The sequence below is a fragment of the Chroicocephalus ridibundus genome, chromosome Z, assembly GCF_963924245.1.
Source record: "Chroicocephalus ridibundus chromosome Z, bChrRid1.1, whole genome shotgun sequence".
NCBI classification, from domain to species: domain Eukaryota; kingdom Metazoa; phylum Chordata; class Aves; order Charadriiformes; family Laridae; genus Chroicocephalus; species Chroicocephalus ridibundus.
In genome coordinates, this window is record NC_086316.1 from 687,000 (window position 1) to 755,427 (window position 68,428).

The 68,428-nt window shown below is 57.2% G+C and overlaps 2 protein-coding genes across 4 annotated transcripts; both read left to right on the forward strand.

The window, feature by feature from the left end:
• The first annotated feature begins 14,794 nt into the window (after positions 1–14,794).
• Positions 14,795–22,216, forward strand: LOC134508433 (maternal embryonic leucine zipper kinase-like). 2 transcript variants are annotated; one of them, XM_063320086.1, is made up of 7 exons: positions 14,795–14,943; positions 15,235–15,320; positions 15,786–15,902; positions 16,387–16,530; positions 18,110–18,178; positions 19,062–19,160; positions 20,592–22,216. In XM_063320086.1, the coding sequence occupies exons 1-7, from the start codon at positions 14,880–14,882 to the stop codon at positions 20,598–20,600; spliced, it is 588 nt and encodes a 195-aa protein (XP_063176156.1). In that variant the 5' UTR covers positions 14,795–14,879; the 3' UTR covers positions 20,601–22,216. The 2 variants fall into 2 exon arrangements, with proteins under 2 accessions (XP_063176156.1, XP_063176157.1); XM_063320087.1 differs by lacking the exon at positions 15,786–15,902.
• Positions 22,217–36,308: 14,092 nt separating this feature from the next.
• Positions 36,309–58,581, forward strand: LOC134508621 (endoplasmic reticulum aminopeptidase 1-like). Of its 2 annotated transcripts, XM_063320454.1 has the most exons (19): positions 36,309–36,861; positions 37,427–37,565; positions 39,131–39,265; positions 39,845–39,965; positions 40,319–40,473; positions 42,551–42,664; positions 43,452–43,583; positions 44,125–44,256; positions 44,405–44,488; positions 44,928–45,085; positions 45,575–45,654; positions 45,940–46,123; positions 47,592–47,748; positions 47,839–48,023; positions 48,744–48,905; positions 49,810–49,950; positions 50,058–50,139; positions 51,984–52,126; positions 57,709–58,581. In XM_063320454.1, the coding sequence occupies exons 1-19, from the start codon at positions 36,371–36,373 to the stop codon at positions 57,740–57,742; spliced, it is 2,829 nt and encodes a 942-aa protein (XP_063176524.1). In that variant the 5' UTR covers positions 36,309–36,370; the 3' UTR covers positions 57,743–58,581. The 2 variants fall into 2 exon arrangements, with proteins under 2 accessions (XP_063176524.1, XP_063176525.1); XM_063320455.1 differs by lacking the exons at positions 51,984–52,126; positions 57,709–58,581 and adding an exon at positions 50,441–51,774.
• Positions 58,582–68,428: the final 9,847 nt, after the last annotated feature.

Below are 68,428 nucleotides of genomic sequence, written 5' to 3' on the forward strand. Positions count from 1 at the left end.
GAGGTGTTGGCATCAGCCAGAAGGTGCTGGCCACCAGCGCCCCACGTGGCCCCGAAATGTCTCTGTGCTCTGCCCACACAGGGAGCAGAGCCCTCCCCGGCCGGGGCAGGGACCGGAGCTCCCTACCAGGGGCTCTCCTGCTCCCCGCCAGCCCCGGCAGACACCCCACTGCCCTCGCTCACCGTCGCAGATGACCTGGAGCTCCTCCTGGCGCCCATCCCTCAGCTGCCGCCCGGCGAGCCCTAGGCACACACAGCCCGTCACAGACCCTGCTGGCCTGCCCGCCCCAGCAGCCCAACTGCCCCCCACCGACCCCACGGGCCTGGCCACGCGCCCGCCTGCCCTGGGGCCCGGCTGAGCCCAGGCCGGTGCCCTGAGGGTGAAGCCCAAGGCGGCGGCCAGGGACCCCGCAAGGCTGCCAGCAGCTGCCCCTGCGTGGGCAGGGGTGGGAGAGGGCGGCAGGGAGCCCCGTGGGCGCCCGGCCCCGCGTGGGGCAGTCAGGGCTCTGCAGGCGCCCGGTGCATTCGTCAGCAGCCGTGGCTGGGGCTCAGCTGCCACGGGGCAGGGAGGGACCCGCGGCGGGGTTGTGGCTCACCGATGAATCTGACGGCCGCCTCGCGCAAGGGCTCCTGTGGGCTCCGCAGGTACGGCAGGCTCTGCCGCAGGTAATCCCCCGTACCGCGGCTGCTTTCTGCCAGCTGGAGAGAGCAGGAGGGGACAGGGTTGGCCCAGAGCCTCCCCCTGTGCCCAGGGCTGGCCTTCCCTGCCTTCCCCTGCTCGCGCGCCCAGGACGCCGCAGCGGGCAGGGGCCCAGCTGGGAGCTCCAACGCGTGGGGGGAGAGGGGCTTCTCCAGTCTGGCTGTGGGGCTTCGAGGCCGCCCTTACCAGGCACTCGCCGAGCCTCCATGGCTGCTCCGTCTCCAGCAGCTTCCTGAGCTGCCTGCGCTTCAGGAGCTTGGCCGCTCCGAGCAGGGCTTCCCGAGAGGCCTGCAGAGCAGCAGAGAGTGGGAGATGGCCCTGCCGCCCAGGGGACAGGACTGCCAGGGGGTCCCTGGGCAGGACAGGGGGGTGGCAAGGGTTGGGGGTCCAAGGCCTGGCCTCAGACACCTGCAGGCGCCCCTGGGAAGCCCAGGGGGGCTCCAGTGCTTCGGTCTTCGTGGCCGCGCACTGCTGCTCTGCTCCGCTGGACCGAGCAGGGCAGGGGTAGGACACGTCCCTGCCCACCTCCTCAGCTGCTGCCAGCTCTGCGGCTGCAGGCAGCGGGGGGCTCGGAGCCCTCCTCAGGGCCCCAGGTGCGGCACATGCCAAGGGCTTAGAAATCCCCACCTGAGCCACGCTCTGGTCCCTGTCGTGCAGGTGGAAGAACAGGGGCATCATCAGGCTCCTCCCCACGTCCTTCCTCGTCTGCTTTTTGTGGCTGCTGACTGCCACCCCCATCGCATCTTGGCAGAGGAGGATGGAGTGCTCTCGCACGTCGCTGGACTCCTAGGAGGAGAGAAGGAAGAGGGGAGGACCTCAGTCCCGCTCCTCCAAGCCCACGGTGAGGAGACGAATGCTTGTGGCTCTCCCTCTGCAGTGAGGAGAAGAACTCTCGGGCCAGTGGGCACGCGCGCAGAGGGACGCGCCACCCCGGGCCAGGCACACGTGCGCCCCCGGGCATGCTATCCAAGCCTCCGCTCTCCCGCCGCCTTACGTTTTCAAAGAGGGGCGGGAGCGTCCTGAGCAGCTGCAGAGCGATGGGGCCAGCCGTCTGCCTGTCCAGCACGCGGAGCATGTTGCCGAGGACAGTCAGGGCCCCTGTCGTGACGTCGCTGTCACCGTCCTGCAGTCGTTGCGTGACCTCTGGCAGCAGGCCTTGCAGTGTCGCTGCCTACGAGAAACACACCGTTTCACTCTAGGTGAACCTGCTCTGGCAGGGGGGTTGGCCTACGTGGTCTCCAGAGGTCCCTTCCAACCCCTATCATTCGGTGATTCTGTGGTTGTGTTGTGTGACGCAACCGAGCACCGCACCGACCGACCCACGCTGCGTGTGGAGGGTGCGGGGCCAGTCAGGCAGAGGTCTCTGCATGTGCGGAGCAGCCCAGGGCCTGGCCTGAAGCGCTCACGGGCCGCTGAACGGGGCAGCAGGGACAGCGGGCAGCGCTCCCGCCGCTCCCGATTCCTGGCAAAGCCCGAGCAAGCCGCTGCGCGCACCGCGCCTGCAGCCCAGCCCCAGGCGGACACCCGCACTGTTCCGGGCGGCCCCTGCCCACCTTCTTGGGTCTCCCGGACAGCGTGACGAGGCTGCTGACTGCCAGCCTGCGCAGCAGCACCTCCTCGCTCCTCAGGTGGGCCTGGAGGAGGGACAGGACCTGGGCATTGACGTGCTCAAAGTCGGTGTACTCCAGGAGCTGAAAGGCAATCGGCAGCAGAGTGAGAGCCCGGCACAGCCAGCAGAGCTCCCGGACGGCTCGGGGCAAGGCGCCAGGGCCGGACACAGCCCAGGCGGGAGGCAGCAGGGTCCGCAGAGGGCCCTGGCCGCCTCCCCTCTGCCCTCTGCCGCACGCAGGCAGCCTGCCTTCCCCCCGCCTGCCCTCAGAGAGGCAGCGCGTGCCAGCAGGCCCACCTCCACGAAGACCACCATGGCGCCGACGTCCTGCACGGCCCGTCTCTGGAGGAGGCCTTTGACCGCCTGCTCAGACAAGGTGGCGCAGCAGTCCGGTACTTGATGCCGCAGCACCCTGGCCCGGGGAAGAAGGCATTGGTGGCACCGAGCTGGGCAGGCCAACCTCTCTGGGACTGCGCTGAGAGGTGGGCGTCCCACTGCCCATGAGGACGGGGATCGTGCGGGCGGCCCTTCCCTGCCAGGGGAGAAACGCCCGGGCAGGCAAGGGCGGCTGAGCAGGCTCTCACCTCGTCAGCATGGCGACGCCGCTGTGGTAGGTCTCAGCACTCTCGAGCATGTCCCAGGCCCCCTGACTCCCGATGACTTCAACCAGGGAGGCACCGCCCAGGCCCTGGAAGAGCGCTTGCATGGTGCTCACTGCGCTCCTGCGGGCAGAGCAAAGCGCGGTCACACGTGGAGCCCCGGCCCCGGCTCTGGGCCCGGGGAGAGACCAGGGACAGGGTCGGGGCACCCGAGGAGTGCCGGAGCACCTGAGCACTGAAGGATGTGTCCCGCTCCCACTGACAATGCAGCAGCAGCCCTTCCGTGAGCCGTTCAGGCTGCAGGAGATCTGGAAGAGCACTGCCATGAAGAGCTCATCAAAAAGTAACGACACGTGGCGTTGGCTGTCGGGCACCAGGAAGATCTCGCGCATGGCACTGGCCACCTGCAGAAACAGCCCGGGACGGCTCTCACTGCAGAGGTGTCCGGGCAGCAGGGCCGGGACAGGCAGCCTGCCGGCGCACCACGGGGCCGAGCGGCACGCGCTGCCCTGCCCGGCTGTGGCCCGAGGGCCCTGGGCCAGACACCCTGGAGAGGGCCGGGTTTGGGGGCGGGTGGAGCGGGCCGGAGGGGCTGGAGAGGGGCGTGCAGCCCTGGGTGGGACGGGGCAAGCCTCGTCCAGACACTCACGGCCAGGAGTTCTTGGCAGCTGTAGTGTCCCCCGATGCTGTACTGCCTGCTGCATTGGTGACCGACCTCTACCAGCACCCTCAGCAGGTCGGCCACGAGGCCGGGCTCCTGGGCCAGCGTGCTCCACATGGCCCTGGTAGTGCTGCAGAGCCAGAACACACTGTCAGCGGAGCCACCTCGGCCACCACCCCTTCTGCCTGGGCAGGCCCCAGAGGTCCTGAGCTGCCCCCGAGGCTGATGGGCCACGTACTTGTCACAGGGCCAGGAAACCCTCAGCAGGCCAGTGACCACCTCATAACTGTCGATGCTGGCCAGCCGGAGAAGGGTGAACGTCAAGATCTCCTGGAGCTGCAGCCTACTGACGCAGACCAGGTGCCTATAGATGATCTCCACAAGGTCGTCCATCTGCCGGAGACAGCGGGCTGGAGCGGGCTGGAGCACAGCCATGGCCCCCGCTGCCACCAAGACCTGCTTCCCTCCCGCCACCCTTTGCTGGCCTCAAGGGACGCCTGGCAGGCACGGCAAGCCCTGGCCTCGGGGCGGAAGGAACGGCCCCCGCAGGGCACGCGCACAGGGCAACCCGGCTGCACACTGCCTACCCCGAGTAGATCCAAACACGGGCCTCTCAAGACCAGCTCCAGACACCTGGCAACCAGCAGGATGTCAGAGACCCTGGGGTCCGCCATGTTTTTCAAGATGGTGAGGACAAAGTCGCTCTTCTCAGATGGGAGGAAGCGTCTCCGAAGTAGCTGAGGGAGAGAGGGAGGGGAAAGGCGTCACACCGACTGCCCTGGCGGCAGGGACCGTGGGCTCTGCCAGCAACCAGAGCTCGCCGGTGGCCAGAATGGCCAGAGCTGTGGCACTGGCGCTGGGCTAAAGCCTTGGACTGCTCCCTGCAGAGAGGTGGTGGCTCCCTGCAGCCTGATGGGCAGGAGGCCGTGCCATCCCTCGCCGCGGCTGATGCACTGGTTCATCCCAAGCCTCCCGCCAGCCCCACGGCCAAGACCCCCAGCAAGGAAGGAGCTTGTTACCACCTTGGCAACGTGCTCCGGGGCCCAGCGGGCGACATCAGTTGCCTGCTCCACGCGTAGCACCAGGTTCTGGCTCAGTTTTCCTGCCTGGTAGGCTGGGAAGGAGGCAAAACAGAGCATGAGTGGCCAGAACAAGGCAGAGCTGGGGCCAGCAGGCGAGGGCCTGAAGCAGAGCTCTGTGCCTGGCTCTCCATTCTGTGGGGAGCCGGAGGTGTGCCGGGGTGGCAGGGGAGGAGGGGAAACCGCCTCTTGGGCTGCAGAAGGGCAGGAGCGTGGGGTCTGGCGTTCTGCTCGGGAGGAGGAGAGAAGGCCGGGCGTGCCGCTGCCACAGGCTCTCCAGCCCAAGGGTTCTCGGGACAGGCCCCCAGCTGCTGCCCTGCTCCAGCCTCGCAGGAGTTCGCTGCCCCTTCCTCTAGCAGAGGGGGTGCGCCGAGGCGGTGTGGCGCCATGCCTGGGTCCTTGTGGCTGGGAGGCCCCAGCCCGCCCCGGCCTCTCTTACCATTTCGCAGCAGGAAGAACCTGTGGAAGGCACGCAGGGCCTGCGCAGCCCCATCGCTGATCTCCTGGTCCTCCTCAGCGCAGCACAGGGTGAGGAGCCCCATCAGCTGCCCCAGGAATGGCAGAGGCTTCCTACAGAAGAAGGACCTCCTTCTGTCTCCGCAGGGCAAGTCCTGTGGGAGAGAGGACGGAGCAGTAGCCAGAGCTTTGGAGGGCTCTGCCCTGTGCTGTGCCCCGTGGAGACCCAGCCTGCGGCAGCCGTCTCAGGGCGAGCAGCGTGCTGGGCAGAAGCCCAGGGGAGGCAGGGAGGCAGGGAGGGCTGCCAGGGCCGGGCCTGCAAAACGCTTCTGCGCCCTGGGACGGAGCTGGCTCCCGGAAAAAAGGCACGGGAGGGAGCAGCTCCCAGAGGGAAGGGCAAAGATGGTGGCGCAGGGCTGAGCATTGCCAAACACCCTGCCCTCAGGCCAGGCTTCCCTTGCGGGGAGCCCAGCGCTACCGGCTACGCTGGGGCAGCAGGACGCGGTGAGGGGTGCCGAGAGGTCGCCTGCACGGCACGCCCCTTACCTCCCGCATGCAAGAGAGTCTCAGGAACTGGGTGAGGTTGACAATCCTCCGCACAACCCTCTGGCGCCTAGCCACCTCCGGGGATGTCATGAGGGGCATCAGGACCTGGGAAGGCAAAAGCAGATGGTCATCCTTGGGAAACGAGCCAGAGCGGTGGCTCTGCCGCGCGCCTGCTGGGTTAACACCATGTGCTGCTGAGGCTTCCCCTGCACAGGGGGAAGCCTGGATCAGGGTCCGGCCACCTCACAGCCTCGGGGACCATTGGCAACAGCTGGTGACCTGCGGCAGTCAGGGAGGTAGCCGGATCCCACCCTCCCAACCACCTCTGCCCCTTCCCACACGCCCCTCCAGAGATGGCCACGTGTCCCCTCTGCGGGAGGACAGGAACCCCCAGGGGGGCCTGCCCCAGGCAGGTGCCAGCACCTCTGCCCCCGCAGCTTCAGGGCTGGACTCCCCTCGCACCAGGCCACGTCCCAGCAGCTCTCTGCCCTGCTGCCCTCTGGGGAGGAGAGCAGGCACGGGGCGGGCGGCAAGGGCAGTGGCTCAGCAGCGCCAGCTGCCAGAGCAGGGGAGCGGGGAAGGATGCTGGGACTCCTTCTGCTGCTCCGGTTCCAGGCTGGGCCGTGCACACTCCAGAAGGTCACCTCTCTTTCGGGTAGGGCAAGGAAGAGACCCCGAGAGCCCCGCTCTTGGCAAATGTCTCACCTGCAAGATCATCTCCAATCTCAGCAGGCTGGAACTCGGCGAAGCACCACACATCACCACCTCCAGCACTCTGTTCAGAGTCTTCAGGATCTGCAAGAGGACAGAGCAGGTGGCACGCTTGCCCTGGCCCTTCTTCCTTGCAGGGAGCTGGCTTGAACGCCTTCCACCCGAGGCGGGCTTCAACTGCCCGCTGCGCCCGGGAGAGGCCTCAGGCTCTCCCTGCTCTTCCTCCTTCCCCTGTTGTCTTCCTGCAGCCAGAGGCGGCTAGGAAAATGTGTGCGGGGACTGAGTGGCAGGATCTCCCCGTAGCTCAAAGCCGCGCTTACCGCAGCATCCAGGGAAGCGCCTTGACCGTCCCCGTTCTCTGCTGGGTCAAGACAGCAGATGTCACGGATGCAGGGGCAGAAGTGCTCGTGCACCAGGCCCTCAGTGTCTTCGCTGCAAGGAGAGAAGGTGCCGGTTGGATGCCGGGGTTTCCACGTCGGGAAGGTGGTCGCAGGCGTCGGGGCTGGCAGTCCCCAGCGTGGTACCCGTACGAGGTGGGGAAGGGATGCCTGGAGGCACGTCCTCCTTCCCCGGTGCCGCTGAGGCAGGGACAGAGGGAGAGGACCCCCCTGGCCGGGGGAGCCCGAGCCCCTTTCCGCCTCCTGCCTCTCCCTTCCAGGGAAGAGCTAAGAGGTAGCGGGGAGCCCCCGGGCAGCCTCTGCCCTCCCATCTGGCGCACCCATGGGGGGCCAAGCGTGAGGGAGAGCAGAGGCCCAAAGGCAGTGGTGCCAGGGTCTTGCCGGGATGGGAGATGCCTGCTGCCAGCAGGCCCACGCCGTGGGGGGCCCTGGCCAGGTCAGGGTCTGGGGCAGGTACCTCATTGCGGCGATGGCAAGCATGGCTTCCTGCCACATCACGGCATCCGTGCTGTGAGGAGACTCCTTTTTCCAAAGGGCCTGGAGAGGGAGAGCACGGGCAGGATGGAGCAGCAGGGCTGCCAGCGGCCAGCACCAGTCTGCAGGGCGGGCACTGGCCCCCAGGGCAGCCCCTCGCGTGGCACTGGCCCCGTGGCAGGCAGGGCTGTGCCCAGGGAGGCCCGTCTCGCCCTCCCCTGTGCCCAAGGGCACGTGTGCTGTCTTTACCGCTGGGCTGGCGCTCAGCCAGCGCTGCCCCCCTCCCTCGGCCCCGCTGGGTGCCCTCACCTCCATTTTCTCCACCAGCTCCTGCACTGATCTGAGGTTGGGCCGGTACCTGCCCTGCAGCCAGGCTGTGCAGAGCATGCGGATGGAGACCAGGAACCTCACCTTGGAGGCCTCTTCCTGACAGCCAGCGAGCAGAGAGACAGAGAGGGCGGATGAGGGCCAGAGCAGGGCCAGCAGGAGCGGGGCCTCGAGGGGTGCAGCGATGGCGCAGGGGGCCGGGGGGGGAGCAGCCCTGCACAGCCAGCAGTCCCCCTAGGGCCCGCGCGCAGGCAGCAGGCACGGCAGCACGCGGCTGGCAGCCGCGGGCAGAGCCTGCCTGGCAAAGGCTGCCGTTACCCTTTGGGTGCCGTCGAGGAAGGCCAAGACGTAGGTGTGGGCTTCCTTCTCCTCGCCCTTCAGCCAGCAGCTGAAGGCAGAAGCAGCTCCACCTGAGGAGGAACAAGCGCGGGGAGAGCTGTAGCCGCGGCAGGAGGCAGAGGGAAGAGAGGGGCCCCCTCTCCAGCCCTGCGCCCGCTGCCCTGCTCCCAGCGAGCCCTGGCCCGGGGTGCTGATGCCCCGTCTCCCCCGGGATGGTGCTGGCAGCAGGGCGGGAAAGGCCCCAGCCCGGCAGCACCGCTGCCTCCCGCCGGCCCAGCGGCCTCTCCCTGCCCTGCTCTCTGCCCCGAGGCTGGAGGTGGTCCCCTGGGGTCCTCTCGCTACTCACTCATGGCGGGGATGCCGGGGCTCTTCTCCTCCTCCGCTTGGAGCATGAGGAGGCTGGCGCAGCCCAAGTCCTCGCTCTGCACCCGGCGTTGCCTGGGGCTTTCTGGCCGCTGATGGTCCTCGGCGGCCACCCCGGCCCTTTGGTCCTCTGCCGCCTCCGGTGCAGGGCTGCTCCGAGGGCAACCGCTCGCCGTCCTGCGGGACAGAGGAGAGGGCTGAGGGTGGGGAGGGGGCTGCCCACGGCGAGCGGCCCCAGCGCGGTGCGGCCTGGCCCGAGCAGGGAGGTGGTGGGTGGCAGGGGCTGGGCAGGGCTGGGGGGAACTCCTGCAGGACGCCGTTTCCAGCGGGCAGTCCCCCCTCGCCCAGCCGGCCCTGGCGCCCGCTCTCCTGCCCCCAGCCCCTGCGGAAGGGCCTGCTGGGCCCGGGTGCCCTGGGGTCCCTGTGGCCCTGGCCCGGCCCAGAGCCGCACTCCTACCTGCTGCGGGACACCCTGGCCCTGGGGGGGGAACGTGGCAGGGGTCGCAGGGAAACACGCGTTCTGCGCACAGGGACTCTCGCACGTGCCGGATCACCCATGTCCACTCTTCACGAGTGTCCGGGACACTGTGGGGCTGCCGTGCACATGCTGCTGGACATCACCAGCTGTCACAAGGGTAGGTCACCAAGGGCCCATTGTGACCCGCCACCCCTGCCGGGAGGGGCAGCCCATCCTGCCCCCCGCTGGGACCTGGGCTCTCCCAGGGGAGTCAGCCCACCGCCGGATCTGGCCGCAGCCTGCGGTCCCTCTGCGCACGTCCCCTGCCGCAGGCAGTACTCTGCGGCCCCTTTGGCCTGAGGCCTGAAACCCGGCTGTGTGGTCAAAGGGCATCCTGCCACCACCCACCTGCAGAAACACGTCCAGACCTCTGCCAGGAGCATGAATCCCTCCCATCGTTGGGGAGGATCAGGTCCGAGACTGCCTGAGGAACCCGAACATACCTAGATGTTTACTGATATTAAAATTACTGATTATTATTATTGATATCCCGAGTTACTGTGTGCTGGTTTCGTTTGGGATGGAATCGACCTTCTTGCGGCAGCTGGCGCAGCGCTGTGCTTTGGGTTTGGGATGGGAATGGTGTCGGTAACTCTCACAGTTTTGGCCACATTGGCCGATGGCCGGCGACAGATGCTCTCCCCCCACGTCTTGCACAGGGAGAGGAGGAGGAGACATAAAGAGACTTACGAGTTTAGAAGAAAGTAAACCATTTTAATGTGATATTAATAATAAAATAAAAAGGAAATCATGAAATAGATACAGCAGATACAAAGCCGTACCAGGCTCCCAGGATGCCGTCACCGGCAGGCACTGGGGAAGTCCCAGACTGGACTCGGCGACGGGTGGGAGCTGGATTCCAGAGCCGGAGCCGGGAGCACGCGGGTGGGGATCCCAGGCCGACGAACAGACAGGGCCCTGCTGGGACGCTGCCCATTGAAGAGAGCGAGCTGACCCTTTGATCCCTCAGCTTTCACACTGAGCATGGGACAGGTGGGCTGGAATACCCTGTTGGCCAGTTTGGGGTCCCCTGTCCCGTCCGCTCCTCCCCTCCCCGCAGGTGGGACCCCTCTGCGCTTTTCCGCTTCCCACCCTCCAACGGGGCAAATAACGAAATGAGCTGAGCTTGGGTGTTACGGCAGTAAGTATAAGCAAGAGCCTCCCTGCGTGCCGCTCCTCGGCACAAGCTGCAAACGTTGGTCTTATCGCGCCGAGAACGAACCGTTTTCGGCACAACGTGCTGTTAATTTCAGAGTGAGAAGAGGCCTAGCTCAGAAGCAAAATGACTGAACGCACAGTTGGTTTGGTTTTACCTCAAACCAGGACATTCCACTCCTTATTCCATACCGTTTGCGTCGTGCTCAGATCACTGATACGTTCATCTATCAAACCTACACGCACGCATAGATCGATAGATAGACAGACAGACAGACAGACGGAGGTTACTCAGTTATATCTTGACTTTATACAGAAAAGTTCACTGAGTCCATTTAGTTCATAACTGTAGCGTTTCGTCTACCATAGTAGACTCTCAGGGTAGGAAAGATGAATGAAATTCATTGTGGGCCATGCCCCTGGGTAGCATGTCCATCTCAAAGAGTTTTGCTGGATGACACTTGATGAAGTTGGTTCAGGTTCATTACTACTGCGTTACCCTGAAAAACACTGATAGGACACCGTTAGTGTCATATGACAATATCATGCAATTCAGAATTAAGTATTCTCACCCGGGTCAAATTTCCTTGGGGTACACATTGATCCTCTCCGTTCTTCAGCATCACCCACCAAGTACAAGCAGGTCCTTGAGCAAAAAGAGTCCCACAAACGGGTTCGCCTTGGCCTGAGGCAGGAAAAACCCAAACAGTTTTCCCTAACGTATTCCTTTCACGCACCACAGGGACTTTATCCCCTTCTACTATACGTAAAAGGCCTGATTGAGCTGGAGCAGCTCGATTGATGGATCCCCTGGTGTTAACTAACCAGGTGGCTTGTGCTAAAGGCTTGTCCCAATTTTTAAAGGATCCACCACCCATTGCATTCAGGTAGTTTTTAACAATCCATCGTATCGCTCCACTTCCCTGGAAGCTGGTGCGTGACAGGGGATATGACATACCCACTCAACGCCACGTTCTTTGGCCCAAGTACTTATAAGACTGTGTTTGAAATGAGTCCCATTGGCTGACTCGGTTCCTTCTGGAGCACCATGTCGCCACGAGACTTGCCTTTCAAGGCCCAGGATGGTATCGTGGGCAGTGGCGTGGCGCACGGCGTAGCTTTCCAACCGTCTGGTGCTTGCTTCCACCATTGGAAGCACGTAACGCTTACCCTGACGGGTCTGAGGGAGTGTGATGTAGTCTATTTGCCAGGCCTCCCCGTACTTCTATTTCACCCATCATCCCCCACACCCCCAAGGTTTCAGCCGTTTAGCTTGCTTGATGTCAGCGCATGTTTCGCGCGTTTTCAGGGGTAACCTGCGCGATAGCATCCGTGGTTAAATCCACCCCTCGGTCACGAGCCCATTTGTATGTTGCATCCCTTGGTGACCTGAAGTGTCGTGGGCCCACCGAGCTAAAAACAGTTCACCTTTACGTTCCCAGTCCAAACGTGTCTGGAAAATCTTAGCAGCCTGATCCACTTGCTGATTATTTCGATGTTCTTCAGTGGCTCGCCTCATGGGTACATGGGCATCTACAGGACGTACCTTCACCACTAGTTTCCCCAGCTGGTCAGCAATATCTTGCCATACTTCAGCAGCCCAGAGGGGTTTACCTCTGCGCCGCCAGTTGCTCTGCTTCCACTGTTTCAGCCGTCCCCACAGAGCACTGGCCACCATCTATGGGTCGGCATAGAGATAGAGTGTCGGCCACTTTTCTCGTTCAGCAATGTCTAAGGCCAGCTGGACGGCTTTTACCTCTGCAAATTGACTCCATTCACCTTGTCCTTCAGCAGCTCCTGCGACTTGTCGCGTAGGACTCTGCACAGCAGCTTTCCACCTTCAATGCCTTCCGACAATACACAAGACCCATCAGTGAACAAGGCGTACTTGCCTTCTCATTAGCTGAGAGCGCATTGTACGGCGGGGCTTCCTCAGCACGGGTCACCACCTCCTCTGGTGGCATTCCAAAGTCTCTGCCTTCGGGACAGTTTGTGATCACTTCTACGATTCCTGGGCGATTTGGGTTTCCTATTCAAGCTCGCTGAGCGATTAAGGCAACCCACTTCCTCCAGGTAGCATCAGCGGCCTGATGAGCAGAAGGAACTTTAGCCTTGAACATCCAGCCCAGCACTGATCATCGGGGCACCAGGAGGAGCGGTACCAGTTACCCCTCAAGCAGCTCCAACTCCTTCATATGCCGCCAAGATTTCTTCCTCAGTTGGGGTACGGTTGGCCTCGGATCCTCTGCATCCCCGACTCCAGAATCCTAGGGGTCGACCTCGAGTCTCCCCTGCTGCTTTCTGCCAGAGGCTGCAGGCAGGGCCATTGTTCCTGGCTGTTGTACAGAGCACATTTTTAACATCCCATCCTGTTTGGAGTGCTCCAAGGGCTACTGCACGCACAGTCTCTTGTTGAATTTGCCTCCAAGGCCTGTCGTTGCTCAGGAGCCCACGTAAACTCCTTTTTCTTTCGAGTCGCTTCACAGAGAGGTTTCACAATCTGACTGCAACCTGGCATGTGCATTCTCCAGAAACCCACCACACCTAAAAAGGCTTGTGCTTCCTTTTTGTTCGTAGGTGGGGACATAGATGTTATTTTGTTAATGGCATCCCTTGGGATCTGGCGACACCCATCCTGCCACCCGATTCCTAAGAACTGGCTACTTCAGGCTCTTTGTGTAGCAAAACTTGCTTTCAAAATAATCTTGACTACCTTCTTACCTTTCTTAAAAACCTCTTCTGCTGTATTACCCCACACAATGATGTCATCGACGTACTGCCGGTGTTCTGCAGCTCCCCCCTTCCCCAGTGCCGTCTGGATCGGGCCATGGCAAATAGAGGGTTATCTACATCCATAATGAAATTATCGCTCTCTAAACCAGCTCTGGGGTTTAGAAAGCCGACATTAGTTTATTTACAGCACCGGGTGCATGGGGGATACCTCCTCCTGTCATGCACAGCCATCAGAACTCTCCGTGTGATTTTTATACACGTTTTACAACATCGCTAGAACGTTAGTACCTCCCACCCCTATTTGACTGGTTAGTAACTCACATACAGTTACACCGTCAAGTTACAGCTACCACACATGCTCAAGGGAAGGGTCTTCACCTGGGCAAGGGTTGTCTTGACCTATGGGCGTGATTTTTAGTATTCTAATGAAGGTAGTTCAGCTTGGGACACTAAGAATTTTCACTTTCCTGACAAGTCGGCTAAACGTCTCAAAACACGGAGATTAGTACCATCCTCAAGGTCCTTACGCTCCACGTGCTTCCTGGAGAATGATGCACTACTTGCCTCCCTTGATGAGGAGTTCTTTTAATTAGCTCATGCCTGATAAAGTCGGGGATAGAATCTTCATTATTTGTGAGAACTCCCGTAAGGCCTTCCAACCCTAGCTACTAATAACATTTCAGGGATGTGCTTTGCTAACAGCAGGGCTGTGTTTGCACCCCTGGGGCAGTCAGTTCCAGGTGTACTGGATGCCTCTCCAGGTGGAAGGCTTGCTGATCACGCCTTGGGTCTCCAGCCGACGAACCAGGTTCCGGATGGGAATCGGGGACTCTCGGCTGATGCGATACTGTCGCTGATGCACCCCTGGTACCATGAGCCGGTGATTAAGGACTCTCTAAGACTCGGTTTTGGAGTGTCAAAGCAGGCATTCTTTATTGCAGCGCTGGGCGCACAGGGGATCGCTCCGCCTAGAGCGCGCGCCGAGTTGCTCAACTACAAAGGCTACAAGCAATCAGAATATACATATTAATTACATTTCCCAGAAATGACTAACATACTCCTATTAGCACCTACAACTCATTAATATGTAAATGTCCCTGATGCATGCGCATCCGTGTCCGTTGGTGGTCTTCCAGGGTCCTCTGGTGGTCGTCAATAGTCTTCCTCACCGTGTCTGCTGGTTGAACTCGGGTACAGTTGCACCCGCGCACACTCCGTTCGTCTTTTGGCTTAGTTTGCAACTCCAGTTCTCACCAAACTAGCTTATTCTAGCATCTCTCCCATCTGCTCTCCTCAAGGATACAACGTCTCAAGACTTCCTTGTATCCAACTAAACCCAGCAGACGTCTAACCCATCCGCTTACAAAGCGTTTCAAACTTAGCTACGTTACTCCAGTAAGGAGGGAACCAGATGTTCTTTTCAACCGGGTATCAGTGAGGCCTGAGGGGCTTTCCACCCCAGCCTTTTGTGCTGTTCAAGGCTACTGTATCACCAGCGAGGGTATCACCCTGGCAGCAGCCATTGGGTGTTCTTTCACCTTCTTTAACCTTTAACCTGTTCTTTAACCTTCAGCAGTCCCGCCACAGAAGGGTCAGCTGAAAGACCAGATAAGGCAGGCAGCTGTGTCATGTCCTCACTCCCTCCAGCTGCCATACCAAAAGCCCACCCATACGCTTTCGGGTCTTTGAAATACCCTCTCTTGAGATAGTTTACGCCAAGGATGCACAGAGCGCCTGGGCCAGTCACAACGGGGTGCATCTGCCATTTATTCCCAGGCCGGCTCACTTTGGCCGAACTACAGTCAGTTCTTGAGACCTGTCACACCAGAAACAGCAACAGATTTTGTTCCTTTATGATTCAATGGCAACAGGGTACACTGCGCACTGGTGTCCACCATGTCTTTATGCTTTTGTGGCTCTAATACACGAGGACATCGAATCCACAGAGCCCAATAAACTCGGTTATCCCTCTCCTCCTCCTGGCTGGAGGCAGGGCACCTCTAATGTTGAGGGCTGCCCCGCCTGGTGAATTTCCCGCTGGGGGTGTAGCGCTTGGTCATCAGCGCAGGTTGCCCCCCGCCCCGGCCCGCGCTGAGCTGCAGTAAATGCGTTTTCCGTTCCAGAGTCTGCTCAGCGTGGAGAAGCCCAAAGGCCGGCTGCAGTTTCTCCTCGCAGGGGCTGAGAAGAATTGCCGGGTCCCCGTTCCTCTCAGAATGGCTTTAGGTGATTATGAGGAAATTCTCAAGTGCTACGAATTACATGAAACGATTGGAACAGGTAGGCCTGATCCGTGGGCACAACCCGATGCGCGCGCCCTGTCTGACCGCTCTCGTGCTTCCCTAAGCACACGTTAACTGTTGCTGTCGAAGGCACGGGGCACGTTTCTGTTGTGTATTTTGCGTGGCAGAGCTCTGGCAGTGTCACTGAAAGTTGGCGTCAGTGATCGCTTCTTGCTCTAGTGAAGACGCTGCCTGCTGTGTGTGTGACACATCCGCTGCCCCTGTGAGATTATAGGCAAGAAAACGTGTCCTCACGCTGAGCTTTCAACGTCTCTTTTTCCAATCCTAGGTGGGTTTGCAAAGGTGAAACTCGCACGCCATCTCCTCACTGGTGAGAAGGTTGCCATAAAAATCATGGACAAACTTGCTCTGGGGGTAAGCCATGAGATACTTACAAGTTGGTGGGATCTTCCGCTGCCCTTGCGGAGTTCTTGAGAACACAGGGGTGCGACGTGTCAAAAGGCAGCCTGCCTGCCCTTTGGGCTATTGGTGGATGCTGTAGTCTTGAAAGAATATTAATCTCGTGGCCTCTTGTGGGGAGGGCGACATTCTCTGGCTGTAAAATTGAGGAAGTTACAGATTATTACAGTAATTTGAACAGAACGCTGGTGAGAATACTGGCTGTTTTTCGGCTGCCCCTCTGGGTTCGGCTGATCAATGTGCCGGAATTGTAGGAGAGTAACGGCAGAGCTGCTGCTGGGTTGAATTTGGGCACTTGAATCGGGTGCTGTCGTCTTCGCGCTGTGGAACTTTGTATTGCACGGTAGTCTGGTGCTTACTGTGATGGACAAGCCTTCCCAGTAGCTGGCAATTTCATGGCTTGCTGTTGTGGTCTCTTAGGATGACTTGCCTCGTGTTAAAATAGAAATTGATGCCATGAAGAATTTAAGGCACCAGCATATTTGCCAGTTGTATCACGTGATAGAGACATCTGAGAAAATGTTCATGGTCCTAGAGGTAAGCAACGGTGTTTCTCCTGTGGCAAAGGTTCCTGGTTTTCGCTGTAGCAGTAGCTGATAACAGAGTTCAAACGAAACAATTCTTAGGAAGTTCCCTGAATGATGTGCATGTTCTCTCTTCCTGTAAAAGCCGCTCTTTGCTGTTGACAAGAAGTGAAATAACTGTAATTGCTACCTTGTGCTTCAGTTATTTTAAAAGAGCACCAGGAGGGTACGTAGGGCCCCAGAACTCCGGCGTGGTTGTCACCTCCTGGGCAGTTTGTATGGCTGTGCCATTAGTGTGATGTATCTGTCGCAGCGCATCAGGCAATAGTCAGGCTCCTCGGCTGCTCTGGTCTGCTGCGATGCCGGCTGAGGGCACGTTTGGGGGACACCTGGGCGCTACCGTGATAACGCAGAGGGATGGAAGAGCGTCCTCGCACTGCTGTTTGGATTTCCTTACTGTATTCTCAAGGTATTCTCTTTTTCCTGTCTTTGTGCAGTACTGTCCTGGAGGAGAGCTGTTTGATTACATCATTTCTAAGGATCGCCTTTCAGAAGAGGAAGCTCGTGTGTTTTTTCGGCAGATTGTTTCGGCGATTGCTTATGTTCACAGCCAGGGATATGCCCACAGGGACCTCAAACCAGTAAGCCTGAAGAGTAGCTAGATTTGCATGAGTGATAACGAACGCTCGCTTTCATTTCTCCATTAGGAGCTGGAGTAAGTTATGCCTTCTCTGTTCTCTGGTGCTTAGAGCTCTTTATCTAGTGTCTTCTGAAAGAGCATTGTTTCGGCTTGCTACTGTGTTCCTCAGCTGAGCTGGATGTGTCTGTATCCGAGGAAGGAGCTTCCCTCGGCTTCCTCTGAAAGGGAAGCAGAACAACATGCTTCAGCTGTGAGTGGAGCGGAGAGAGGAATGTGACTTGGAATGTTACTTAGACGTTTTTGTTCTCCCCTTCGTTGCAGCTTGTACCTGTAGAGAGACTTTATGGTGCCACTCTGTTGTGCAAACCGCTGTATTTGCATGCCCAAAGGAAAAAGTGACACGGATAATTTAAACAAGCGGTGGTTAGAGAGAAGGTGCAGGGGGAGCTGCATGCGACTGGACCCATCCTGTGGCTTTGCTGTCATGGCAGGGTTTAGGGCATCATCATCCCTAAGCATCAGTGTAGGTAATGGAAGACCTGAGTCCCTTTCTCCTTGACGGGGTTAGAAATTTGCATTTTTACAGCTGCTGGCATCTCTGAGAAAAGCAACTGTTTTAGCGCACAAGCGTTTTCCTAGAGAGCTCCTGAAATCTTTGCCTCCGAAGAACTTCTCCCCAAACAAAGCATCGTATGTACCTTTGTGAAGGAGCTGGCTTTGCAGTTGGCGAGCGGACGGATTCATAGGCCTGTGTGATAACTCGGGTGGGAAGTGGCTTCTAGAGGCTTCTGTTGGAACCTTCCGCTCAAAGCAGTGTCTGACCAAGCTTCTCGGGCCTTATCCGTGTCACATCTTCGACCTCTCCCAAGGATGAGGCAGCACGATCTCTCTGGGCAATCTGTTGAGCCCTTCACTGTCCTTATGAGGAGAAAGGCATTTCCTTAGTTCCAGTCTGAACCTCTCTCCATGCCTGTTGTCTGTCAATTCTCCCACCGTGCGCTGCTGTGAAGAGGCGAGTTCTGTCTTCCTGCCCTCCGGGGAGGTATTAAAAGGCTGCCACGACATCTCCGCTGAAGCTTGCTCGTCTACAGGCTGAAGGAACACCTTTCCCCCAGCCTCTCGTTGAGCAAGCGCTCCAGCCCCCTGAGCACACTGCTGGCAATCCCCAGAGCTCACTTCAGTTGTATGGCCTTCCTGCGCGGGGGGCAGAAGCTGGTTGCGCTGTTGTCGCTGTGCTGAACGGAGGACTGGAGTGACTCCGCCAGCCGACTCGCTGTGCTCCTTTGAACACAGTCCGTGACGCTGCCGACTGCCTTTTCTGCCAGAGCAGGCTGCTGCCTCACATCCAGGTTGCTGTCTATCAGCCCTGCCCCACCCCCCAGACCCTTCTCAGCGGGTAGGAACTGGGATTCCCCATCTGGAATACGGGGTATGTTTGGTAACAACCGATCAAAATCTCCAGAGGAGAGATTTAGGTAAATTCTAGCTGCTAACAACACGAAGCAATAAGGCGAAAGAAAACATGCTCCCTTGGATACTTAGGTTATAGAAGCATTCATTACCGCTTTCTCTGTTACCAGGAAAATCTGCTGATTGACAAGGAGCATAATTTGAAGCTGATAGACTTCGGACTTTGTGCCAAGCCAAAGGTAAGAGTATCAGTTGCTCTCCCAGAGTAGGGCTAAATTAGCTGCTGCACGCACATAAAAACCGCGCGTTTGACTTCAGAGGGCAATGCAGAGACTCGCCCAAAGATCCTAAATTCAAGCTGTTTGCGTAGTTGTCGTCCGGTCGTGTATGGAAACTTGCTCTCTTCATACTGTGCAGCGTAGTAAAATTTGAGAGAGAAAAACCGTGGAGTTTATCCAGCTTTGATTCCATGTCTAGAACGTGGTACTCGCCTTTGTTCATCTATCCAAACTGTTGTCGTTGCAATCCCTTCAAACTTCCTAAATTGTTGGGCCGTGGGATGGAGTCGGTCTTTTTTCCTTTTGCATACTCTTGCACCACTGTCCTCAGCCTCTCACTCCTGCTTTCTTTCTTGTTTTGCGTGAAGTCTGGTGCCTTGCGAGCCTCCTTATCTATGGTCTAAGTGGGGATTACGGTATGAGGCGGTATGAGGCATGTGGACCTTGTCGTGCCTCTACGAGCAGAGAAGAAGCAGCAGGGTTTTCAGGTTGATGGCACCTGTGCTGGCGGCGGCTGTCATCCGCAATACGTTACCATAGGAAATCCCGTGCCATTCCTAGTTGGATTTCATTTTCGCCAGCGAAATCCTTGTAGATTGAAGGTAATGCAGCAATTTAGTGACCTAAGGGGAGGATACTTGTTTTACTGGTGCTCTAGCTTGAGTGAATGGAAAATGGAGTTTGGGTTGCGCGCTCGCACTTGGAATGTAAGCATTCTGTCCAGAATTAAGGAGCCTGCTTCTCATGAGCTGCATGTGGGCTTTGCCAAAGGGGGACAATGTTAGCTGTCTACCCTGTTTTGGATAGATCATGTTCGCAACTTCCACTTGCGTTTATGTTGTAGGCGGATATTTGGAGCATGGGAGTCCTGCTGTATGCTCTGCTGTGTGGCTTTCTCCCCTTTGATGATAACAGCCTCATGGCAGTCTACAGGAAGATCACGGTAGGTATTGGTGCTGGAATACGCTGGGAACAGACATTGCTAAGCATTACAAGAGGTCTTTGCTTTCCTGATGGCAGAACCTGTTGAGCTGTGCCTCGTGCGAAAAGGCATAGCTGCTGCATCTTGTTACACTGTGCTACTTTTCCTATCAATATTTTGTGGGTTTGTTTCTGTCTTCAGTTGTCCTTTGCAGTACTCTAGCTGGGTCCTGTAAGAAGGTAGGAAACTGAATTTCAGGAGAAGCATTGTCTTGCTGGTGGGCTGGATTTTTGTGTCCGAGCCTTGATCTGGCTTCTCCCTTTATTGTATGGAATAGAATTGCAACTATGTAATTTGATTTGCCAAAAATAATGTTATTGCACGTCAGCTATTCTCATCACAGAATCCCAGATTAGCAGGGGTTGGCGGAGACCCCTGGAGATCATCCCGTCCACCCCCCTGCCAGAGCAGGGTCACCCCGAGCAGGCGGCACTGGAACGCGTCCAGGCGGGTTTGGAATGTCTCCAGAGACGGAGACTCCACACCTCTCTGGGCAGCCTGTGCCAGGGCTCTGCCACCCTCAAAGTAAGGAGGTTCCTCCTCATGTTGAGGTGGAACTTCCCATGGTCAAGTTTGTGCCTGTTACCCCTTGTCCTGTCCCCGGGCACCTCTGAAAAAAGCCTGGCCCCATCCTCCTGGGGACTCTTGTGATTGGCCCAGGCGCTCTGTGCATCCTTGGCGTAAACTATCTCAAGAGAGGGTATTTCAAAGACCCGAAAGCGTATGGGTGGGCTTTTGGTATGGCAGCTGGAGGGAGTGAGGACATGACACAGCTGCCTGCCTTATCTGGTCTTTCAGCTGACCCTTCTGTGGCGGGACTGCTGAAGGTTAAAGAACAGGTTAAAGGTTAAAGAAGGTGAAAGAACACCCAATGGCTGCTGCCAGGGTGATACCCTCGCTGGTGATACAGTAGCCTTGAACAGCACAAAAGGCTGGGGTGGAAAGCCCCTCAGGCCTCACTGATACCCGGTTGAAAAGAACATCTGGTTCCCTCCTTACTGGAGTAACGTAGCTAAGTTTGAAACGCTTTGTAAGCGGATGGGTTAGACGTCTGCTGGGTTTAGTTGGATACAAGGAAGTCTTGAGACGTTGTATCCTTGAGGAGAGCAGATGGGAGAGATGCTAGAATAAGCTAGTTTGGTGAGAACTGGAGTTGCAAACTAAGCCAAAAGACGAACGGAGTGTGCGCGGGTGCAACTGTACCCGAGTTCAACCAGCAGACACGGTGAGGAAGACTATTGACGACCACCAGAGGACCCTGGAAGACCACCAACGGACACGGATGCGCATGCATCAGGGACATTTACATATTAATGAGTTGTAGGTGCTAATAGGAGTATGTTAGTCATTTCTGGGAAATGTAATTAATATGTATATTCTGATTGCTTGTAGCCTTTGTAGTTGAGCAACTCGGCGCGCACTCTAGGCGGAGCGATCCCCTGTGCGCCCAGCGCTGCAATAAGGAATGCCTGCTTTGACACTCCAAAACCGAGTCTTAGAGAGTCCTTAATCACCGGCTCATGGTACCAGGGGTGCATCAGCGACAGTATCGCATCAGCCGAGAGTCCCCGATTCCCATCCGGAACCTGGTTCGTCGGCTGGAGACCCAAGGCGTGATCAGCAAGCCTTCCACCTGGAGAGGCATCCAGTACACCTGGAACTGACTGCCCCAGGGGTGCAAACACAGCCCTGCTGTTAGCAAAGCACATCCCTGAAATGTTATTAGTAGCTAGGGTTGGAAGGCCTTACGGGAGTTCTCACAAATAATGAAGATTCTATCCCCGACTTTATCAGGCATGAGCTAATTAAAAGAACTCCTCATCAAGGGAGGCAAGTAGTGCATCATTCTCCAGGAAGCACGTGGAGCGTAAGGACCTTGAGGATGGTACTAATCTCCGTGTTTTGAGACGTTTAGCCGACTTGTCAGGAAAGTGAAAATTCTTAGTGTCCCAAGCTGAACTACCTTCATTAGAATACTAAAAATCACGCCCATAGGTCAAGACAACCCTTGCCCAGGTGAAGACCCTTCCCTTGAGCATGTGTGGTAGCTGTAACTTGACGGTGTAACTGTATGTGAGTTACTAACCAGTCAAATAGGGGTGGGAGGTACTAACGTTCTAGCGATGTTGTAAAACGTGTATAAAAATCACACGGAGAGTTCTGATGGCTGTGCATGACAGGAGGAGGTATCCCCCATGCACCCGGTGCTGTAAATAAACTAATGTCGGCTTTCTAAACCCCAGAGCTGGTTTAGAGAGCGATAATTTCATTATGGATGTAGATAACCCTCTATTTGCCATGGCCCGATCCAGACGGCACTGGGGAAGGGGGGAGCTGCAGAACACCGGCAGTACGTCGATGACATCATTGTGTGGGGTAATACAGCAGAAGAGGTTTTTAAGAAAGGTAAGAAGGTAGTCAAGATTATTTTGAAAGCAAGTTTTGCTACACAAAGAGCCTGAAGTAGCCAGTTCTTAGGAATCGGGTGGCAGGATGGGTGTCGCCAGATCCCAAGGGATGCCATTAACAAAATAACATCTATGTCCCCACCTACGAACAAAAAGGAAGCACAAGCCTTTTTAGGTGTGGTGGGTTTCTGGAGAATGCACATGCCAGGTTGTAGTCAGATTGTGAAACCTCTCTGTGAAGCGACTCGAAAGAAAAAGGAGTTTACGTGGGCTCCTGAGCAACGACAGGCCTTGGAGGCAAATTCAACAAGAGACTGTGCGTGCAGTAGCCCTTGGAGCACTCCAAACAGGATGGGATGTTAAAAATGTGCTCTGTACAACAGCCAGGAACAATGGCCCTGCCTGCAGCCTCTGGCAGAAAGCAGCAGGGGAGACTCGAGGTCGACCCCTAGGATTCTGGAGTCGGGGATGCAGAGGATCCGAGGCCAACCGTACCCCAACTGAGGAAGAAATCTTGGCGGCATATGAAGGAGTTGGAGCTGCTTGAGGGGTAACTGGTACCGCTCCTCCTGGTGCCCCGATGATCAGTGCTGGGCTGGATGTTCAAGGCTAAAGTTCCTTCTGCTCATCAGGCCGCTGATGCTACCTGGAGGAAATGGGTTGCCTTAATCGCTCAGCGAGCTTGAATAGGAAACCCAAATCGCCCAGGAATCGTAGAAGTGATCACAAACTGTCCCGAAGGCAGAGACTTTGGAATGCCACCAGAGGAGGTGGTGACCCGTGCTGAGGAAGCCCCGCCGTACAATGCGCTCTCAGCTAATGAGAAGGCAAGTACGCCTTGTTCACTGATGGGTCTTGTGTATTGTCGGAAGGCATTGAAGGTGGAAAGCTGCTGTGCAGAGTCCTACGCGACAAGTCGCAGGAGCTGCTGAAGGACAAGGTGAATGGAGTCAATTTGCAGAGGTAAAAGCCGTCCAGCTGGCCTTAGACATTGCTGAACGAGAAAAGTGGCCGACACTCTATCTCTATGCCGACCCATAGATGGTGGCCAGTGCTCTGTGGGGACGGCTGAAACAGTGGAAGCAGAGCAACTGGCGGCGCAGAGGTAAACCCCTCTGGGCTGCTGAAGTATGGCAAGATATTGCTGACCAGCTGGGGAAACTAGTGGTGAAGGTACGTCCTGTAGATGCCCATGTACCCATGAGGCGAGCCACTGAAGAACATCGAAATAATCAGCAAGTGGATCAGGCTGCTAAGATTTTCCAGACACGTTTGGACTGGGAACGTAAAGGTGAACTGTTTTTAGCTCGGTGGGCCCACGACACTTCAGGTCACCAAGGGATGCAACATACAAATGGGCTCGTGACCGAGGGGTGGATTTAACCACGGATGCTATCGCGCAGGTTACCCCTGAAAACGCGCGAAACATGCGCTGACATCAAGCAAGCTAAACGGCTGAAACCTTGGGGGTGTGGGGGATGATGGGTGAAATAGAAGTACGGGGAGGCCTGGCAAATAGACTACATCACACTCCCTCAGACCCGTCAGGGTAAGCGTTACGTGCTTCCAATGGTGGAAGCAAGCACCAGACGGTTGGAAAGCTACGCCGTGCGCCACGCCACTGCCCACGATACCATCCTGGGCCTTGAAAGGCAAGTCTCGTGGCGACATGGTGCTCCAGAAGGAACCGAGTCAGCCAATGGGACTCATTTCAAACACAGTCTTATAAGTACTTGGGCCAAAGAACGTGGCGTTGAGTGGGTATGTCATATCCCCTGTCACGCACCAGCTTCCAGGGAAGTGGAGCGATACGATGGATTGTTAAAAACTACCTGAATGCAATGGGTGGTGGATCCTTTAAAAATTGGGACAAGCCTTTAGCACAAGCCACCTGGTTAGTTAACACCAGGGGATCCATCAATCGAGCTGCTCCAGCTCAATCAGGCCTTTTACGTATAGTAGAAGGGGATAAAGTCCCTGTGGTGCGTGAAAGGAATACGTTAGGGAAAACTGTTTGGGTTTTTCCTGCCTCAGGCCAAGGCGAACCCGTTTGTGGGACTCTTTTTGCTCAAGGACCTGCTTGTACTTGGTGGGTGATGCTGAAGAACGGAGAGGATCAATGTGTACCCCAAGGAAATTTGACCCGGGTGAGAATACTTAATTCTGAATTGCATGATATTGTCATATGACACTAACGGTGTCCTATCAGTCTTTTTCAGGGTAACGCAGTAGTAATGAACCTGAACCAACTTCATCAAGTGTCATCCAGCAAAACTCTTTGAGATGGACATGCTACCCAGGGGCATGGCCCACAATGAATTTCATTCATCTTTCCTACCCTGAGAGTCTACTATGGTAGACGAAACGCTACAGTTATGAACTAAATGGACTCAGTGAACTTTTCTGTATAAAGTCAAGATATAACTGAGTAACCTCCGTCTGTCTGTCTGTCTGTCTATCTATCGATCTATGCGTGCGTGTAGGTTTGATAGATGAACGTATCAGTGATCTGAGCACGACGCAAACGGTATGGAATAAGGAGTGGAATGTCCTGGTTTGAGGTAAAACCAAACCAACTGTGCGTTCAGTCATTTTACTTCTGAGCTAGGCCTCTTCTCACTCTGAAATTAACAGCACGTTGTGCCGAAAACGGTTCGTTCTCGGCGCGATAAGACCAACGTTTGCAGCTTGTGCCGAGGAGCGGCACGCAGGGAGGCTCTTGCTTATACTTACTGCCGTAACACCCAAGCTCAGCTCATTTCGTTATTTGCCCCGTTGGAGGGTGGGAAGCGGAAAAGCGCAGAGGGGTCCCACCTGCGGGGAGGGGAGGAGCGGACGGGACAGGGGACCCCAAACTGGCCAACAGGGTATTCCAGCCCACCTGTCCCATGCTCAGTGTGAAAGCTGAGGGATCAAAGGGTCAGCTCGCTCTCTTCAATGGGCAGCGTCCCAGCAGGGCCCTGTCTGTTCGTCGGCCTGGGATCCCCACCCGCGTGCTCCCGGCTCCGGCTCTGGAATCCAGCTCCCACCCGTCGCCGAGTCCAGTCTGGGACTTCCCCAGTGCCTGCCGGTGACGGCATCCTGGGAGCCTGGTACGGCTTTGTATCTGCTGTATCTATTTCATGATTTCCTTTTTATTTTATTATTAATATCACATTAAAATGGTTTACTTTCTTCTAAACTCGTAAGTCTCTTTATGTCTCCTCCTCCTCTCCCTGTGCAAGACGTGGGGGGAGAGCATCTGTCGCCGGCCATCGGCCAATGTGGCCAAAACTGTGAGAGTTACCGACACCATTCCCATCCCAAACCCAAAGCACAGCGCTGCGCCAGCTGCCGCAAGAAGGTCGATTCCATCCCAAACGAAACCAGCACACAGTAACTCGGGATATCAATAATAATAATCAGTAATTTTAATATCAGTAAACATCTAGGTATGTTCGGGTTCCTCAGGCAGTCTCGGACCTGATCCTCCCCAACGATGGGAGGGATTCATGCTCCTGGCAGAGGTCTGGACGTGTTTCTGCAGGTGGGTGGTGGCAGGATGCCCTTTGACCACACAGCCGGGTTTCAGGCCTCAGGCCAAAGGGGCCGCAGAGTACTGCCTGCGGCAGGGGACGTGCGCAGAGGGACCGCAGGCTGCGGCCAGATCCGGCGGTGGGCTGACTCCCCTGGGAGAGCCCAGGTCCCAGCGGGGGGCAGGATGGGCTGCCCCTCCCGGCAGGGGTGGCGGGTCACAATGGGCCCTTGGTGACCTACCCTTGTGACAGCTGGTGATGTCCAGCAGCATGTGCACGGCAGCCCCACAGTGTCCCGGACACTCGTGAAGAGTGGACATGGGTGATCCGGCACGTGCGAGAGTCCCTGTGCGCAGAACGCGTGTTTCCCTGCGACCCCTGCCACGTTCCCCCCCCAGGGCCAGGGTGTCCCGCAGCAGGTAGGAGTGCGGCTCTGGGCCGGGCCAGGGCCACAGGGACCCCAGGGCACCCGGGCCCAGCAGGCCCTTCCGCAGGGGCCGGGGGCAGGAGAGCCGGCGCCAGGGCCGGCTGGGCGAGGGGGGACTGCCCGCTGGAAACGGCGTCCTGCAGGAGTTCCCCCCAGCCCTGCCCAGCCCCTGCCACCCACCACCTCCCTGCTCGGGCCAGGCCGCACCGCGCTGGGGCCGCTCGCCGTGGGCAGCCCCCTCCCCACCCTCAGCCCTCTCCTCTGTCCCGCAGGACGGCGAGCGGTTGCCCTCGGAGCAGCCCTGCACCGGAGGCGGCAGAGGACCAAAGGGCCGGGGTGGCCGCCGAGGACCATCAGCGGCCAGAAAGCCCCAGGCAATGCCGGGTGCAGAGCGAGGACTTGGGCTGCGCCAGCCTCCTCATGCTCCAAGCGGAGGAGGAGAAGAGCCCCGGCATCCCCGCCATGAGTGAGTAGCGAGAGGACCCCAGGGGACCACCTCCAGCCTCGGGGCAGAGAGCAGGGCAGGGAGAGGCCGCTGGGCCGGCGGGAGGCAGCGGTGCTGCCGGGCTGGGGCCTTTCCCACCCTGCTGCCAGCACCATCCCGGGGGAGACGGGGCATCAGCACCCCGGGCCAGGGCTCGCTGGGAGCAGGGCAGCGGGCGCAGGGCTGGAGAGGGGGCCCCTCTCTTCCCTCTGCCTCCTGCCGCGGCTACAGCTCTCCCCGCGCTTGTTCCTCCTCAGGTGGAGCTGCTTCTGCCTTCAGCTGCTGGCTGAAGGGCGAGGAGAAGGAAGCCCACACCTACGTCTTGGCCTTCCTCGACGGCACCCAAAGGGTAACGGCAGCCTTTGCCAGGCAGGCTCTGCCCGCGGCTGCCAGCCGCGTGCTGCCGTGCCTGCTGCCTGCGCGCGGGCCCTAGGGGGACTGCTGGCTGTGCAGGGCTGCTCCCCCCCCGGCCCCCTGCGCCATCGCTGCACCCCTCGAGGCCCCGCTCCTGCTGGCCCTGCTCTGGCCCTCATCCGCCCTCTCTGTCTCTCTGCTCGCTGGCTGTCAGGAAGAGGCCTCCAAGGTGAGGTTCCTGGTCTCCATCCGCATGCTCTGCACAGCCTGGCTGCAGGGCAGGTACCGGCCCAACCTCAGATCAGTGCAGGAGCTGGTGGAGAAAATGGAGGTGAGGGCACCCAGCGGGGCCGAGGGAGGGGGGCAGCGCTGGCTGAGCGCCAGCCCAGCGGTAAAGACAGCACACGTGCCCTTGGGCACAGGGGAGGGCGAGACGGGCCTCCCTGGGCACAGCCCTGCCTGCCACGGGGCCAGTGCCACGCGAGGGGCTGCCCTGGGGGCCAGTGCCCGCCCTGCAGACTGGTGCTGGCCGCTGGCAGCCCTGCTGCTCCATCCTGCCCGTGCTCTCCCTCTCCAGGCCCTTTGGAAAAAGGAGTCTCCTCACAGCACGGATGCCGTGATGTGGCAGGAAGCCATGCTTGCCATCGCCGCAATGAGGTACCTGCCCCAGACCCTGACCTGGCCAGGGCCCCCCACGGCGTGGGCCTGCTGGCAGCAGGCATCTCCCATCCCGGCAAGACCCTGGCACCACTGCCTTTGGGCCTCTGCTCTCCCTCACGCTTGGCCCCCCATGGGTGCGCCAGATGGGAGGGCAGAGGCTGCCCGGGGGCTCCCCGCTACCTCTTAGCTCTTCCCTGGAAGGGAGAGGCAGGAGGCGGAAAGGGGCTCGGGCTCCCCCGGCCAGGGGGGTCCTCTCCCTCTGTCCCTGCCTCAGCGGCACCGGGGAAGGAGGACGTGCCTCCAGGCATCCCTTCCCCACCTCGTACGGGTACCACGCTGGGGACTGCCAGCCCCGACGCCTGCGACCACCTTCCCGACGTGGAAACCCCGGCATCCAACCGGCACCTTCTCTCCTTGCAGCGAAGACACTGAGGGCCTGGTGCACGAGCACTTCTGCCCCTGCATCCGTGACATCTGCTGTCTTGACCCAGCAGAGAACGGGGACGGTCAAGGCGCTTCCCTGGATGCTGCGGTAAGCGCGGCTTTGAGCTACGGGGAGATCCTGCCACTCAGTCCCCGCACACATTTTCCTAGCCGCCTCTGGCTGCAGGAAGACAACAGGGGAAGGAGGAAGAGCAGGGAGAGCCTGAGGCCTCTCCCGGGCGCAGCGGGCAGTTGAAGCCCGCCTCGGGTGGAAGGCGTTCAAGCCAGCTCCCTGCAAGGAAGAAGGGCCAGGGCAAGCGTGCCACCTGCTCTGTCCTCTTGCAGATCCTGAAGACTCTGAACAGAGTGCTGGAGGTGGTGATGTGTGGTGCTTCGCCGAGTTCCAGCCTGCTGAGATTGGAGATGATCTTGCAGGTGAGACATTTGCCAAGAGCGGGGCTCTCGGGGTCTCTTCCTTGCCCTACCCGAAAGAGAGGTGACCTCCTGGAGTGTGCACGGCCCAGCCTGGAACCGGAGCAGCAGAAGGAGTCCCAGCATCCTTCCCCGCTCCCCTGCTCTGGCAGCTGGCGCTGCTGAGCCACTGCCCTTGCCGCCCGCCCCGTGCCTGCTCTCCTCCCCAGAGGGCAGCAGGGCAGAGAGCTGCTGGGACGTGGCCTGGTGCGAGGGGAGTCCAGCCCTGAAGCTGCGGGGGCAGAGGTGCTGGCACCTGCCTGGGGCAGGCCCCCCTGGGGGTTCCTGTCCTCCCGCAGAGGGGACACGTGGCCATCTCTGGAGGGGCGTGTGGGAAGGGGCAGAGGTGGTTGGGAGGGTGGGATCCGGCTACCTCCCTGACTGCCGCAGGTCACCAGCTGTTGCCAATGGTCCCCGAGGCTGTGAGGTGGCCGGACCCTGATCCAGGCTTCCCCCTGTGCAGGGGAAGCCTCAGCAGCACATGGTGTTAACCCAGCAGGCGCGCGGCAGAGCCACCGCTCTGGCTCGTTTCCCAAGGATGACCATCTGCTTTTGCCTTCCCAGGTCCTGATGCCCCTCATGACATCCCCGGAGGTGGCTAGGCGCCAGAGGGTTGTGCGGAGGATTGTCAACCTCACCCAGTTCCTGAGACTCTCTTGCATGCGGGAGGTAAGGGGCGTGCCGTGCAGGCGACCTCTCGGCACCCCTCACCGCGTCCTGCTGCCCCAGCGTAGCCGGTAGCGCTGGGCTCCCCGCAAGGGAAGCCTGGCCTGAGGGCAGGGTGTTTGGCAATGCTCAGCCCTGCGCCACCATCTTTGCCCTTCCCTCTGGGAGCTGCTCCCTCCCGTGCCTTTTTTCCGGGAGCCAGCTCCGTCCCAGGGCGCAGAAGCGTTTTGCAGGCCCGGCCCTGGCAGCCCTCCCTGCCTCCCTGCCTCCCCTGGGCTTCTGCCCAGCACGCTGCTCGCCCTGAGACGGCTGCCGCAGGCTGGGTCTCCACGGGGCACAGCACAGGGCAGAGCCCTCCAAAGCTCTGGCTACTGCTCCGTCCTCTCTCCCACAGGACTTGCCCTGCGGAGACAGAAGGAGGTCCTTCTTCTGTAGGAAGCCTCTGCCATTCCTGGGGCAGCTGATGGGGCTCCTCACCCTGTGCTGCGCTGAGGAGGACCAGGAGATCAGCGATGGGGCTGCGCAGGCCCTGCGTGCCTTCCACAGGTTCTTCCTGCTGCGAAATGGTAAGAGAGGCCGGGCGGGCTGGGGCCTCCCAGCCACAAGGACCCAGGCATGGCGCCACACCGCCTCGGCGCACCCCCTCTGCTAGAGGAAGGGGCAGCGAACTCCTGCGAGGCTGGAGCAGGGCAGCAGCTGGGGGCCTGTCCCGAGAACCCTTGGGCTGGAGAGCCTGTGGCAGCGGCACGCCCGGCCTTCTCTCCTCCTCCCGAGCAGAACGCCAGACCCCACGCTCCTGCCCTTCTGCAGCCCAAGAGGCGGTTTCCCCTCCTCCCCTGCCACCCCGGCACACCTCCGGCTCCCCACAGAATGGAGAGCCAGGCACAGAGCTCTGCTTCAGGCCCTCGCCTGCTGGCCCCAGCTCTGCCTTGTTCTGGCCACTCATGCTCTGTTTTGCCTCCTTCCCAGCCTACCAGGCAGGAAAACTGAGCCAGAACCTGGTGCTACGCGTGGAGCAGGCAACTGATGTCGCCCGCTGGGCCCCGGAGCACGTTGCCAAGGTGGTAACAAGCTCCTTCCTTGCTGGGGGTCTTGGCCGTGGGGCTGGCGGGAGGCTTGGGATGAACCAGTGCATCAGCCGCGGCGAGGGATGGCAGGGCCTCCTGCCCATCAGGCTGCAGGGAGCCACCACCTCTCTGCAGGGAGCAGTCCAGGGCTTTAGCCCAGCGCCAGTGCCACAGCTCTGGCCATTCTGGCCACCGGCGAGCTCTGGTTGCTGGCAGAGCCCACGGTCCCTGCCGCCAGGGCAGTCGGTGTGACGCCTTTCCCCTCCCTCTCTCCCTCAGCTACTTCGGAGACGCTTCCTCCCATCTGAGAAGAGCGACTTTGTCCTCACCATCTTGAAAAACATGGCGGACCCCAGGGTCTCTGACATCCTGCTGGTTGCCAGGTGTCTGGAGCTGGTCTTGAGAGGCCCGTGTTTGGATCTACTCGGGGTAGGCAGTGTGCAGCCGGGTTGCCCTGTGCGCGTGCCCTGCGGGGGCCGTTCCTTCCGCCCCGAGGCCAGGGCTTGCCGTGCCTGCCAGGCGTCCCTTGAGGCCAGCAAAGGGTGGCGGGAGGGAAGCAGGTCTTGGTGGCAGCGGGGGCCATGGCTGTGCTCCAGCCCGCTCCAGCCCGCTGTCTCCGGCAGATGGACGACCTTGTGGAGATCATCTATAGGCACCTGGTCTGCGTCAGTAGGCTGCAGCTCCAGGAGATCTTGACGTTCACCCTTCTCCGGCTGGCCAGCATCGACAGTTATGAGGTGGTCACTGGCCTGCTGAGGGTTTCCTGGCCCTGTGACAAGTACGTGGCCCATCAGCCTCGGGGGCAGCTCAGGACCTCTGGGGCCTGCCCAGGCAGAAGGGGTGGTGGCCGAGGTGGCTCCGCTGACAGTGTGTTCTGGCTCTGCAGCACTACCAGGGCCATGTGGAGCACGCTGGCCCAGGAGCCCGGCCTCGTGGCCGACCTGCTGAGGGTGCTGGTAGAGGTCGGTCACCAATGCAGCAGGCAGTACAGCATCGGGGGACACTACAGCTGCCAAGAACTCCTGGCCGTGAGTGTCTGGACGAGGCTTGCCCCGTCCCACCCAGGGCTGCACGCCCCTCTCCAGCCCCTCCGGCCCGCTCCACCCGCCCCCAAACCCGGCCCTCTCCAGGGTGTCTGGCCCAGGGCCCTCGGGCCACAGCCGGGCAGGGCAGCGCGTGCCGCTCGGCCCCGTGGTGCGCCGGCAGGCTGCCTGTCCCGGCCCTGCTGCCCGGACACCTCTGCAGTGAGAGCCGTCCCGGGCTGTTTCTGCAGGTGGCCAGTGCCATGCGCGAGATCTTCCTGGTGCCCGACAGCCAACGCCACGTGTCGTTACTTTTTGATGAGCTCTTCATGGCAGTGCTCTTCCAGATCTCCTGCAGCCTGAACGGCTCACGGAAGGGCTGCTGCTGCATTGTCAGTGGGAGCGGGACACATCCTTCAGTGCTCAGGTGCTCCGGCACTCCTCGGGTGCCCCGACCCTGTCCCTGGTCTCTCCCCGGGCCCAGAGCCGGGGCCGGGGCTCCACGTGTGACCGCGCTTTGCTCTGCCCGCAGGAGCGCAGTGAGCACCATGCAAGCGCTCTTCCAGGGCCTGGGCGGTGCCTCCCTGGTTGAAGTCATCGGGAGTCAGGGGGCCTGGGACATGCTCGAGAGTGCTGAGACCTACCACAGCGGCGTCGCCATGCTGACGAGGTGAGAGCCTGCTCAGCCGCCCTTGCCTGCCCGGGCGTTTCTCCCCTGGCAGGGAAGGGCCGCCCGCACGATCCCCGTCCTCATGGGCAGTGGGACGCCCACCTCTCAGCGCAGTCCCAGAGAGGTTGGCCTGCCCAGCTCGGTGCCACCAATGCCTTCTTCCCCGGGCCAGGGTGCTGCGGCATCAAGTACCGGACTGCTGCGCCACCTTGTCTGAGCAGGCAGTCAAAGGCCTCCTCCAGAGACGGGCCGTGCAGGACGTCGGCGCCATGGTGGTCTTCGTGGAGGTGGGCCTGCTGGCACGCGCTGCCTCTCTGAGGGCAGGCGGGGGGAAGGCAGGCTGCCTGCGTGCGGCAGAGGGCAGAGGGGAGGCGGCCAGGGCCCTCTGCGGACCCTGCTGCCTCCCGCCTGGGCTGTGTCCGGCCCTGGCGCCTTGCCCCGAGCCGTCCGGGAGCTCTGCTGGCTGTGCCGGGCTCTCACTCTGCTGCCGATTGCCTTTCAGCTCCTGGAGTACACCGACTTTGAGCACGTCAATGCCCAGGTCCTGTCCCTCCTCCAGGCCCACCTGAGGAGCGAGGAGGTGCTGCTGCGCAGGCTGGCAGTCAGCAGCCTCGTCACGCTGTCCGGGAGACCCAAGAAGGTGGGCAGGGGCCGCCCGGAACAGTGCGGGTGTCCGCCTGGGGCTGGGCTGCAGGCGCGGTGCGCGCAGCGGCTTGCTCGGGCTTTGCCAGGAATCGGGAGCGGCGGGAGCGCTGCCCGCTGTCCCTGCTGCCCCGTTCAGCGGCCCGTGAGCGCTTCAGGCCAGGCCCTGGGCTGCTCCGCACATGCAGAGACCTCTGCCTGACTGGCCCCGCACCCTCCACACGCAGCGTGGGTCGGTCGGTGCGGTGCTCGGTTGCGTCACACAACACAACCACAGAATCACCGAATGATAGGGGTTGGAAGGGACCTCTGGAGACCACGTAGGCCAACCCCCCTGCCAGAGCAGGTTCACCTAGAGTGAAACGGTGTGTTTCTCGTAGGCAGCGACACTGCAAGGCCTGCTGCCAGAGGTCACGCAACGACTGCAGGACGGTGACAGCGACGTCACGACAGGGGCCCTGACTGTCCTCGGCAACATGCTCCGCGTGCTGGACAGGCAGACGGCTGGCCCCATCGCTCTGCAGCTGCTCAGGACGCTCCCGCCCCTCTTTGAAAACGTAAGGCGGCGGGAGAGCGGAGGCTTGGATAGCATGCCCAGGGGCGCACGTGTGCCTGGCCCGGGGTGGCGCGTCCCTCTGCGCGCGTGCCCACTGGCCCGAGAGTTCTTCTCCTCACTGCAGAGGGAGAGCCACAAGCATTCGTCTCCTCACCGTGGGCTTGGAGGAGCGGGACTGAGGTCCTCCCCTCTTCCTTCTCTCCTCCTAGGAGTCCAGCGACGTGCGAGAGCACTCCATCCTCCTCTGCCAAGATGCGATGGGGGTGGCAGTCAGCAGCCACAAAAAGCAGACGAGGAAGGACGTGGGGAGGAGCCTGATGATGCCCCTGTTCTTCCACCTGCACGACAGGGACCAGAGCGTGGCTCAGGTGGGGATTTCTAAGCCCTTGGCATGTGCCGCACCTGGGGCCCTGAGGAGGGCTCCGAGCCCCCCGCTGCCTGCAGCCGCAGAGCTGGCAGCAGCTGAGGAGGTGGGCAGGGACGTGTCCTACCCCTGCCCTGCTCAGTCCAGCGGAGCAGAGCAGCAGTGCGCGGCCACGAAGACCGAAGCACTGGAGCCCCCCTGGGCTTCCCAGGGGCGCCTGCAGGTGTCTGAGGCCAGGCCTTGGACCCCCAACCCTTGCCACCCCCCTGTCCTGCCCAGGGACCCCCTGGCAGTCCTGTCCCCTGGGCGGCAGGGCCATCTCCCACTCTCTGCTGCTCTGCAGGCCTCTCGGGAAGCCCTGCTCGGAGCGGCCAAGCTCCTGAAGCGCAGGCAGCTCAGGAAGCTGCTGGAGACGGAGCAGCCATGGAGGCTCGGCGAGTGCCTGGTAAGGGCGGCCTCGAAGCCCCACAGCCAGACTGGAGAAGCCCCTCTCCCCCCACGCGTTGGAGCTCCCAGCTGGGCCCCTGCCCGCTGCGGCGTCCTGGGCGCGCGAGCAGGGGAAGGCAGGGAAGGCCAGCCCTGGGCACAGGGGGAGGCTCTGGGCCAACCCTGTCCCCTCCTGCTCTCTCCAGCTGGCAGAAAGCAGCCGCGGTACGGGGGATTACCTGCGGCAGAGCCTGCCGTACCTGCGGAGCCCACAGGAGCCCTTGCGCGAGGCGGCCGTCAGATTCATCGGTGAGCCACAACCCCGCCGCGGGTCCCTCCCTGCCCCGTGGCAGCTGAGCCCCAGCCACGGCTGCTGACGAATGCACCGGGCGCCTGCAGAGCCCTGACTGCCCCACGCGGAGCCGGGCGCCCACGGGGCTCCCTGCCGCCCTCTCCCACCCCTGCCCACGCAGGGGCAGCTGCTGGCAGCCTTGCGGGGTCCCTGGCCGCCGCCTTGGGCTTCACCCTCAGGGCACCGGCCTGGGCTCAGCCGGGCCCCAGGGCAGGCGGGCGCGTGGCCAGGCCCGTGGGGTCGGTGGGGGGCAGTTGGGCTGCTGGGGCGGGCAGGCCAGCGGGGTCTGTGACGGGCTGTGTGTGCCTAGGGCTCGCCGGGCGGCAGCTGAGGGATGGGCGCCAGGAGGAGCTCCAGGTCATCTGCGACGGTGAGCGAGGGCAGTGGGGTGTCTGCCGGGGCTGGCGGGGAGCAGGAGAGCCCCTGGTAGGGAGCTCCGGTCCCTGCCCCGGCCGGGGAGGGCTCTGCTCCCTGTGTGGGCAGAGCACAGAGACATTTCGGGGCCACGTGGGGCGCTGGTGGCCAGCACCTTCTGGCTGATGCCAACACCTCTGGCTCCCTCCTGCCCGTGGGAAGAGCCGGGGGGCCAAGGGGAGCCCTGGCCGGAGGGGTCCAGAGGTCTCTGTGCACCTGGGCTCTGACCTCGGCTCTCTTCCTTTCCACCCCAGCCCTTGAAGGCGCGGTGAACGACAGCAGCGCTTTCATGTCTTCCCTGGCGGCTCAAACCCTCATGATTATGAAGGCAGTCGTTAGAGAGCCTCCCTCCAGGTTCCGCCTGCAAGCGCCGTGCTCCTGGCTCCGGAGGGCGTGGAGGAGGAGGAGCACAGCCGGCCTGCCTGCATCTCCCAGCTGTTAATAAAAAGACTGTGGAATTTCATGCGGTGTTTGGGCTCTTCTTCCCCATCCCACACTGCCCTGCTGCGCCCCAGGCACCCACGGGGACCTACTCTGCCGGGCCACCCCTGCACCGTGTGGAGCCCCAGCCCCCCCGAGAGCTGGAGGGGCCACATCGGGGGTGTCCAGGTATGGAATCGGCCATGCCGGAGCCCGTTGCTTCTCCACCACGTGCTGAGCAGAGCGGCAGTTCCTGGCCCAGGCACGCTCGGGGCGCCGGCAGGGGTGGAGAGTGGCCCCACCAGTGGTGGCAGCCCCACAGGAAGGCCAGAGGTGCTGGACGTGGCGACATCCACGTGTATGTGGGCTCGCGGGTCATGTCTCTATGGATTGGCCAAGCCTGAGATAGGAGGGTGTTAAGGAAAGCTTCCGCGCTGCAGTGGAATTGCTTTCTCTGAATAGAGGAATGAAAGACAAGTAAGCCCTTGACGCGTTTTAGGTCTCCATGTTCTTGTCAAGGCTAGAGCAGCATGTCGTGGTTTCACCCCGGCCAGCGACCAGGACCACGCAGCCGCTCACTCACTCCCCCCTGCTGGGGTGGGGCCCAGAATCCCAGAATCCCAGACTGGCCGGGGTCGGCAGGGGCCTCTGGAGATCACCCAGTCCAACCCCTGCCAGAGCAGGGTCACCCAGAGCAGGTGGCACAGGATGGCGTCTCCAGGCAGGTTTGGAGTATCTCCAGAGCAGAGGCTCCACACCTCTCTGGGCAGTCTGTGCCAGGGCTCTGCCACCCTCAAAGTGAAGAAGTTCCTCCTCACGTTTAGGTGGAACTTGCTACGCTCAAGTTTGTTTCCTTTACCTCTTGTCCTGTCCCCGGCCCCACTGAGAAGAGCCTGGCCCCATCCTCCTGACACCCCCCCTTTCAGTATTTGTAAGTGTTGATGAGATTCCCCCCTCAGCCGTCTTTATTCCAGACTGAAGAGACCCAAATCCCTCAGCCTTTCCTCATCAGAGAGGTGCTCCAGTGCCCTCAGCATCTTGGTAGGTCTCTGCTGCACTCTCTCCAGCAGTTCCCCGTCCTTTCTGAACCGGGGAGCCCAGAACTGGACACGGCGCTCCAGATGTGGCCTCAGCAAGGCAGATTAGAGGGGAAGGATGACCTCCCTCCACCTGCTGGCCACACTCCTCTTGATGCACGAGCTGGGCCAAGCAGTCCCCGCCAAGAGCCCCAGGGCTTCTCCCGGCCTCGCAGGGCCCCACGGAAGGCCCCGTGGGGCCTGGGGAGCCGCGGGGCTCCCCGGGGCTCCCCGCGGGGCCCGGCAGAGCCCCTCCAGCTGCCTGGGGAACAGCAGGGCTCCCCGGGGCCGCAAGCGGGATCCAATGCAGTCCCTCCAGCTGTCGGGGGCGGCGGGGCTCCGCAGGGGTGCGAGGGGGGGCCCGGCAGAGCAGGTCCCCTACGGGTGTCTCCGCCTCCAGCGCGCCTCAGCCTCTCCCCAGGCGGCTCCCGTTCAGTAACCGACCCGCAGCGCCTCAGCCACTCCCCTTCCCCGGCGGCGCCGGCATCAGCCACCCGCGGCGGAGGCTGGGCCGGGGCGGGCAGCGCGGAGTGCCCGGCCCCCCGCTTTCGCTTTCGCTTTGCCTCCCGCCATCGCGACGGGCGGCAGCGGTGGCGCCGGGGGCCGGCGGCCGCGGCAGGCGGTCTGGGGCCTGCCGGGGCTGCGGCGCGGCGCGGCGCGGTGAGGTGCGGTGCCGCGCCACACGCCCCAGGGCTGTGCCCAGCGGGGGAATTCCCGCCGTTCCTTCCCGGCTCCCTCAGGCGGCGGGTGTAAAATGGCGCCGCGGCGGCGGGCCGGGCCGCCCCCATGGCCGTCGCTGGCCGTGGCGGCGGGGCTGGTGGGGCTGCTGAGCGCGGCTCTGGCTCTCGGCGGTGACAGCACGCCCTTCCCCTGGCAGGGGGTGAGACTCCCCAAGGATGTTGTCCCACTGCGTTACCACCTCGTCATCCATCCCAACCTCACCACCCTGACCTTCGCCGGCAGCGCCGCCATCGAGGTTACAGTCACCTGGCAGACCAGCGCGGTAGTCCTGCACAGCAAGCACCTGAGGATCGCCAGGGCCACCGTCGAGGCTGGCCACGGCCGCCCGGCGCAGGAGGCGCGGGTGGTGGAGCAGCAGGCCCTGGAGCAGGTGGCACTCCTCACCGCTGAGCCCCTGCGGGCTGGGCACAACTACACCCTCCGCATCCAGTACCGGGCAAATCTCTCCGAGTCCTTCCATGGCTTTTATAAAAGCACCTACAGGACCCGGGAAGGAGAACTCAGGTAACCCTTTTTGGAGGGCTGGAGCCCCTCTGCTGTGAGGACAGGCTGAGAGAGCTGGGGGGGTTCAGCCTGGAGAAGAGAAGGCTCCGGGGAGACCTTCCAGCCCCTTCCAGTCCCTCAAGGGGCTCCAGGAAAGCTGGGGAAGGACTCTGGAGCAGGGAGGGGAGCCACGGGACAAGAAGGAGCAGGTTTAAACTGGAAGAGGGGAGATTTAGGTGAGATCTGAGGAAGAAGTTCTTGGCTGTGAGGGTGGTGAGCCCCTGGCCCAGGTTGCCCGGAGAAGCTGTGGCTGCCCCATCCCTGGAGGGGTTCAAGGCCAGGTTGGCCGGGGCTTGGAGCAACCTGGGCTGGTGGGAGGTGTCCCTGCCCAGGGCAGGGGGTGCCACTGGGTGGCCTTTAAGGTCCCCTCCAACTCTAAACATTCTGCGATTCTATGATTCTGTGATACGCAAAAGCTTTTGGTAGTACCTGTAGTTACTGTGTAAATGTGAAATTACTCTGTTTTCAGACATCGCTGTGTCTATGAAGGTGTTTGACCGTAACCCTTTTTTTTCCCCCCACTTAGAGTGCTTGCAGCAACACAGTTTGAGCCGACAGCTGCGCGAATGGCCTTCCCATGTTTTGATGAACCAGCCTTCAAAGCCAGGTTCTCAATTAAGATCAGGAGGGAACCAAAGCACCTTGCGCTGTCCAATATGCCAATTGTAGGTGGATACTTTTAATGATGTGCTGTTGACTGATGGTCTTTGAAACACAAAAGCAAAAGGAGAACAGAATATTCAGGCAGTTGCTTTTATTGGGAATGATGACCTGAACATGTTTGGTGAGACACTGGCCCAGGTTGCCCAGGGGCGTGGTAGACACCCCATCCCTGGAGACATTCCAGGCCATGCTGGGCAGGGCTCTGAGCAACCTGACCTAGTTGAAGAGGTCCTTGCTCATGGCAGGGGGGTTGGACTAGATGGCCTTTAAAGGTCCTTTCCAAGCTTCCCTCCCCTCCCCTTCCTTTCCCTTCCTCCCCTTCCTTTTCCTTCCCTCCCCTCTCCTCCCCTTCCCCTCCCCTCTCCTCCCCTTCCCTTCCCATTAGCGTGTGTGTGCTATTGCTGGTAGTCTTGACACAAGGTTAAAACAGAATGAAGAAAATAATGCATCGTATGGGTTCCTGCTTCTCAGCAGAAGTGTGAGAATGATCAGCACAGCGCAGCCTCCAAAATCTTTCTTTTACTCACACAATGCTTTCCATGTTGATCTTAGATTTTAAGATGAGTGATGAAATGTGTGTGAATAAATACATGATTCATGTGTCTTAACTTAATTGTCAGATAAACAGGACTTTCTCTGTGAAAAAAAAAATAACCTTTGGACTTCTGAAAAAACATCTCAGAGTGAAAGTGCTGTACGTGTAGTAGCTACAGATATTGTTTGCGATTATAAATACGTGTGCATATATGGGCTTAACTGTGTTTTGTACATTGGATCTTCCTTTGGGCGTAAGAGATTCTCCGTAAGTTCTTCTGTTCTATTAGTTGCTGGTTTGCAAGGAAACTAACCTTTATACGAGGGAACAGCACTTCCCACCCCTCACCCAAGTACCTTTCAAAAATGAAAAGTCTGGAAAGTTGGTATAACAAAAATCAATTCTTTTGTAGAGAAACAGATAAAAAAATGACTAAGGAGTGAGTGGCAGTGTTACAGTTCAGTGGGGCTAAACGTGTTGCCGGTCAAGTTGGTCAGCTAGGGCTCTCTGTAACCAAGAGGGGAAATGGATACCTCCAACAGTGCCTCATTTTATGCGAAACCACACACCCGAGGTAGCTGAGTCACGATTTGGAGGAGCTCGCTTCTCTCGCATGTAACAACGGCTGCTGAGATTTATACAGCTGCTGATCAGCTAAAGTTGTGTGAGATTAATTCCATCAATGTGAGATTAATTAATTCCATCGGCGTGAGCAGAGATTAATTCCATCGGTGGGCTCAACAGCGTTTTTGTTTTTCTGGTTTTACCGGTGTAGAAGTAAGTAACGCTTCTGAATGGAAGTGCCCCTATGTCTATACGTATGCGCAGTTCCGTTCTCGCTGTGGGGAAGGGTGGGCATGGGGATGGCTTTTTTCCAGTATGTCTTTGTAAACTAATGTAATAGCTTTAAACTGTAACGTAGTATCTATCTTTAAAATGCAGTATCTGTAAAGTGAGAAGAAAGACAGCAGCTGTTGGTGCCAGGGTCCTCGCAGGTAGTACACTGGGTGATGCGCTGTGCTCGTTTTTTAGGTGAAGTCTGTGAATCTAACTCCCTGGCTTGTTGAGGACCATTTTGATACCACTGTCAAGATGAGTACGTACCTCGTGGCCTTTATCGTTTCGGACTTTAAATCCGTCAGCAAAATAACCAGTCGCGGAGTTAAGGTAACTCTGTCCCATTTTCTAAGAGCTTTTTTGTATTTAAGTCTGTATGAATACATAATGTTTTACTTTGCAGTTAGATCATCTGATTTATATGTCTCGACGTCTTACAGGAGGGAAAAGAGAGAAAGGAATTGATTCTGTACTTGGGTGATCAATTTGCATTCTGGGCTTTGTGAGTTTCACGGGTTTTTGGTAACGGGCTTACTTCTTAGACAGTTCCATGCATCGGTGACAGCTTGTTTCATCTAAGATTGTATAATTAAAGACAAATGAACTCCAGTTTTCATGGAGTATCAGCACTAATGGAGACCTGTGTCAGTTGAGTGACTCTATCGTGGTAGGGCTGGAAATAGTAGAAGTCTTTGGAGGGGTGTGGTGGTTCTCGTGGGTGAGTTTTAACACTTGTTTTCCTAATTCCGATAATGTTTTTCTGCAAATGTTTCAGTAGCCCCTGTACGAGACGTGATAGGCGTGTGCTCTAGTGTCCCTTTTTATGGTCATCGAAGTAACTGTGGTAAAGAGCAACTTCTGTAAGCTTCTGATGTTGGGGTTGAAGTGCTGCCTGCTTGTCTGCCGTAGATTTCTGTGTATACGGTGCCAGACAAGATCAAGCAAGCTGATTACGCGTTGGATGCTGCGGTGAAACTTTTAGACTTCTATGAGGATTACTTCAGCATTCCATATCCTTTACCGAAACAAGGTAAGTGTTAAATAATTTCATGCATTCAAGAACATTATTAAGCACCGACAGTAAAATACCACAAAACCAGAAATTTAGAGTATTAAGACAGGGCCCAGATTGGCTCAGAGGCTTTTGGAGTAAGTGTCTGCTTGACAGAACTTGAGGAAAAGCTCCACTGGGAGCTGAAGATCCTTGTCTTCTGTGTAGAGCTTTTTTTGAAAGTATGTTTTTGCAATTACATTAAAGAGAGCCTTTAGAAGTGTGTGTGATACCTGTGCTTATGTGGGAGCAGTCATGAAGTGGGAGGAGCAGGTAAGCGAGTTCTTTATTGAGGAAAACGATACCAGTAGTATTTTAATGTTTTTTTCTAGATTTAGCAGCTCTTCCTGATTTTCAGTCTGGTGCTATGGAAAACTGGGGATTGACCACATACCGGGAATCCGCACTGTTGTATGACCCTGAAAAGTCCTCGGCGTCTTCTAAACTTCAGATTACTATGATAATAGCCCATGAGCTGGCTCATCAGGTGAGATCTGGGGAAGAATAAGGAGTTCAGAAGGGCCTGCAGAGGGGTCAGGGTTGATGGATGCTGTGCGGGGAGGAGGATCTTGGAGCTGGAAGCTGAAAAAAGCGGCCTCTGCTTGAGGGCTCATCTGTGAACGAGGAGGACTGCTTTTGGGGAAGGAGTGCTGGCAGGCTGCACCGACGCGCCGGGCTGGAGGTACAATTGCGTTCAGTCCAGCAGCTCCAGCACTGTGGGGCCTTTGCACCATTGACAGCCCTTGAAATTAATTTTAGGCCGCCAAAATGGGAACATGGAAGTTTGGAAAGGTGCGCCATTTCATACGCGGCTTCCCTGCCAAACGGGGTTTCTGTGCAAGGTTTCTTGTGAGTGGAATGTGAGTAGAAGCCCATGTTTTGCTGTATTACTGCTAAAAGGAGAGTGCAATGGGAAGAGGCCAGAGCAAGCTGTATCACTAGCAAAAGGTTCCGTAGCGGTCAATAACATACCATAAATGCAGCTTCATAAATCACAGAATCACAGAAACTTCAGAGTTGGACGGGACCTCTAGAGATCATCTAGTCCCACTCCCCTGCCAAAGCAGGGTTGCCCCGAGCACATCCCTCAGGGCTGCAGCCAGGCGGGTCTTGAAAATCTCCAGAGAAGGGGACTCCGCACCCTCCCTGGGCAGCCTGTTCCAGTGCTCTGTCACCCTCACCGTAAAGAAGTTTTTCCGTGTATTTGAACGGGAATTCCTGTGTTCTAACTTGTGCCCGTTGCCCCTCGTGCTATCACTGGGAACCAATGAAAAGAGTCTGGCACCATCCTCCTTCAACCCACCCTTTAGATACTTATATGCCCTCTAAGGCCTAATAAGGTCTCCCCTCGGCCTTCTCTTCTCCAGGCTAAAGAGTCCCAGCTCTCTCAGCCTTTCCTCGTAAGGGAGATGCTCCAGTCCCTCAATCATCTTAGGTGCCCTACGCTGGACCTGCTCCAGTAGTTCCCTGTCCCTCTTGAACTGGGGAGCCCAAAACTGGACGCAGTATTCCAGCTGTGGCCTCACCAGTGCAGAGTAGGGGGGGAGAATGACCTCCTTCGACCCGCTGGCCACACTCTTCCCTATGCAGCCCAGGATTCCATTGGCCTTTTTGGCAACAAGGGCACATTGTTGGCTTGTGGATAATTTACTGTCTACCAGGACCCCCAGATCCTTCTCCTCAGAACTACTTCCCAGCAGGTCCACCCCTAACCTATACTGGTGCTTAGCATTCTTCCTCCCCAGGTGGAGGACCTTGCACTTGCTTTTGTTGAACCTCATTAGGTTCTTCTCTGCCCAGCTCTCCAGCCTGTCCAGGTCACGCTGGATGGCAGCACGGCCCTCTGGAGTGTCGGCCACCCCTCCCAGTTTGGTATCATCAGCGAACTTGCTGAGGATACACTCTGTCCCATCATCCAGGTCATTAGTGAATATACTGAACAAAATTGGACCGAGTATTGACCCCTGGGAGACACCACTGGTTACAGGCCTCCAACTAGACTCTATGCCGCTGATCACAACCCTCTGAGCTCTGTCGCACAGCCAGCTCTCGATCCACCTCACTGTCACCTCATCTAGCCCATACTTCCTCAGCTTCCTAATGAGGATGTTGTGGGAGACAGTGTCAAAAGCCTTGCTAAGGTCAAGGTAGATGACATCTACGGCTCTCCCCTCATCCAGCCAACCCGTTATAACATCATAGAAAGCTATCAGATTGGTCAGGCATGATTTGCCCTTGGTAAATCCATGCTGACCACTTCCAATAACTTCCTGTTCCTCAACGTGTTTGGAGATGACATCCAGAATGAGTCGCTCCATTACCTTCCCGGGGACAGAGGTGAGACTAACCGGTCTGTAGTTCCCTGGCTCCTCCTTCTTGCCTTTTTTAAAGATTGGAGCGATGTCAGCCTTCCTCCATCCTCAGGCACCTCTCCTGTTCCCCATGACCTTGCAAAGACGATGGAGAGTGGTCTAGCAATAACATCTGCCAGCCCTCTCAATGCAATGCAACCTTTGTGAGTAATTGTGTATTTAATGTCAGAAGTCCTTTTTTTTTCCCCCCAGTGGTTTGGCAACCTTGTTACCATGGAGTGGTGGAATGACCTGTGGTTAAATGAAGGGTTTGCGAAGTTTATGGAGTTCGTCTCAGTCAGCGTTACCCATCCAGAACTGAGAGTTGTAAGCAGCCGCTACTGTATTCTTGTTTTATAACTGCCTTCTAAATCCACTACTGAGTAAGGACAAAGATGAAACAGATTAGTGCTGTGAACCACTTTTAAATTTCTGTTTGATAGGATGATCTGACGTTAACTGGGAAGGATAGGAATATCGATTTAACTACATGTAAATGTTTTTGTGAACTGATGACGGAAGTTAACGATTGCGGTGCAAACGTATTCTTTTTTTGAAGAGACTTAGACTTCCAAAAATGTAAAGAAATTCTTTTGTCTGATTTCTTCAAAGAGGGTCAGATTTGAAAACACCAAAATCCTTCCACTAGCTCTAGCAGAGGCCCGATACGTGACATTTTCTGCCGAAGTCAGATGGACGGTGCATCTGGGCAGAATTTTGCCATAGCCTAAGTGGCTACGATAATAGGGAAATTCACATTTTTCCTTTTTTTTTTCTTTTTTTTTTCTTTTTTTTTATTTTTTTTTTAATTTTTTTTTACGCTTACTGACCACTCTGTCATCAAACTGTTGGAATGTGCAGGTGTCTTTTTGGAGTTATTTTGAAGTCTCACTAGCTCAACTATTTAAGTTAGTTTAAAACACCAGAAGTCACTTGGCTGTCTGTACTACTGGTTGGAGGTTATTTTTATGCTCTGGAATAAAAAGGAAGCTGAGTCTTCTTTCCTTTGTGTGGCTTAAAAGATCACGGGGAATGGACTGAGAAGCGAACGCGTAGGGATTCAGTAGTCACCGAGCAAAATTTAGTAGTAATATTTGGTTTTGCCTCCCATCAGGAAGACTATTTCTTACGGAGATGTTTTGATGCCATGGCAGTGGATGCCTTAAATTCCTCACACGCTATATCTACTTCTGTGGAAGATCCAGCTCAAATTTTAGAAATGTTTGATAGCGTTTCCTATGAGAAGGTAAAGTGCATAACTGCTGCTGATTTCAGTTGTGCTGCTTGTACTAGTCAATTGCATTTTACTGATTTTACCCCTACATACAAGATGTCCCTGAGTCACGGTGTTAATTGTTTTATGACTGGAATAATGCCTTGTTGGAAACACCTGGGTGGATTCAAAGGGCAGTTGCGTTTTCGATTTCTCAAATGAGGAAGCCTTTGCTTCTTCTACCTGTTCTGTATCAATTTAGTCTTAAAGCACTTTTTTAGGGTCTTAACCCAAGGAGTGTTTTTCACTGGAGCATCGTGTGGTGCTGGCATGTATAGTAATTAAAAAAACCAATAACATCACTTGCTCAATCGGTGATATTTTTAAGAGCCGTCGTCACAAAAAGACCAAAGTACTGTTTCAATATGCATAAAAGCTGAGTATTTTTTTATTCAGAGGGACATAGAAAAGTGAACTGCTATGTAGATTAGTGGTATGCTGGAACTCTTCTGAAACAAGCACCTTGCCAGCTAAAGGGGTAGTTGTGTAAACACTTTGTGACTCTTTTTTTCAGGGATCTTGCGTATTAAATATGCTGAGGGACTACCTGACTGCTGATGTGTTTAAAGCTGGACTTGTCCAGTACCTGCAGAAATACAGCTATCAGAATACAAAAAATGAAGATTTGTGGAACAGCATGACAAATGCAAGTATTCCTTATTCTCTTTTTTTTTTTTCAAATTTCCTAACTTCTGGTGTTTTGTCTCTAATATATTACTGAGGACTGTGGCCAGTACTTACGATTATGACATCAAAGCGAGATGACCCAAAACTTTGGGGTTTTTTCCTTTCAGATTTGCCCTACAATAGGTAACGATAAAAATGGACTACCAGGTGATGGTTTTTGCAGAAGCAGCCAACAGTCATCTTCAAGTGCAGTAAGTATCTGGTTTTCCACCTGCCAGTGCTTAGGAGTTTGGCACGTGTCTGTGCCCTCTGATGTTACTGTTCCGTGCCGTGGCATTGATCCGTGCCCCTTCCAAAAGCATCCTGTACCGCTTGAGCACGGTCCTAGGGAGTGTAAAGTTTCCTCAGTTCCACGGGAGATCTGTTTTCTCTGACGTCGGACAGAAATCCTACTCCTGTGCCCAGGGCTGACTGCAAAGCAGCAGAACTTAATGAGATGTCATTAACTATATGAGACCGCCCACAAAATAAACAGCTGGAGATGTCATCCAGTCTAACCGCACCTATGTAGAGCTTACCAATACCGAGGGCCTTTTAGAGTTCTGACATACCCGCTTCTGTTTCACTGTCAGTGTACTCCTGTCTTCTTCCTCTTCCTCCGTGTTGTCTTTTTCCCTCACTAAAAACCAGCACTGGACTAACAGAGAACCTCCTGACGTGAGGGCAATGATGGACACCTGGACGCTGCAAAAAGGCTTTCCCCTGGTAACTGTCACAGTGAGAGGGAAGAACGTCCACCTGCAGCAGGAGCGCTACGTGAAGGGAGTAGACGCTGCCTTGTCCACAGGGTAAACAAAACGGGGCAATCTCAGCACACAAACCGAAATACTGTCCTATGGCAGGCAGCGATGTCCAGTAAGAGCTCTCACTATTGCTTCTCGAGGAGCGCTCCCTGAGCTGTTTGGCTGGGAGGCTTTCCCGGTGTAGCTCGGGATCGGTAGCACTCCTGTCCTTGGACCCCGCACGCCTGGCCACGGTGGTGACAGAGCTGCAGAGCTGCAGTGTCTGCGCCTCTGGGCGAGCCCACACTGGAGACGTGCCAGCGGGACCAGGCTGGAAAGTTTGTAGTGTTGCGGCTTCAGTGTCAGTCATCCCCCAAGCAAACAAAACGAAAGCTGGCTAGGTGCCTCTGGCTCTGCGCTGAGCGCAGAGGTGCGAGTGCAGCGCGTTGCCGTTACCGCGCGGGCAAAGGTATTACTCAGCGGTTGGACTGGGACAAGTTGGAGAAGCTTTTGTGAAGTTCTTTCATTAAACAAAGCACTTCTGTTTTGCAATAGGTACTCGTGGCACGTTCCTCTAACCTACATTACCAGTAAATCTGACACGGTGGAGAGATTTTTGATGACAACTAAAGCAGGTAATTTCTTTGACGAAATAGGAGATTAATGTATTCAACGTTTGTTTGCAAGCCTTTTAGTTTTGCACAGTTTTTTTCGGACCGGGGAACCGGAACTACTGGTACCGGAGAAGCAATTTTTTGTCAGCCCCATAATACCACGACATCAATCTGTTGATGTATTTAGAAACCGTGTTCCTGTGTTCTTTAAATGCCTGAAATGAGAATAACGCTGTCATTGGGTGTAGTACGAGGATGTGTTTGAATCAATAAGAAAAAAAAAAGGAGTTCCATTTTCGTTTCCAGATGTCATTATCCTCCCGGAAGAGGTGGAGTGGGTTAAATTCAACGTGGACATGAATGGGTATTACATTGTGCACTACGAAGATGACGGATGGGATCGCCTGATTAACCTTTTGAAAGAGAACCACACAGCAATTAGCAGCAACGACAGAGCCAGTCTGGTTAACAACGTATTCCAGCTCGTGAGGTATGACCTTCTGCCCAAGTCTGAAGAAAATACAAACTCTGTGTTTCTGCATGTATACTACTGGGGAAGGAAGTGCCGATAAGTACGTAGTATTCCTTAAATCTGTTAAGTAGGTGGAGAGCGTATTCTTTTCCTGCTTACAGCAGTGTAAGCCCAGGATTTTTCTCGCTTGCAGTGGATTTATCTAACCCTATTTAGCGAAACATGTTGTGTTCAATATTTGTTGTTGGCTAAGGGAGGGATGCCAGTGTGAAGCGTGAAGCGTGAAGGACTAGGATAATGTTTTTGCACCTGGAGAGATCCCGGTGCCATTTGTTGTTTAGAAACAAGGCTGTTACAGTCATACAGACGTGATGTGATTCTGATCGGGGTTAATCTTGGTTTCCGGGGATGCATTAGGAAAGGCTGTGTCCTAGAGGCGCTTTGCCAACATTTGTGCGCAGCTCAGAGAACTAAGGAACCGGCCGAAGTAATTCCCGGTCTGAGCTCCCGGTGTTTGAGAAAGAGGGCAGCGGCAGGGAGACGGGCGATAATTAAGATCGTATGAATTTGAGCTGGCAGCTGAAGGGGATGTCAGCAGGCCTAGTTGTGATTTTCATTTGGACAGCAGAGGAAAGGTCTTTCTCATTTGGAAAGAGGAGAGTGAAGCGAGATTTTCAGCACGTTCGAGGAGCTTCGAGAGGGAAGGAGGAAGGGACAGCTAGAGATGCAAATTGAGTTAAGCAGAGTTCATTTTGTGATGGGTGACTAGAGCATACTTGTATTTTGAGGCAGAAGAGACGGGTGAATAAGGACAAAATGAGAGCGTGTGCAGGGAGCTGACATGGAAAGGAGTCCGAAGAAAAGGATTCACAGAAGGATGAACAAACGAGCAGGGGGAGTGAGCAAAGACCTCTTGGGTGTTCTCTATTTGCTCTTGGAAGAAACCGTTGAGAGGTGTCTGGCAGGGGTAGGAGAGAGTTTGCCGAGTCAGGTAAAGACAGTGAAGGAGCAGTTGGCGTTGTAGCTTCGAGGCTTACTGCAGGCCAAATACCTACATGTTGAGCTGGAAGGGTGTTTTGCCGAGGAGGTCATCTCAGTGGTGGGATTCCTTCTGTACGTGTGTGGTTTGCAGAGCAAAAGCAATAGTGGGAGAGGGCAGGAGGGAGAGGCTCTGCTGGGATAACCTCGGCGCGTGAGAGAGGCGGGGAAAAGGTCGGTCTTCCGAGGTCATTCTTTTACAGTCCGTTTCTTAGGTCAAAGGTTAAAGGTTAGGTTTCATAGCTTGGGTAGCTGCTGAGCAACATTTCACTTCCAAAAGCAGAGTTAAAAAGAGATTTGAAAATACTCTTAAGGCATTCCTATTTGTATAGTTTTCCGCAAAAAAATTGCTTTTAAGTTTTTAAGTTTGCTTTTGCTTTTAAGTTTTTGCTTTTGCTTTTACGTTTTAATTATAACTTGTTTTATCCCCTGTCGTCTGCTTCCTTAGCGTAAACAAATTGTCGATTTCCAAAGCTTTTGATTTGAGTTTGTACCTGAAACACGAAAGACAAATCATGCCTGTACTCCAGGGTATGAGCGAGCTGATTCCTATATACAGGCTCGTGGAGAGGAGGGATACGGATGGTACAGAGAAACAGTTAAAGGTAAGGTTTTAAAAATCGAGAATGTTCTAACTCTGCCTGTACCCTATAAAACGCACTTTAAAATATATCTGTGTTGTTTCCGTGTCTTAGGAGTATATAGTCAATCTGTTTAAAGACCTGATTGACGAGCAGTCTTGGAGCGATGAAGGCTCAGTGTCTGAGAGATTTCTTAGGCGCTCGCTGCTGCTGTTCGCCTGCGTGCACAGGTACCAGCCGTGCGTGGACAAAGCCAAAGGATATTTTACAGAATGGCAGAAATCCAACGGGACCTTGAGGTCTGTTCTGTAACTATTACTGCCTTTTCTGATACTCTGTTTAATACCAGTAGAGTTAATTTACAAAAAGAGCTAAACTTCAGTCCTTTCCGGGCGCTGAAGTTGAGCCTTCATGGTTTTGTAACTTAGACTTCACGTTCCCAGCGCCTTCGCAGTTTGGTGCATAATATGTGCCCAAACTAGCACATACATCATGTGGAACTCCACAACTTGGCTTGGTAAAGATGTTCTGGAAAGCGAAGATAACATGTATTCCCCGATTTACATGTCTGCAGACTGACCTATAGCCGCTGTAAAACCAGTTCCCTACTGTTCATGAACTTCACCTGATGTTTGTTTCTCCTCATGGTGGAAGAACTCCCTAAAACACCCTCCAAAGTACCTCTGAGAGATTGTCCTGGGCAGGCCAAAGGGGACCGTATCGGTATCTCACTGGCCATAGCCATGAAAGGAGCATACGAAAATAAAGGACAAAAAAAAAAAAGGATGAGTCCAGAATTTCTGGGAGTCATTTCCAAGGCAGGAGCAACACCGAGATACAGCCTGATACGCTTAAGTGTTTCACAGCTGCAGGGGTCCCTGTCTGATACCCCCCAGGGACCAGTATTTTTGAATACGTTGTCCGCCGTGCGAGTGGACGTGCGACGGTGACGTGGTTATGTCTCTACCCGTGGTCCTAAGTATGCCGTGGAGAGTAACGTGGTCTTCAACTTGTTGTAGCTTGCCAGCAGATGTGAAGGCAGCAGTGTATGCTGTCGGAGCGCAAACATCCGAAGGCTGGGATTTCCTGCTCAGTAAATACAGACTGCACTCCTTCAGCGTGGAGAGAGACGACATCGAATGGGCTCTCAGCCTCAGCAGAAGTAAGGACAAGCTTCAGTGGTAAGTAGTCACACAGGAAGAGCAAGGTGTTTGGAGAAACTTTACGACCATTGAAACGGGAAATAGAATTATTCAGAGTCTCGTTTCAGAGCTTTTGCATTTCATGGCGTATCAAATGCTTTGTAGGGGTAATATGGTCAGAGGAAGTGGCTGCACCTTCTCATTTCTGTGTTCTGGTGCCAGGAGTCAACGCGCTCAGAATTTGCAGCAGCAAATTAGGACAAAATGCAAGATACCTGATCTGTGCTTGATAGACACTTCTTCATTTACCTTACTAGTGACTGTGATTACAGGCACACATGCTGTGCGTTTCTTATAAAAATTTGAGGTTTCCTGCTTTTAAGCGAGCTGAGCACCACTGAGGTTTTCAGGTGTTAACTGCAAACCACGCGTTTTGTGACTTCCGCCGTTTGATGGGGGTGACAGCATGCGACACCGATGGAGCTGTGTCCCCGTATCACTGGAGACGTGCTTTAGCTCTTCTGTAATGTCATTATTTATTCTCTGCGTTGCATTGCTGTTCGGTCACCTTAGTCCTGGGCAGCACTTGCAGGTCCGAATTTTCCACTGGCACGTAGTGTAGAACAAATACCTTTCTTTCAGGGGGCGGATGCGCTGTCATTAATTTGGAGATTTCGAGTAGGAGCAAACTGTAGCCCCGATTTTATGCTTGGTATTTAGAATACAGGTCTGCCAAGTAGCTGTAACTGTGAAAATAACAGCGATGGGAAAGATGGATGTGGCCGAGGAGTTTGTTGTGAGAAGTCGGAAGTGACCCGGCAGAAATGACACGTCAGGACCTTTAGAAAAGGGAACTTCCAACCAAAAACTCGGTACCAAATGAGTAATTTGCCAGGTTTATCTCCTGGTCTAAACAACTTCCGTCTCTGCTGTTGATTCTTAGGTTAATGGATCAAGGTCTGCGTGGTGACATCGTAAGAACTCAGGATCTTCCACATATTATTGTATTTGTTTCCAAAAACCCATCCGGCTATCATCTGGCTTGGACGTTTTTGAAAGCAAATTGGGAGAAATTCGTAGAAAAGTAAGGAACAGAAGTTGTTTTACTGCTCTCTCTATCCAGTTATACTTTAAAACTCTACGGGCTCCAAAAATAGGCATTTTCTGAGTATCGGTGGTTCTTTTTGCCAGATTTGAACTCGGTTCGAATTCCATAGCCACCATCGTCACTGGAGTGACAAGTCGGTACTCTACAAGGTCACAGCTTGCACAGGTGAGCCATTCAGATTCTGGTTTTAAAACATAGCTGTAGTATAGCTGAAATTAAAATTGGGATTAAATCTTAACATGGTAAAAGCACGGCCAGTTATGAAGCGTCAGGGTAAGACCCCGCGTTTTCCTTGCGAAACGATGGTGTTGGTGATGAGTTAGGTTACTGAAGGGAGAGCATTAAGCCAATGCCCAGGAGGAGGATGTTCTTTGTTTAAGCAGCGGGCCTGGGTGCAGCGTGTCAACGTTTGTCTGCCGTTCGTGCTTTACCTGCCTCTGTTTTTTCTGCCGACTCTGGAGAACAGGGAGAAAAAACCGGTAGGTCTGTTCACTGATTGTACAGAAGACAAATGCTGAAGGCCAGTGAGAAATACACCGCTGTTCTGTATCCTCTATTCTGGGGAAAATTCTCCGCGCTCCTGGGTGTCACAGAGGATAATGATTTTGTCGACTTAATCCACAGTCCCTGTCGATGGTAAAAAACCCAGACTGGCCCACGTGCAGATATAATGGCATTCCTGACAATGCCTTTTCAGAAGCTGCAATTTTTGTTGCCAGTTTAGACTTTTCTGCTTTACGGCAAAACACAGGCCTAAGTAATGCAACCATATTAAATATAAAAGGAGAGAATATAGAATACGGTCTTCAGTCTTCATTTTAAATCTGAGCGGACTCTCCCGGTCTGTCACTAGCAGCCTCTTGGCCAGTGGCAGGGGCTGCAGGGACATTTCCGTGTCCTACCCAGAAATGGGGCTGTGTCTCCCTGGGGATCCGTGGGACTCAGGCACGAGTCTCTGAATCCAGGCAAAGTCGCTCTGAGGCTGAGGGAGAAAATCCAGCAGCTCCCTTCCTTGTATCCTATTTGTGTCTCTGTGGTACTTTGTACAAGTATTTGCGTCTTGTATCACACTCATCAAGGTAAATTATCAGAAAATGATGTCTTTAATTTGTACAGCATGTACAGTCACTGTATCTTTTAAAAGCGTCTGCCATTAAGGCCAGCTCAAGCCTGAGCCTTGTGATCAGGACTGCCTCCTTGGGGAAAAAAACAAGAGAAAAAAAAAAAGAAAAAAGTGAAAGAGGCAGCTGCCAATACTTGCAGCAGCCGCGGGGAATGCAGTGAATTCAAGGAGCAGAAGCAGCCTCCAGGTTTCCAGTGGCTGCCTTCCCAAGTGCTTCAAGGATGAGAGCAGCGGCTTCCCCAAGCACTGGAGGAGGTTGGAGGGGGTTTTTTTAGCAAAATGAAAGGAGGTGCAGACGTCCCTGTGTAGGGAAAACTTCCGGAAGTGCTTTGCCATCAACACTTACGCTTCTGCTGCGCCTCCAAATGGTCTGGAGCTGCCGGCAGGCAAAGGTCAGTGGCTCTCCTTGAGCCACTCTAGTAACAGCCGCACGGTCTCTTGTCTGTCCCACACCGTTGTCCCGCCCGTACCAGCAGGAGCACCCGGCCGAGCTTCGGGGGAAGGTGTGTTCGGGAGCAGAGCAGCCACCGGGCAGAGCAGGGGACGCTCAGTCTCCCCGGTGACGTCTGCGCTGAAACACTGCAGCTGCCACGGCTGAAACGGCCACACGGGTTTATTGAACGAGCAGGAACCAGACGACAGCTCCCGCAGCTGCGTTTTTTTATGGTCGAATTCGAAATGTGATCTTGCCGGGCTTGTGAGATCGAGCCGCTACGAAACCTTTTCAAGAAACTCTTCTTGGGATGGCGGGCCGGGGAGCAGGGAGGAAGGGAGGCGGGGCAGAGCCAAGGCCAGGTTCGAGGATCACAAGTTTCTTCTGGTCTTCCTGCACAACTGAGAGGTGGCCGCCTCTTCATCGACTGTTCTTTCACATTTTTGTCAACAGGTGAAAGAATTCTTCAGTTCTCTGGATGAAAAAAGCGCACGGCTTCGCTGTGTCCAGCAAGCTATCGAAACCATTGAAGACAACATACAATGGATGGATAGAAATTTGGAGAAAGTCAAGACATGGCTGCAAAACAACCATCTGTAAATTAAGGCACCTTGCTTATTTTTGTCAGAAGTAACTGAAAAGGCATGAAAAAGGAGGGCTGGAGGGACAGCTCAATGGGATAGATTTGTTTGGGAGGCACTGTAAGGCGGGCTAATGCTGCTGCTGCTCAGGATTTGTCTGTCTCACGGTTGCAGCTTGCTGGGAACAGACCCGGTCCTTTCACTGATGTCTCCCCAGGTGACACTTCTGAGAGCAGGGGGATGCTGTGGCGTGAATTAAGGCGGGGGGGGCGGGGGTTGTGTGACCGCTAGAAATGCGAAATGCATTGCTTCTGAAAAAGCCGAAGGTACTGTGAGATGAACAACCCAGAGGAACTTCCCACCTGCAGGTGCTGACCCTTCGCTGTCGTTCCTGCAAAGGTACAATGGGCCGCGCTACTCAACACTGACACGCGCTACAGCCCTACCGCGTTGCGGACACGTCTTTATCCTTAGGGTTTGTGTTCCCAGGGGAGTAATTTTGACAAGCCTGTACCTTGGATCAAGCGTCAGGTAATTAAAAAACCCCCACGTACCAAGTGTAGTTAAAATTGCCTCAATCCAAGTAAATACGACAAGGCCCATCCCTGCGAGCTCTCTGGCGGTGTCTCAGGGCTGGGGACATTGCGGTGGCTGCACGCTGCCGAGGTGCCCATAACGCCACCCTCTCGCCAGAGTCCTGCCCGGCTCCTCCTGCTGCCGGTGTGGATACTTTGCCCGCCCTGGAAATATTCTTGTGCTTTTAGGTAACAAGTACGTACGTTTTCTGTGCAAAAATAAAAAAAAACCAGTTGGTGGATTATACTTCAGATGATTAACCAGCAGTTTGTTTCAGCAGGAATTTTTGCTTTTCGTTATCCCTTTTTCACCTAATCGAAATGCAACTGTTGTCACATGTACCCATTGACACTCAACAGGACAGACGGGCATTGCGCTCCTTACGTCTTGCCTGTAGGTCATGATCCCCTGCCCTCTTGTCACCAGGCAGAAGGAGGGGAACTAGGAGAGGAGGGCGGGAATGGAGGCGGGGAATGGAAGCGGGTACCTGCTGGGGGCAGCAGGAGGTCCCCTCCAGACCCCCCATGCCCCCCCAGGGGCCCGTACAGAACAGCTACGGGCCTCTGGAGACGGACCGTGAGGGAACTAAGGATGCTGATAGAGCCCCATCCGGGGAGTCGCCAAAGCAGCCAGCTCCACGCATTAAGACTGCTGCTGTGAAGAGCAGGAGGAGGGCAACAGTCGTAGGGGGGTCCATTCTGAGGGGAACGGAGGGTCCCGTATGCAGGCCGGACCCTTCCCACAGGGAGGTCTGCTGCCTCCCTGGGGCCCGTGGTAGGGATACCGCCGGGAAGCTTCCTGGCCTGAAACGTCCCTCCGATTATTACCCTCTTTTGATCGTACAGGCAGACGGTGAGGAGCTGGAGAGCAGAAGTCCGAGGGCAATGGAGAAAGATCTCAGGGCCTTGGGACGGCTCGTCAAGGCTTCGGGAGCACAAACTGTGTTCTCCTCTGTCCCTCCTGTTTTGGGGACTGACGAATGGGCAAACAAGAAAATCGGACAGATCAACACCTGGCTCCGAAACTGGTGCTACGAGCAGGGCTTTGGGTTCTGTGATCACAGCTTGATCTGCAGGACGCCGGGCCTGCTCGCTAAGAATGGGAAAAGCCGATCCCGAAAGGGGAAAAGGGCACTAGGCCGAGAGTTAGCAAGGCTCACGGACGGGGCTTTAAACTAGAAACGAAGGGGGAAGGGGATATCAGGAATAGTGTGGTGAGCCGGACTAGGGAAGTGATCATCCCCCTGTACTCGGCACTGGTGAGGCCCCACCTCGAGTACTGCGTTCAGTTTTGGGCCCCTCGCTACAAGAGGGACATTGAGATGTTCGAGCGTGTCCAGAGAAGGGCTACAAAGCTGGTGAGGGGTCTGGAGGACAAACCTTATGAAGAACGACTGAGGGAGCTGGGGTTGTTTAGCCTGGAGAAGAGGAGGCTGAGGGGAGACCTTATCAGCCTCTACAACTACCTGAAAGGAGGTTGTAGAGAGATGGGGGCTGACCTCTTCTCCCTGGTGACAAGTGATAGGACGAGGGGAAACGGGTTCAAGTTACGTCAGGGGAGGTTTAGATTAGATATTAGGAGACATTTTTTCACTGAAAGGGTTATTAAACATTGGAATAGGCTGCCCAGGGAGGTGGTGGATTCACCATCCCTGGAGGTGTTTAAAAAAAGGGTAGATGGGGCACTGAGGGACATGGTTTAGAAGTGGCTCTTGTCAGGGTAGGCTAAAGCTTGGACTCGATGATCTTAAAGGTCCCTTCCAACCTCAACAATTCTATGATTCTGTGATTCTATAAAACCAGGCCCGCTAGTAACGAGCCTAGGGATAAAGGGCCAAGGGTGGGGGTGAAGTTGGTAGCCCAGCTCAAGTGCGTCTACGCGAATGCACGCAGCATGGGCAACAAACGGGATGAGCTGGAAGCCGTTGTGCAGCAGGACAGCTATGAGGTAGCGGCCATCACGGAAACGTGGTGGGATGACTGTCACGACTGGAATGCTGCGATGGATGGCTATAAGCTCTTCAGAAGGGCCAGGCAAGGAGGGAGAGGCGGGGGTGTGGCTCTGGTCATTAGGGAATGTTTTGATTGTGTGGAGCTAGATTCCAGTGATGGTAAAGTCGAGTGTTTATGGGTAAGGACGAAGGGGAAGGCAAATAAGGGAGATGTTGTGCTGGGAGTATGCTACAGACCACCCAACGAGCATGAGGAGACAGATGAAGTCTTCTGTAAGCGGCTGGCTGAAGTCTCGCCATCGCCAGCCCTTGTTCTGGTTGGGGACTTCAACCTGCCGGGTATCTGCTGGAAATACAACACAGCAGAGAGCAGGCAGGCTCGGAGGTTCCTCGAGTGCATGGAAGAGAACTCCCTGACACAACTGGTAGGGGAGCCTCCCAGGGGAGGTGTCTCGCTAGACCTACTGCTCACAAAGAGAGAAGGACTAGTGGGAGATGTGGTGGTCGGAGGTCGTCTGGGGTTTAGTGATCATGAAATGGTCACGTTTTCAATTCGTAGCGATGTAAGGAGGGGGGTTAGCAAAACCTCCACCTTGGACTTCCGGAGGGCGGACTTTGACTTGTTCAGGACACTGGTTGAGAGAGTCCCTTGGGGGACTCAGGACTTTGTCCTGAAGGGCAAAGGGGTCCAGGAAGGCTGGACGCTCTTCAAGAAGGAAATCTTAAAGGCCCAGGAGCAGGCTGTCCCCAAGCGTCGCAAGTCTAAAGGGCGGGGAAAATGGCCAGCCTGGATGAATAAGGAACTTCTGCTGGGACTTAGGAATAAAAGGAGGGTTTACCACGTTTGGAAGAAGGGACAGGCAACTCAGGAGGACCACAGAGATCTCGTTAGGTTATACAGAGAGAAAATTAGGAAGGCAAAAGCCCAGCTGGAGCTCAACTTGGCCACTACCATTAAGGACAACAAAAAAAGCTTTTATAAATACATCAACAAAAAGAAAGCCAGGGAGAATCTCCATTCCTTACTGGATGCAGGGGAGGGGGGGGGAGAAGTTGCAACCAACGACGAGGAGAAGGCTGAGATCCTTAATGGCTTCTTTGCCTCCGTCTTCAACAGTCAGACCAGCTGTCCCCAGGGTGCTCAGAGCCTCCTGAGCTGGGAGATAAGGATGGAGAGCAGAACAACCCACCCATAATCCAGGAGGAAGCAGTCAATGATCTGCTTCTGCACCTAGACGCACACAAGTCGATGGGGCCAGATGGGCTTCACCCAAGAGTACTCAGGGAGCTGGCGGGAGAGCTCACCAAGCCCCTCTCCATCAGTTATCAACTATCCTGGTCAACAGCGCAGGTGCCAGATGAGTGGAGGGTGGCTAATGTGATGCCCATCTACAAGAAGGGTCGGAAGGAGGATCCGGGGAACTAGAGGCCTGTCGGCCTGACCTCAGTACCAGGGAAGATCATGGAGAGGATCATCTTGAGTGAGCTCTCACGGCAAGTGCAGGGCAGCCAAGGGGTCAGGGCCAGCCAGCATGGCTCTAGGAAAGGGAGGTCCTGCTGAACCAACCTGATCTCTTCCTATGACCATGTGAGCCACCTTCTGGATGCGGGGAAGGCTGTGGACGTTGTCTGTCTGGACTTTGGTAAGGCCTTTGACACCATCCCCCACAGCCTTCTCCTGGAGAAGCTGGCGAATCCTGGCATAGACAAGCGTACTCTTCGCTGGGTTAAAAACTGGCTGGATGGCCATGCCCAGAGAGTTGGACACCACCAGTGGTGTCCCTCAGGGCTCAGTTTTGGGGCTGGTTTTGTTTAATATCTTTACCAATGATCTGGATGAGGGGATTGAGTGCACCCTCAGTCAGTTTGCAGACGACACCAAACCAGGTGGGAGTGTTGATCTGCTGGAGGGTAGGAAGGCTCTCCAGAGGGACCTGGACAGGCTGGATCCATGGGCCAAGGCCAACCGTATGAGGTTTAATAAGGCCACGTGCCGGGTCCTGCATTTCGGTCACAACAACCCCAAGCAACGCTACAGGCTTGGGGAAGAGTGGCTGGAAAGCTGCCCGGCAGAAAAGGACCTGGGGGTGCTGGCGGAGCCAGCTTAACACGAGCCAGCAGTGTGCCCGGGTGGCCAAGAAGGCCAACAGCGTTGTGGCTTGTATCAGGAATAGCGTGGCCAGCAGGAATAGGGAAGTGACGGTGCCTCTGTACTGGGCAGTGGTGAGGCCTCACCTCGAGTGCTGTGTTCAGCTCTGGGCCCCGCTGTACAAGAGGGACATTGAGTGCTGGAGCGTGTCCAGAGGAGAGCGACCAGGCTGGCGAGGGCTCTGGAGACCAGGGCATCTGAGGAGAGGCTGAGGGAGCTGGGCATGTTGAGCTTGGAGAAGAGGAGGCTGAGGGGAGACCTCATTGCCCTCTACAGCTCCCTGAAAGGAGGGTGCAGAGAGGTGGGGGTTGGCCTCTTCTCCCAGGGGAATAATGACAGGACCAGAGGAAATGGGCTGAAGCTGCGGCAGGGGAGGTTTAGGTTAGATATTAGGAAGAATGACTTTACCGAAAGAGCGGTCAGGCACTGGAACAGCCTGCCCAGGGAGGGGGTTGAGTCACCAGCCCTAGAGGTGTTTAAGAAACGACCAGATGTGGCACTTCAGGGCATGCTCTAGTGGCAGAGACTGTAGGGTTTTTTCTGTGTGTATGGTTGGACTCGATGATCTCAAAGGTCCTTTCCAACCGTGGAGATTCTGTGATCCTATGATTCTATGCTGAGCAGCGTAAGCCAATTGCTCTAAGGAGAGAAATTATTAATACTGTGTGCTCAGAAGGGACAGTTAGTCAAGAAAGCGAAGCTGAAATCTTGGAGGTGGGTGGTTTTCTGGTGGAGGGTTGTTTTTAACAGGAAGTTGGGAATGGCCTTCTCTGTTTACCTGCAGGAAACTTTTATTTCTGTGCTAAACTTTAAAAAGCAAAAATATTCAACTAATTACCACATGTCTTTAAATACACTTGATTTCTTTGCTCTTGCAACTGTGGCCTTGCCGTGATTCCACGGTGTTTGTTTCCTCTGCAGCTCTGACCTGTCGGTTTCCTCACGAATACGCTGAAGCAGACAGAAACTTTACAGAGATAAAAACTTGGGGGGGAAAAATGCATAACCTGGAACTCATCATGAACTTTTGACCGTGCCTTGCTTGCTCTTCCCTCAGCTAGAAATTAGACCTGCCCAAGCAGTTGAAACTTCCTTCACCAGAGCTCAGAGACGCTGCCGAGTTCTGCTGTTGAGGGCAAAAAGCTGTGTCACAATGCTACAGAAAATACCATTGTGGAATAATTACTAAATTGGCCAAGAATACAAAAATACAGCATTGTTCACACATGAAGGAAAGTCATAAAATCAAGAGGCTTCTGAGGTAGAATACAGCCGCAGCTAGCACACGACGAATGCCACATCTGTGATTCCCTGTACAAGGTTGTTCGTGAAACTACACGAGGGATGGAAGGGAACGCGCTTGTTCCGTGGCCTTCCCTTGTGACGAATAGCAGATATGGGGACAAGACGGTACTACGGAACTGATAAGCGGCCTACACGCTACCCGAGCCAACATTTCGTCAAATGTTGATGAAATGCTGTCCTTTTGTGCGAACTTTGCTCACCACAATGTACCAAAACACACCTCCATCCCGGAGGCTATCCGCCCCCGAGGTGTGAACGCTCCTCCTTGAATACATTAATCATAATAAAAGTACGTATGACTAAAGTCACTCAAACTCCACTTTGAAGATAAAAAAATAATATAAAAATAGCCCAAGAGAGAGGGGATGTCAGGGAAGACACCATCGCGAAGAATTCCACCGCTGATTTCCGGGATCAGTCGACGGGCTGAGCCTTTCTTCCCCCCCATAGGGACGCCTTTGGGTAAGACTTCGATTACACCGAGCGCTTTCTCGGGGACTTAGAAATTTCTCTAGAGAATCTCTACCCTACATTTATAGCCAGGCTGTATCGTTTGTAATTTTGTCGCACATTTGTATACTTAGCAATATCTTTACTTGCACGTGCTTTGCAGACAGTGTATTTATCACCGGCAATCCTAAAGAACCTGTATATCTGTTGTTTAAATAAACTGCACTGTTTCAGTAGCTGGTCGTTCCGCTTTCTCACTGAACGCGACCAAAACTACAGAGAGGCCGTGCTAGTTCAGGAGCACGACTAGACTGAAGGTGCAGCCCACTACTAGTGTATCCAAATCGTAATAGTTTAATACATATTAAACGCGATTGGACTGATAGTGCCGAATTGGGCATCACTCAGAATTTAAACCCAGCCGCACCTGGCCTCCCGCCTCGGTGAGGAGTGTTAGAACGCAAGGGGGTTTATCTTCTGCCAAAACCGCTTGGCCCCGTTTCACGCAACAACCATTCCTCTCACTCACCTTATATAGAGGGTACCCCTTTATGTACCCAGCACCTTTTGCCTCTGAGCTCATTGAAGGAAACGGGGATTCTGAGCAGGCTGTGCATCGCACGTACATTTCCTGCTGTTATTTCAGGTATCGTTGACTGTTGCTCGCTTTAAAATGTTTTCAGAGCTGAAAAGGTAATTTAATAATAAATAAAATTTGTTGACGTGAGCCTAGATAAAGTACCTCATTAGTGTCATTTTGCACATTCCGTTCTTTTCCTGTTGTAAGCAGCAATTTGCGTTTCTGGTTTCTGCCTTTACTGCTTCATCTTCAGTTTCTCAACTGCGGGGAAATCAAGTTCTATTCCTCATCTACCACAGCCCCTTCTTGCTCTAACACACACACACACACCCCTGGCTTTTTTTTTTTTTTTAATTGAGGAAGCATCTCTTCGCCCGTGTGTATCCAGATGCATTGCAACGGGCATCTGGATGCAATGCAAGACAGAGCTCAGAGGGTTGTGATTAGGGGCACAGAGTCTAGTTGGAGGTCAGTGACGAGTGGTGGTCCCCAGGGGTCACTTCAATACATTCATCAGTAACCTGGAGGAGGGGACAGAGGGCACCCTCAGCGCGTTTGCTGATGACACAAAGCTGGGGGGGGTGGCTGACACACCGGAAGGCCGTGCCGCCATCCAGAGAGACCTGGCCAGGCTGGAGAGTTGGGCAGAGCGTGGCCAGCAGGTGGAGGGAGGTCATCCTCCCCCTCTGCTCTGCCCTGGGGAGGCTGCACCTGGAGTGCTGGGTCCAGTTCTGGGCTCCCTGGTTCAAGAACAACGTGCTGGAGAGGGGACAGCAAAGGGCTACCAAGATGCTGAGGGCACTGGAACACCTCTCTGATGAGGAAAGGCTGAGGGATTTGGGTCCCTTCAGTCTGGAAAAAGGACGGCTGAGGGGGGACCTTATCAACACTTACAAATACTGAAAGGGGGGGTGTCAGGAGGATGGGGCCAGGCTCTTTTCAGTGGTGCCCGGGGACAGGACAAGAGGTAACGGGCACAGACTTGAGCATGGGAAGTTCCATCTCAACATGAGGAGGAACCTCCTTACTTTGAGGGTGGCAGAGCCCTGGCACAGGCTGCCCAGAGAGGTGTGGAGTCTCTGCTCCGGAGATACTCCAAACCCGCCTGGAGACGCCATCCTGTGCCACCTGCTCTGGGTGACCCTGCTCTGGCAGGGGTTGGACTGGGTGATCTCCAGAGGCCCCTGCCGACCCCGGCCAGTCTGGGATTCTGGGATTCTGGGCCCCACCCCAGCAGGGGGGAGTGAGTGAGCGGCTGCGTGGTCCTGGTCGCTGGCCGGGGTGAAACCACGACATGCTGCTCTAGCCTTGACAAGAACATGGAGACCTAAAACGCGTCAAGGGCTTACTTGTCTTTCATTCCTCTATTCAGAGAAAGCAATTCCACTGCAGCGCGGAAGCTTTCCTTAACACCCTCCTATCTCAGGCTTGGCCAATCCATAGAGACATGACCCGCGAGCCCACATACACGTGGATGTCGCCACGTCCAGCACCTCTGGCCTTCCTGTGGGGCTGCCACCACTGGTGGGGCCACTCTCCACCCCTGCCGGCACCCCGAGCGTGCCTGGGCCAGGAACTGCCGCTCTGCTCAGCACGTGGTGGAGAAGCAACGGGCTCCGACATGGCCGATTCCATACCTGGACACCCCCGATGTGGCCCCTCCAGCTCTCGGGGGGGCTGGGGCTCCACACGGTGCAGGGGTGGCCCGGCAGAGTAGGTCCCCGTGGGTGCCTGGGGCGCAGCAGGGCAGTGTGGGATGGGGAAGAAGAGCCCAAACACCGCATGAAATTCCACAGTCTTTTTATTAACAGCTGGGAGATGCAGGCAGGCCGGCTGTGCTCCTCCTCCTCCACGCCCTCCGGAGCCAGGAGCACGGCGCTTGCAGGCGGAACCTGGAGGGAGGCTCTCTCACGACTGCCTTCATAATCATGAGGGTTTGAGCCGCCAGGGAAGACACGAAAATGCTGCCATTGTTCACCGCGCCTTCAAGGGCTGGGGTGGAAAGGAAGAGAGCCGAGGTCAGAGCCCAGGTGCACAGAGACCTCTGGACCCCTCCGGCCAGGGCCCCCCTTGGCTCCCCGGCTCTTCCCGCAGCCAGGAGGGAGCCAGAGGCGTTGGCATCAGCCAGAAGGTGCTGGCCACCAGCGCCCCACGTGCCCCCGAAATGTCTCTGTGCTCTGCCCGCACAGGGAGCAGAGCCCTCCCCGGCCGGGGCAGGGACCGGAGCTCCCTACCAGGGGCTCTCCTGCTCCCCGCCAGCCCCGGCAGACACCCCACTGCCCTCGCTCACCGTCGCAGATGACCTGGAGCTCCTCCTGGCGCCCATCCCTCAGCTGCCGCCCGGCGAGCCCTAGGCACACACAGCCCGTCACAGACCCTGCTGGCCTGCCCGCCCCAGCAGCCCAACTGCCCCCCACCGACCCCACGGGCCTGGCCACGCGCCCGCCTGCCCTGGGGCCCGGCTGAGCCCAGGCCGGTGCCCTGAGGGTGAAGCCCAAGGCGGCGGCCAGGGACCCCGCAAGGCTGCCAGCAGCTGCCCCTGCGTGGGCAGGGGTGGGAGAGGGCGGCAGGGAGCCCCGTGGGCGCCCGGCCCCGCGTGGGGCAGTCGGGGCTCTGCAGGCGCCCGGTGCATTCGTCAGCAGCCGTGGCTGGGGCTCAGCTGCCACGGGGCAGGGAGGGACCCGCGGCGGGGTTGTGGCTCACCGATGAATCTGACGGCCGCCTCGCGCAAGGGCTCCTGTGGGCTCCGCAGGTACGGCAGGCTCTGTCGCAGGTAATCCCCCGCGCCGCGGCTGCTTTCTGCCAGCTGGAGAGAGCAGGAGGGGACAGGGTTGGCCCAGAGCCTCCCCCTGTGCCCAGGGCTGGCCTTCCCTGCCTTCCCCTGCTCGCGCGCCCAGGACGCCGCAGCGGGCAGGGGCCCAGCTGGGAGCTCCAACGCGTGGGGGGAGAGGGGCTTCTCCAGTCTGGCTGTGGGGCTTCGAGGCCGCCCTTACCAGGCACTCGCCGAGCCTCCATGGCTGCTCCGTCTCCAGCAGCTTCCTGAGCTGCCTGCGCTTCAGGAGCTTGGCCGCTCCGAGCAGGGCTTCCCGAGAGGCCTGCAGAGCAGCAGAGAGTGGGAGATGGCCCTGCCGCCCAGGGGACAGGACTGCCAGGGGGTCCCTGGGCAGGACAGGGGGGTGGCAAGGGTTGGGGGTCCAAGGCCTGGCCTCAGACACCTGCAGGCGCCCCTGGGAAGCCCAGGGGGGCTCCAGTGCTTCGGTCTTCGTGGCCGCGCACTGCTGCTCTGCTCCGCTGGACCGAGCAGGGCAGGGGTAGGACACGTCCCTGCCCACCTCCTCAGCTGCTGCCAGCTCTGCGGCTGCAGGCAGCGGGGGGCTCGGAGCCCTCCTCAGGGCCCCAGGTGCGGCACATGCCAAGGGCTTAGAAATCCCCACCTGAGCCACGCTCTGGTCCCTGTCGTGCAGGTGGAAGAACAGGGGCATCATCAGGCTCCTCCCCACGTCCTTCCTCGTCTGCTTTTTGTGGCTGCTGACTGCCACCCCCATCGCATCTTGGCAGAGGAGGATGGAGTGCTCTCGCACGTCGCTGGACTCCTAGGAGGAGAGAAGGAAGAGGGGAGGACCTCAGTCCCGCTCCTCCAAGCCCACGGTGAGGAGACGAATGCTTGTGGCTCTCCCTCTGCAGTGAGGAGAAGAACTCTCGGGCCAGTGGGCACGCGCGCAGAGGGACGCGCCACCCCGGGCCAGGCACACGTGCGCCCCCGGGCATGCTATCCAAGCCTCCGCTCTCCCGCCGCCTTACGTTTTCAAAGAGGGGCGGGAGCGTCCTGAGCAGCTGCAGAGCGATGGGGCCAGCCGTCTGCCTGTCCAGCACGCGGAGCATGTTGCCGAGGACAGCCAGGGCCCCTGTCGTGACGTCGCTGTCACCGTCCTGCAGTCGTTGCGTGACCTCTGGCAGCAGGCCTTGCAGTGTCGCTGCCTACGAGAAACACACCGTTTCACTCTAGGTGAACCTGCTCTGGCAGGGGGGTTGGCCTACGTGGTCTCCAGAGGTCCCTTCCAACCCCTATCATTCGGTGATTCTGTGGTTGTGTTGTGTGACGCAACCGAGCACCGCACCGACCGACCCACGCTGCGTGTGGAGGGTGCGGGGCCAGTCAGGCAGAGGTCTCTGCGCGTGCGGAGCAGCCCAGGGCCTGGCCTGAAGCGTTCACGGGCCGCTGAACGGGGCAGCAGGGACAGCGGGCAGCGCTCCCGCCGCTCCCGATTCCTGGCAAAGCCCGAGCAAGCCGCTGCGCGCACCGCGCCTGCAGCCCAGCCCCAGGCGGACACCCGCACTGTGCCCGGCGGCCCCTGCCCACCTTCTTGGGTCTCCCGGACAGCGTGACGAGGCTGCTGACTGCCAGCCTGCGCAGCAGCACCTCCTCGCTCCTCAGGTGGGCCTGGAGGAGGGACAGGACCTGGGCATTGACGTGCTCAAAGTCGGTGTACTCCAGGAGCTGAAAGGCAATCGGCAGCAGAGTGAGAGCCCGGCACAGCCAGCAGAGCTCCCGGACGGCTCGGGGCAAGGCGCCAGGGCCGGACACAGCCCAGGCGGGAGGCAGCAGGGTCCGCAGAGGGCCCTGGCCGCCTCCCCTCTGCCCTCTGCCGCACGCAGGCAGCCTGCCTTCCCCCCGCCTGCCCTCAGAGAGGCAGCGCGTGCCAGCAGGCCCACCTCCACGAAGACCACCATGGCGCCGACGTCCTGCACGGCCCGTCTCTGGAGGAGGCCTTTGACCGCCTGCTCAGACAAGGTGGCGCAGCAGTCCGGTACTTGATGCCGCAGCACCCTGGCCCGGGGAAGAAGGCATTGGTGGCACCGAGCTGGGCAGGCCAACCTCTCTGGGACTGCGCTGAGAGGTGGGCGTCCCACTGCCCATGAGGACGGGGATCGTGCGGGCGGCCCTTCCCTGCCAGGGGAGAAACGCCCGGGCAGGCAAGGGCGGCTGAGCAGGCTCTCACCTCGTCAGCATGGCGACGCCGCTGTGGTAGGTCTCAGCACTCTCGAGCATGTCCCAGGCCCCCTGACTCCCGATGACTTCAACCAGGGAGGCACCGCCCAGGCACTGGAAGAGCGCTTGCATGGTGCTCACTGCGCTCCTGCGGGCAGAGCAAAGCGCGGTCACACGTGGAGCCCCGGCCCCGGCTCTGGGCCCGGGGAGAGACCAGGGACAGGGTCGGGGCACCCGAGGAGTGCCGGAGCACCTGAGCACTGAAGGATGTGTCCCGCTCCCACTGACAATGCAGCAGCAGCCCTTCCGTGAGCCGTTCAGGCTGCAGGAGATCTGGAAGAGCACTGCCATGAAGAGCTCATCAAAAAGTAACGACACGTGGCGTTGGCTGTCGGGCACCAGGAAGATCTCGCGCATGGCACTGGCCACCTGCAGAAACAGCCCGGGACGGCTCTCACTGCAGAGGTGTCCGGGCAGCAGGGCCGGGACAGGCAGCCTGCCGGCGCACCACGGGGCCGAGCGGCACGCGCTGCCCTGCCCGGCTGTGGCCCGAGGGCCCTGGGCCAGACACCCTGGAGAGGGCCGGGTTTGGGGGCGGGTGGAGTGGGCCGGAGGGGCTGGAGAGGGGCGTGCAGCCCTGGGTGGGACGGGGCAAGCCTCGTCCAGACACTCACGGCCAGGAGTTCTTGGCAGCTGTAGTGTCCCCCGATGCTGTACTGCCTGCTGCATTGGTGACCGACCTCTACCAGCACCCTCAGCAGGTCGGCCACGAGGCCGGGCTCCTGGGCCAGCGTGCTCCACATGGCCCTGGTAGTGCTGCAGAGCCAGAACACACTGTCAGCGGAGCCACCTCGGCCACCACCCCTTCTGCCTGGGCAGGCCCCAGAGGTCCTGAGCTGCCCCCGAGGCTGATGGGCCACGTACTTGTCACAGGGCCAGGAAACCCTCAGCAGGCCAGTGACCACCTCATAACTGTCGATGCTGGCCAGCCGGAGAAGGGTGAACGTCAAGATCTCCTGGAGCTGCAGCCTACTGACGCAGACCAGGTGCCTATAGATGATCTCCACAAGGTCGTCCATCTGCCGGAGACAGCGGGCTGGAGCGGGCTGGAGCACAGCCATGGCCCCCGCTGCCACCAAGACCTGCTTCCCTCCCGCCACCCTTTGCTGGCCTCAAGGGACGCCTGGCAGGCACGGCAAGCCCTGGCCTCGGGGCGGAAGGAACGGCCCCCGCAGGGCACGCGCACAGGGCAACCCGGCTGCACACTGCCTACCCCGAGTAGATCCAAACACGGGCCTCTCAAGACCAGCTCCAGACACCTGGCAACCAGCAGGATGTCAGAGACCCTGGGGTCCGCCATGTTTTTCAAGATGGTGAGGACAAAGTCGCTCTTCTCAGATGGGAGGAAGCGTCTCCGAAGTAGCTGAGGGAGAGAGGGAGGGGAAAGGCGTCACACCGACTGCCCTGGCGGCAGGGACCGTGGGCTCTGCCAGCAACCAGAGCTCGCCGGTGGCCAGAATGGCCAGAGCTGTGGCACTGGCGCTGGGCTAAAGCCTTGGACTGCTCCCTGCAGAGAGGTGGTGGCTCCCTGCAGCCTGATGGGCAGGAGGCCGTGCCATCCCTCGCCGCGGCTGATGCACTGGTTCATCCCAAGCCTCCCGCCAGCCCCACGGCCAAGACCCCCAGCAAGGAAGGAGCTTGTTACCACCTTGGCAACGTGCTCCGGGGCCCAGCGGGCGACATCAGTTGCCTGCTCCACGCGTAGCACCAGGTTCTGGCTCAGTTTTCCTGCCTGGTAGGCTGGGAAGGAGGCAAAACAGAGCATGAGTGGCCAGAACAAGGCAGAGCTGGGGCCAGCAGGCGAGGGCCTGAAGCAGAGCTCTGTGCCTGGCTCTCCATTCTGTGGGGAGCCGGAGGTGTGCCGGGGTGGCAGGGGAGGAGGGGAAACCGCCTCTTGGGCTGCAGAAGGGCAGGAGCGTGGGGTCTGGCGTTCTGCTCGGGAGGAGGAGAGAAGGCCGGGCGTGCCGCTGCCACAGGCTCTCCAGCCCAAGGGTTCTCGGGACAGGCCCCCAGCTGCTGCCCTGCTCCAGCCTCGCAGGAGTTCGCTGCCCCTTCCTCTAGCAGAGGGGGTGCGCCGAGGCGGTGTGGCGCCATGCCTGGGTCCTTGTGGCTGGGAGGCCCCAGCCCGCCCGGCCTCTCTTACCATTTCGCAGCAGGAAGAACCTGTGGAAGGCACGCAGGGCCTGCGCAGCCCCATCGCTGATCTCCTGGTCCTCCTCAGCGCAGCACAGGGTGAGGAGCCCCATCAGCTGCCCCAGGAATGGCAGAGGCTTCCTACAGAAGAAGGACCTCCTTCTGTCTCCGCAGGGCAAGTCCTGTGGGAGAGAGGACGGAGCAGTAGCCAGAGCTTTGGAGGGCTCTGCCCTGTGCTGTGCCCCGTGGAGACCTAGCCTGCGGCAGCCGTCTCAGGGCGAGCAGCGTGCTGGGCAGAAGCCCAGGGGAGGCAGGGAGGCAGGGAGGGCTGCCAGGGCCGGGCCTGCAAAACGCTTCTGCGCCCTGGGACGGAGCTGGCTCCCGGAAAAAAGGCACGGGAGGGAGCAGCTCCCAGAGGGAAGGGCAAAGATGGTGGCGCAGGGCTGAGCATTGCCAAACACCCTGCCCTCAGGCCAGGCTTCCCTTGCGGGGAGCCCAGCGCTACCGGCTACGCTGGGGCAGCAGGACGCGGTGAGGGGTGCCGAGAGGTCGCCTGCACGGCACGCCCCTTACCTCCCGCATGCAAGAGAGTCTCAGGAACTGGGTGAGGTTGACAATCCTCCGCACAACCCTCTGGCGCCTAGCCACCTCCGGGGATGTCATGAGGGGCATCAGGACCTGGGAGGGCAAAAGCAGATGGTCATCCTTGGGAAACGAGCCAGAGCGGTGGCTCTGCCGCGCGCCTGCTGGGTTAACACCATGTGCTGCTGAGGCTTCCCCTGCACAGGGGGAAGCCTGGATCAGGGTCCGGCCACCTCACAGCCTCGGGGACCATTGGCAACAGCTGGTGACCTGCGGCAGTCAGGGAGGTAGCCGGATCCCACCCTCCCAACCACCTCTGCCCCTTCCCACACGCCCCTCCAGAGATGGCCACGTGTCCCCGCTGCGGGAGGACAGGAACCCCCAGGGGGGCCTGCCCCAGGCAGGTGCCAGCACCTCTGCCCCCGCAGCTTCAGGGCTGGACTCCCCTCGCACCAGGCCACGTCCCAGCAGCTCTCTGCCCTGCTGCCCTCTGGGGAGGAGAGCAGGCACGGGGCGGGCGGCAAGGGCAGTGGCTCAGCAGCGCCAGCTGCCAGAGCAGGGGAGCGGGGAAGGATGCTGGGGCTCCTTCTGCTGCTCCGGTTCCAGGCTGGGCCGTGCACACTCCAGAAGGTCACCTCTCTTTCGGGTAGGGCAAGGAAGAGACCCCGAGAGCCCCGCTCTTGGCAAATGCCTCACCTGCAAGATCATCTCCAATCTCAGCAGGCTGGAACTCGGCGAAGCACCACACATCACCACCTCCAGCACTCTGTTCAGAGTCTTCAGGATCTGCAAGAGGACAGAGCAGGTGGCACGCTTGCCCTGGCCCTTCTTCCTTGCAGGGAGCTGGCTTGAACGCCTTCCACCCGAGGCGGGCTTCAACTGCCCGCTGCGCCCGGGAGAGGCCTCAGGCTCTCCCTGCTCTTCCTTCTTCCCCTGTTGTCTTCCTGCAGCCAGAGGCGGCTAGGAAAATGTGTGCGGGGACTGAGTGGCAGGATCTCCCCGTAGCTCAAACCCGCGCTTACCGCAGCATCCAGGGAAGCGCCTTGACCGTCCCCGTTCTCTGCTGGGTCAAGACAGCAGATGTCACGGATGCAGGGGCAGAAGTGCTCGTGCACCAGGCCCTCAGTGTCTTCGCTGCAAGGAGAGAAGGTGCCGGTTGGATGCCGGGGTTTCCACGTCGGGAAGGTGGTCGCAGGCGTCGGGGCTGGCAGTCCCCAGCGTGGTACCCGTACGAGGTGGGGAAGGGATGCCTGGAGGCACGTCCTCCTTCCCCGGTGCCGCTGAGGCAGGGACAGAGGGAGAGGACCCCCCTGGCCGGGGGAGCCCGAGCCCCTTTCCGCCTCCTGCCTCTCCCTTCCAGGGAAGAGCTAAGAGGTAGCGGGGAGCCCCCGGGCAGCCTCTGCCCTCCCATCTGGCGCACCCATGGGGGGCCAAGCGTGAGGGAGAGCAGAGGCCCAAAGGCAGTGGTGCCAGGGTCTTGCCGGGATGGGAGATGCCTGCTGCCAGCAGGCCCACGCCGTGGGGGGCCCTGGCCAGGTCAG

Coding starts and splice junctions, on each gene's coding strand:
- LOC134508433 (XM_063320086.1), top strand. CDS start 14,880: ATGGCTTTAGGTGATTATGAGGAAATTCTCAAGTGCTACGAATTACAT. Junction 14,944..15,234: donor ACATGAAACGATTGGAACAG/GTAGGCCTGATC, acceptor TTCCAATCCTAG/GTGGGTTTGCAAAGGTGAAA. Junction 15,321..15,785: donor TGGACAAACTTGCTCTGGGG/GTAAGCCATGAG, acceptor GTGGTCTCTTAG/GATGACTTGCCTCGTGTTAA.
- LOC134508621 (XM_063320454.1), top strand. CDS start 36,371: ATGGCGCCGCGGCGGCGGGCCGGGCCGCCCCCATGGCCGTCGCTGGCC. Junction 45,086..45,574: donor GACGCTGCCTTGTCCACAGG/GTAAACAAAACG, acceptor GTTTTGCAATAG/GTACTCGTGGCACGTTCCTC. Junction 48,906..49,809: donor AGTAAGGACAAGCTTCAGTG/GTAAGTAGTCAC, acceptor GTTGATTCTTAG/GTTAATGGATCAAGGTCTGC.